At 49.3% G+C, this 72089-nt stretch overlaps 1 protein-coding gene, 1 long non-coding RNA gene and 1 pseudogene across 3 annotated transcripts; all 3 read left to right on the forward strand.

The window, feature by feature from the left end:
• The first annotated feature begins 233 nt into the window (after positions 1-233).
• LOC144676326 (uncharacterized) lies at positions 234-1664 on the forward strand. Its single transcript, XR_013575302.1, has 3 exons — positions 234-355; positions 1006-1155; positions 1522-1664. It is a non-coding gene; the product is annotated as an uncharacterized LOC144676326 (long non-coding RNA).
• A 24237-nt stretch (positions 1665-25901) lies between these two features.
• On the forward strand, positions 25902-34262 carry LOC144676325 (C-type lectin domain family 17, member A-like). Its single transcript, XM_078536768.1, has 5 exons — positions 25902-26024; positions 30673-30792; positions 31270-31412; positions 32284-32390; positions 33175-34262. Exons 2-5 carry the CDS (start codon positions 30681-30683, stop codon positions 33347-33349), a joined length of 537 nt encoding a protein of 178 aa, XP_078392894.1. The 5' UTR covers positions 25902-26024; positions 30673-30680; the 3' UTR covers positions 33350-34262.
• A 7227-nt stretch (positions 34263-41489) lies between these two features.
• On the forward strand, positions 41490-54194 carry LOC144676327 (CD209 antigen-like protein D; annotated as a pseudogene). The gene is made up of 8 exons (XR_013575303.1): positions 41490-41617; positions 46853-46924; positions 47730-47834; positions 49255-49374; positions 50279-50428; positions 51422-51564; positions 52902-52996; positions 53480-54194. The product of XR_013575303.1 is annotated as a CD209 antigen-like protein D (transcript).
• The last annotated feature ends 17895 nt before the right edge of the window (positions 54195-72089 follow it).

Below are 72089 nucleotides of genomic sequence, written 5' to 3' on the forward strand. Positions count from 1 at the left end.
CGATCTCTGTGTCTGAGCTTTAGGTTTCCTGTCCCTAATATCTCCCTGTGTGACTCGGTGTTCGATTCTCTTTGATAACTCTCCTGTACCGTGCGCTGGGATGTGAAACAAGGGATATAAACGAGTAACGTGGTTGTTGTTTCTCTCGATAAGGGGGGTAGATACGTCACCATTGTCTGTTCCGTGCAGTAACACAGGCTGCTCAACATGGGTCAATCATACTTCTCTATTCCAGGTAAACCTGGACAGGAAACAGTTGGAGGAAAAAGATCAAAAAAATCGAGATGTCTCACCGTGGTCGGCCTCATTGTCATAATCTGCAACTTCGCAATTATTACAGGTCTCACGGTCCAAGGTACGGGGAGGAACATCTCACTGTAACACTCTGATATATCCCACACCCCTCACTGTAACACTCTGGTACATCCCACACCCTTCACTGTAACACTCTGATACATCCCACACCCCTCACTGTAACACTCTGATACATCCCACACCCCTCACTGTAACACCCTGATACATCCCACACCCCTCACTGTAAGACCCTGATACATCCCACACCCCTCACTGTAACACCCTGATATATCCCACACCCCTCACTGTAACACTCTGATACATCCCACACCCCTCACTGTAACACTCTGATACATCCCACACCCCTCACTGTAACATTCTGATACACCCCACACCCTTCACTGTAACACGCTGATATATCCCACACCCCTCACTGTAACACTCTGATATATCCCACGTCCCTCACTGTAACACCCTGATATTTCCCACACCCCTCACTGTAACACGCTGATATATCCCACACCCCTCTCTGTAACACCCTGATACATCCCGCACCCCTCACTGTAACACTCTGATATATCCCACACCCCTCACTGTAACACTCTGATATAACCCACATCCCTCACTGTAACACTCTGATATATCCCACACCCCTCACTGTAACACTCTGATATAACCCACACTATCACTCACTCTGACTCTGTCTCTCAGTTCTACAGATGAACAAGGAGCACGATGCTGCTGACCCCCTGAACCGGACCTTGGCCATTGCCCTGCGGAACCTGACAGAGCTGGATGGAAAGTTCCAGAAATTGTCCGAGACGGCGCGATCGCTCTGCCCAATGCTCCGAATCTGTTCAGGTGAGTGGGAGCTGCCGGCCGTACTCCTGCCCCCTCCTGCAACATCCCAAGCTCTGTCCCATTGGGGTCACCCCCACCCCCACCTTCCCCATCCTTCAGTCAAGGCCTCAATCTCCAAGCGGGGGAAGGCCGCACTATCCCGGCCTCTGCCTCTCGGAGTTAAGGTACAGAGCAGATTCAATAGAATGTTGTAAAATACCCGAGAGGGGCTGAATGGTCTCCTCATGTTCCTGTGCAACAGGCTCGAGAGGGGCTGAATGGCCTCCTCCTGTTCCTGTGCAACAGTCTCGAGAGGGGCTGAATGGCCTTCTCTTGATCCTAATGTTTCAATACATTTCTCTGAATTAAGTCTCTATAATTTTGCAGAGTCTCTCTGCCCGAGCGGCTGGAAAGTTCATAATCTTCATTGCTATAGATTCTCAACGGATAAAATAAACTGGGACTCGGCAAAACGACAATGTGAATCCCAAAATTCACACCTCATCATCATAAATACAGAACAGGAACAGGTGAGAATAACAGACGCATCTGTCAGAATGAGATAGAGAGAAAATATCCCTCTGCACCGTCCCCATCAAACACTCCCAGGACAGGAACAGCACGGGGTTAGACACAGAGTAAAGCTCCCTTTGCAATGTCCACATCAAACACTCCCAGGACAGGTACAGCACGGGGTTAGATACAGAGTAAAGCTCCCTCTACACCGTCCCCATCAAACACTCCCAGGACAGGTACAGCACGGGGTTAGATACAGAGTAAAGCTCCCTCTACACCGTCCCCATCAAACACTCCCAGGACAGGTACAGCACGGGGTTAGATACAGAGTAAAGCTCCCTCTACACTGTCCCCATCAAACACTCCCAGGACAGGTACAGCACGAGGTTAGATACAGAGTAAAGCTCCCTTTGCAATGTCCACATCAAACACTCCCAGGACAGGTACAGCACGGGGTGAGATAGAGAGTAAAGCTCCCTCTACACTGTCCCCATCAAACAGTCCCAGGACAGGTACAGCACGGGGTTAGATACAGAGTAAAGCTCCCTCTACACAGTCCCCATTAAACAATCCCAGGACAGGTACAGCACGGGGTTAGATACAGAGTAAAGATCACTCTACACCGTCCCCATCAAACATTGCCAGGAGAGGTACAGCATGGTGTGAGATAGAGAGTAAAGCTCCCTCTACACCGTCCCCATCAAATAATCCCAGGACAGGTACAGCATGAGGTTAGATACAGAGTAAATCTCCCTCTACTCCGTCCCCATCAAACACTCCCAGAACAGATACAGCACGAGGTTAGATACAGAGTAACGCTCCCTATACATCGTCCCCATCAAACACTCCAAGGACAGGTACAGCACGGGGTGAGATACAGAGTAATGCTCCCTCTACACCGTCCCCGTCAAACATTGCCAGGACAGGTACAGTTTGGTGTGAGATAGAGAGTAAAGCTCCCTCTACACCGGCCCCATCAAACAATCCCAGGGCAGGTACAACACGGGGTTAGATACAGAGTAAAACTCCCTCTACACTGTCCCCATCAAACACTCCCAGGACAGGTACAGCACGGGGTTAGATACAGAGTAAATCACCCATTGCACTGTCCCCATCAAACACTCCGAGGACAGGTACAGCACAGGGTTAGATACAGAGTAAAGCTCCCTCTAAACTGTCCCCATCAAACAATCCCAGGACAGGTACAGCACGGGGTTAGATACAGAGTAAAGCTCCCTCTACACTGTCCCCATCAAACACTCCCAGGACAGGGACAGCACGGGGTTAGATACAGAGTAAAGCTCCCTCTGCACTGTCCCCATCAAACACTCCCAGGACAGGGACAGCACGGGGTTAGATACAGAGTAAAGCTCCGTCTACACTGTCCCCATCAAACACTCACAGGACAGGTACAGCACGGGGTTAGATACAGAGTAAAGCTCCCTCTACACTACATGAACGAGGGTTCCAGCAGTCGATGAGCTGAGCCCGGGGTGGTTCTGGGCGATGTTACGGAGTTGGGAAGAGGCCGTCTTGGTGACGATGTGGATATGAGGTGGGAATCCCATCTCCAGGTTAAACACAACCCCAGGGTTGTGAACAGTCTGGTTCAGACTCAGAGAGTTCCCAGGATGGAGTCGGTAACTCGGGAATGGAGTTTGGAACAGAGACGGAAAACAGTAGCTTCAGTCTTCCCGATATTTAATCAGAGGGAATGAGGGAGAATTTCCTCAGAAAGGGTTTGGGGAATTTTGTGTATCAGTTGTGCGTGTGTGTGAGAGAGAGTGTCTGTCCGTGTGAGGGCATGTGTGTGGGTGTATGTGTGTCTGTGTGAGTTTATGAGTGATTGTGTGTGTGAATTAAGGCAGTAATACTAACTGGTGACACCAAATCATTACATCTGTTGCAGAATTTCATAAAGAAATCTATCAAGCATTATCGTGGGACTTACTGGATCGGACTAACAAATCGAGAGAGTGAAAGAAACTGGAAATGGGTGGATGGGACCCCAGTGAGGTGAGTCCCAGCATCGCATGGAGAGAGAGAGCGGGACAGGGTGATTAGTTTGGGATTGATACAGGGCTATGGGGAGAGAGCGAGACAGTGGGATTAGTTTGGGATTGATACAGGGCTATGGGGAGAGAGCGGGACAGTGGGAGTGGTTTGGGATTGATACAGGGCTATGGGGAGAGAGTGGGACAGTGGGATTAGTTGGGGATTGATACAGGGCTATGGGGAGAGAGTGGGACAGTGGGATTAGTTTGGGATTGTTACAGGGCTATGGGGAGAGAGCGGGGCAGTGGGATTAGTTTGGGATTTGTACAGGGCTATGGGGAGAGAGCGGGACAGTGGGATTAGTTTGGGGATTGATACAGGGCTATGGGGAGAGAGCGGGACAGTGGGATTAGTTTGGGGATTTGTACAGGGCTATGGGGAGAGTGCGGGACAGTGGGATTAGTTTGGGATTGATACAGGGCTATGGGGAGAGCGGGACAGTGGGATTAGTTTGGGATTTGTACAGGGCTATAGGGAGAGAGCGGGACAGTGGGATTAGTTTGGGATATGTACAGGGCTGTAGGAATCTTGTTGATTCTGTGCAAGAAGGTGTCAGATTTTTATCTGTATTTTTTATTTCCCCAATTCCCAGTTTTACTCGATGGGATCAGGGTGAACCGAATAATTGGTATGGTAATGAAAACTGCGCCGTTATCAGAAGAGCCGGCTGGAATGATGTCAGTTGTTCCAATCACTTCCGTTTCATCTGTGAGAAAAGGGCACTGCCCTGCGTCGAGGCAGCTGATATTGAGAAATATTGTTCCTGAAGAGAGACTGGGACACAGAACGAGAGTGTCAGGATTGTCCAAAGATCCCCAGCCCCTCCTCCCTTCCCCACAATCCCCAGCCCCTCCTCCCTCCCCTACAATCCCCAGCCCCTCCTCCCTCCCCTACAATCCCCAGCCCCTCCTCCCTTCCCCACAATCCCCGGCTGCCCGAGGCCACGTCTGAAAGGTGAAAGTTCATCTTGTTCCCCATCTCCCCCAGGAGGAGCTTCCTGCAGCGCCACCAGTGATGGGAGGTGGGAATGACAGTGTGACGGTTGACATTGTAAAACCCCATTATAAATCCAGGCAGGAATCCGACAAAATGCAACAGAACAGAAGTCCTGCATTTCTCTAGCACCTTTCACTAACTCAGGAGATCCCCAACATGCTTTGGCAGCCAATGAAGTAACTCTTTACAGTGTTTTCATAGTTGTCATGTCAGAAACGAGGCATTCAATTTGCGTGCAGTAAGCTCCCACTGGACTTGGAATTGAACTCGGTCACATCGGAAATAGCCTTTGGACTTTTTCTTCTCAGACTCTGGAAATCATGTGAACTCATTTAATCTCCGTGGTTCTTGTACTGTTACTATCCATAGTTGTAAATGTTTCCTTTTTCTACCCTCCATTACTCTGTGTGTGTGTGTGTGTGTGTTTGTGTGTGTGTGTGTGTCTGTATGTGTGCGTGTGCGTCTGTGTGTATGTGTGGCTGTGTGTTTGTGAGAGTGAGTATCTGTGTGTGTTCGCGTGTGAGTGTGCGGATTTGAGTGTGAGTGAGTGTGTGTGAGTGTGTATGAGTGTGAGTGTGTGGTTGTTTGAGAGTGTGGGTGTGTGTGCTTGTGTGTGTGTTTGTGTGTGTGTATGGTGTTTTTGTGTGTTTGTGTGTGTGAGTGTGTGTCTGTGTTGTGTGAGTGTGTGTGAGTGAGAGTGTGTGCGATTGGGTGTGTGAGTGTGAGTGAGTGTGTGACTTTGTGAACATTCCTGCCCCGGGTTTTAAATGTAAATAAACTAACCCGAGTTGATCATAATGTGAGTTTGTTGTGAGTGATTAGTAAAGTGGATCAGACACACTGAGGGTTTGGGAAAACACACCACAACATACTTCACAAAGAATTCAAAACACCTTCTGCGTTCGGACAGCTGGTGAGAGACAGAAGTACAGTTTTCCTGTCTCTCTCCTGTCCGGAACAGTTCGTTCTGAGGAACCGACCAACTCAGACATGTGTACAAGATCTCCAACTTTGTAATACTGCTCCCAACTTCTCAATTCCTTCATACACCAACCTACGTACTTTTGCTTTAACCAATCCCTTAGGTGTGTTCAGTGTCCTGATATTTAACTAGGAAGTGACCACAACGAGCAGGAAAACACAATTGCTTCTTTCACCGATTAACTGAATTCTGTGTCCCTCTCATCCTCGCTCCTTCCCCCTACGGAGCTGTTTCTCCTTCTCTATCCACGTTGCTGCTATTCCTTTCATCCCGTGAGCTATAACATTTCTGACAAGCCTGTTGTGTGGCACTGTATCGAATGCCTTCTGGAAGTCTATGTACACCACATCCACAACGGTACCCTCATCAACCCTCTCTGTTCCCTTATCAATAAAACTCCAGCAAGTTCGTTAAGCAGGATTTTCCCTGAACAAGTCCATGCTGGCTTTCCTTAATTCACCCGCGTTTGTCCATGTGACACATTGAAAAACACCACCAAATTCAACAACAACCTCAACATTGAAAAAACACTAACAACCTCAACATTGAGAAACACCAACAAATTCAACAACAACCTCAACATTGAAAAACACCAACAAATTCAACAACAATCTCAACATTAAAAAACAACAAATTCAACAACAACCTCAACATTGAAAAACACCAACAACCTCAACAACAGCCTCAACATTGAGAAACACCAACAAATTCAACAACAACCTCAACATTGAGAAACACCAACAAATTCAACAACAACCTCAACATTGAGAAACACCAACAACCTCAACAATGAAAAACACCAACAACCTCAACAACAACCTCAATATTGAGAAACACCAACAAATTCAACAACAACCTCAACATTAAAAAACACCAACAACCTCAACAACAACCTCAACATTTAAAAACAACAAATTCAACAACAACACCAACGTTGAGAAACACCAACAAATTCAACAACAACCTCAACATTGAACAACTCCAACAAATGCAATTGGTAGAGGTATCAGTGGGGGAGCATTTTGCAGACAGTGATCATAACTCTATTTGATTCCAGGTTGTTATGGAAAAGGACAAGGATGGGCGAGAAATCAGAGTTCCAAATTGGGGGAAGGCCGATTTTAATAAGGTCAAATATGATTTGGCCAGAGTGGACTAGGAGCAGCTACTTTCAGGTAAATCTGCATCAGATCAGTGGGACTCATTCAAGAAGGAAATAGTGAGAGTAGAGGGCCAACATAATCCTGTAAAGGCAAAGGGTGGGACCAACAAATCCAGGGAACCCTGGATGTCGAGGGATATACAGGATTGGATAAAGAGAAAAAGGGAGGCTTATGGCAGATACTAAGGGCTCAAAACAGCGGAAACCCGAGAGGAGTATAGAATGTGTAGGGGGGAAACTTAAAAAGGAAATTAGAACAAAAAGAGGGCATGAAAAACATTGGCAGGTAAAATAAAGGAAAATCCAAATTTATTTGACAAGTACATCAAGAGTAAGAGGATAACTAGGGAAAGAGTAGGGCCCATTAAGGACCATAGTGGTAATTTGAGTGTGGAGCCGGAAGACGTAGGTATGGTTCTAAATGAATACTTTGTGTCGGTGTTCACAAGTGAGAGGGACGATGTGGGTATGGAAATCAGGCAGAAGGACTGTGATATAATGAAAGAAATGAGCATAGAAAGGGAAGAGGTTCTAAGTGGTCTGGCAGGCTTAAAAGTAGATAAATCTCCAGGCCCGGATGAAATGTATCCCAGGCTGTTGAGTGAGGCAAGGGAGGAGATAGCAGGGGCACTGGCAATAATTTTCATTACCTCTCTGGCCACAGGAGAGGTGCCAGAGGACTGGGGGACAGCCAATGTGGTACCGTTATTGAAGAAGTGAGGAAGGGATAAACCAGGCAACTACAGGCCAGTCAGTCTAACCTCAGTGGTGGGGAAACTATTGGAAGCAATTCTGAGGGACAGAATTAATCTACACTTGGAGAGGCAGGGATTAAATCAAGGAGAGTCAGTGTGGTTTTCTTAAGGGGAGGTCATGTCTGACCAATTTGATTGAATTTTTCGAAGAGGTGACCAGGTATGTAGATGAGGGCAATGCATTTGACATAGTCTACTTGGGCTTCAGCAAGGCTTTTGATAAGGTCCCGCGTGGGAGACTGATAACGAAGGTAAAAGCCCATGGGATCCAAGGCAATTTAGCAAATTGGATCCAGAATTGGCTGAGTGGCAGGAAGCAGAGGGTGAAGGTCGAGGGGGGTTTTTGTGACTGGATGCCTGTGTCCAGTGGGGTTCCACAGGGATCGGTGTTGGGTCCCTTGATGTTTGTGGCATATATAAACGAGTTAGACTTGAATGTAGGAGGGCTGGTCAGTAAGTTCGCGGATGACACGAAAATTGGTGGGGTGGTAAATAGTGAGGAGGATAGCCTTAGATTTCAGGAGGAGAGAGATGGGCTGATGTCAGATTGGCTGATCAGTGGCTAATGGAATTAACCTGGATAAGTGTGAGGGAATACATGATGAATGGGAAGTACTGAGGATCAGAGGGACCTTGGTGTGCATGTCCACCAGTTCCTTAAGGTAGCGGGACAGGTAGATAAGGTGGTTAAGAAGGCAAATGGGATACTTGCTTTTATTAGCCAAGGCACAGAATATAAGAGCAGGGAGGTTATGCTGGAACTGTATAAAACGCTGGTTAGGCCACAGCTCGAGTATTACGTGCAGTTCAGGAATCCGCATTATAGGAAGGAAGTGACTGCACCGGAGAGAGTGCAGAGGGGATTGACCAGGATAAAAACAAAACACTGCGGACGCTGGAAATCTGAAACAAAACTAAAAATAGCTGGAAAAACTCAGCAGGTCTGACAGCATCTGCGGAGAGGAAGACAGGTAACGTTTCGAGTCCTTATGACTCTTCATCTGATGAATACTCCAGGCTTGTAGAAAGACCCCAGGCCGTCACTCCCACTGTCCTGCCCACCTCCACCCACCACCCAACACCCCCCACCCCCTCGCCCGCCCCACAACACGCAACACCTCACAACCATTCATCTTTTCCCGTCTGCTGCAGTGTCCGACCCGTTCCCTTGCTGGTAGGAGAGCAGAACAGCACCGTGACATGTCCAGCCTCTCCCAGGCATTCAGAGGGAGTGAGAGAGTGAGGGACTGAGTGCCACTGCCTCACTATTTGCCCAGTGAAGCGTTTGCCTGCAGTTCCTCCTCTGGAGGCTCCGGTCCAGTGGTCAGTGACTCGAGAAGAACAGGTCATCACCGTCGTAAAAGTGAGAGAGAGAGCAGATCTCCGAGAGAGCGGGAGCGAGAGAGCGGGCCAGTCACTCCCTCCTCAGGGGAGGGGTCCCACAGTTTGGGGGGAGAAGAGGGAGGGGTCCCACAGTTTGAGGGAGGAGGGGGTGAGGAGTCCCACAGTTTGTGCGGGGAGGGGGGGAGGAGTCCCACAGTTTGGGGGGAGGGGGTGAGGAGTCCCACAGTTTGGGTGGGGGGAGAGGGTGAGGAGTCCCACAGTTTGGAGGGGGGGGGGAGGGGGTGAGGAGTCCCACAGTTTGGGGGGGGGAGGGGGTGAGGAGTCCCACAGTTTGGGGGGGGGGGGAGGGGGTGAGGAGTCCCACAGTTTGGGGGGGGGAGGGGGTGAGGAGTCCCACAGTTTGGAGGGGGGGAGGGGGTGAGGAGTCCCACAGTTTGGGGGGGGGAGGGGGTGAGGAGTCCCACAGTTTGGGGTGGGGGAGGGGGGGAGGAGTCCCACAGTTTGGGGGGAGGGGGTGAGGAGTCCCACAGTTTGGGGGGGGGGGAGGGGGTGAGGAGTCCCACAGTTTGGGGGGGGAGGAGGGGGTGAGGAGTCCCACAGTTTGGGGGGAGGGGGTGAGGAGTCCCACAGTTTGCGGGGGGGGGGAGGGTGAGGAGTCCCACAGTTTGGGGGGGGAGGGGGTGAGGAGTCCCACAGTTTGGGGTGGGGGGAGGGGGTGAGGAGTCCCACAGTTTTGGGGGGGAGGGGGTGAGGAGTCCCACAGTTTGCGGGAGGGGGTGAGGAGTCCCACAGTTTGCGGGAGGGGGTGAGGAGTCCCACAGTTTGCGGGAGGGGGTGAGGAGTCCCACAGTTTGCGGGAGGGGGTGAGGAGTCCCACAGTTTGCGGGAGGGGGTGAGGAGTCCCACAGTTTGCGGGAGGGGGTGAGGAGTCCCACAGTTTGGGGGGGGAGGGGGTGAGGAGTCCCACAGTTTGGGGGTGGGGGGAGGGGGTGAGGAGTCCCACAGTTTGAGGGGGGAGGGGGTGAGGTGTCCCACAGTTTGTGGGGAGGGGGTGAGGAGTCCCACAGTTTGCGGGGTGGGGGGAGGGGGTGAGGTGTCCCACAGTTTGGGGGGGGAGGGGATGAGGAGTCCCACAGTTTGGGGGGGGGGGGGGAGGGGGGGAGGAGTCCCACAGTTTGCGGGGTGGGGGGAGGGGGTGAGGTGTCCCACAGTTTGGGGGGGGGGGGGGGGGGAGGGGGGAGGAGTCCCACAGTTTGCGGGGTGGGGGGAGGGGGTGAGGAGTCCCACAGTTTGTGGGGAGGGGGTGAGGAGTCCCACAGTTTGGGGGGAGGGGGTGAGGAGAACCCCAGTTTTTCGAGGTGTTTGGAGCAGTTTATAACTTTATATTTTGGATGTGAGTGTTTAGAAAGTTCAGACCTGGTTTACCCTTCACGTTGAGGTGGTTGTGATCCCAGTGCCGGGGAGGATGGGGCCTGATTCTAATGAGGCTTTACCACTCTTAAAGAGCGGGGATGGGTTACCAAGTTACTGACTGTATCTCTACTGATGTTAATCCAGCTCCCTCACACACTCACTCAGTAACCCCTCTCTCCCCCCAGCGCCCTGTGTTACTGACTGTATCTCTACTGATGTTAATCCAGCTCGCTCACACACTGACTCAGTAACCCCTCTCTCCCCCCAGCACCCTGTGTTACTGACTGTATCTCTACTGATGTTAATCCAGCTCCCTCACACACTCACTCAGTAACCCCTCTCTCCCCCCAGCGCCCTGTGTTACTGACTGTATCTCTACTGATGTTAATCCAGCTCCCTCACACACTCACTCAGCAACCTCACACCCTCAGCGCCCTGTGTTACTGACTGTATCTCTACTGATGTTAATCCAGCTCCCTCACACAGTCACTCAGCAACCGCACACCCTCAGCGCCCTGTGTTACTGACTGTATCTCTATTGATGTTAATCCAGCTCCCTCACACAGTCACTCAGTAACCCCTCTCCGCTCAGCGCCATGTGTTACTGACTGTATATCTACTGATGTTAATCCAGCTCCCTCACACTGTCACTCAGTAACCCCTCTACACCCCAGCACCCTGTGTTACTGACTGTATCTCTACTGATGTTAATCCAGCTCCCTCGCATTGTCACTCAGTAACCCCTGTCTCCACAGTGCCCTGTGTTACTGACTACCTCTCTCACACTGTCACTCAGCAACCCCACTACCCCAACGCCCTTTGTTACTGACTGTATCTATACTGATGTTAATCTAGCTCCCTCACACAGTCACTCAGTAACCCCTCTCCACCAGCGCCCGGTGTTACTGACTGTATCTCTACTAATGTTAATCCAGCTCCCTCACACTGTCACTCAGTAACCCCTCTCCTCCCAGCGCCCTGTGTTACTGACTGTATCTCTACTGATGTTAATTCAGATCCCTCACACTGTCACTCAGTAACCTCTCACCCCCCAGCGCCCTGTGTTACTGACTGTATCTCTGCTGATGTTAATCCAGCTCCCTCACGTTGTCATTCAGTAAACCTTCGCCCCCAGAACTTTGTATTAATGACTGTATATCTTCTAATGTTAATCCAGCTCCCACACACTGTCACTCCAGTAACCCATCTGCCCCAGCTCCCTGTGTTACTGACTGTATCTCTACTGATGCTAATCCAGCTCCCTCACACTGTCACTCAGTAAACCCTCTCCCCCCGCACCCTGTTTTACTGACTGTGCCTCTGCTGGAGTTAATCCATCTCCCTCACACTGTCACTCATTAATCCCTCTCCCCCCAGCGCCCTGTGTTACTGACTGTATCTATACTGATGTTAATCCAGCTCCCTCACACTGTCACCCAGTAACCCCTCTCCCCCCAGCTCCCTGTGTTACTGACTGTATCTCTACTGATGTTAATCCTGCTCCCTCACACTGTCCCTCAGTAACCCCTCTCCCCCCAGCGCCCTGTGTTACTGACTGTATCTCTACTGCTGTTATTTTTGCTCCCTCACACTGTCACTCAGTAACCCCTCATCCCCAGCACCCTGTCTTACTGACTGTATCTCAACTGATGTCAATCCAGCTCCCTCACACTCTCACTCAATACCCTCTTTACCCCAGCACCCTGTATTACTGACTGTATCTCTGCTGAAGTTAATCCAGCTCCCTCACACTGTCACTCAGTAAAGCCTCTCCACCCAGCTCGCTGTGTTACTGACTGTATCTCTATGGATGTCAATCCAGCTCCCTCACACAGTCACTCAGCAACCGCACACCCTCAGCGCCCTGTGTTACTGACTGTATCTCTATTGATGTTAATCCAGCTCCCTCACACAGTCACTCAGTAACCCCTCTCCGCTCAGCGCCATGTGTTACTGACTGTATATCTACTGATGTTAATCCAGCTCCCTCACACTGTCACTCAGTAACCCCTCTACACCCCAGCACCCTGTGTTACTGACTGTATCTCTACTGATGTTAATCCAGCTCCCTCGCATTGTCACTCAGTAACCCCTGTCTCCACAGTGCCCTGTGTTACTGACTACCTCTCTCACACTGTCACTCAGCAACCCCACTACCCCAACGCCCTTTGTTACTGACTGTATCTATACTGATGTTAATCTAGCTCCCTCACACAGTCACTCAGTAACCCCTCTCCACCAGCGCCCGGTGTTACTGACTGTATCTCTACTAATGTTAATCCAGCTCCCTCACACTGTCACTCAGTAACCCCTCTCCTCCCAGCGCCCTGTGTTACTGACTGTATCTCTACTGATGTTAATTCAGATCCCTCACACTGTCACTCAGTAACCTCTCACCCCCCAGCGCCCTGTGTTACTGACTGTATCTCTGCTGATGTTAATCCAGCTCCCTCACGTTGTCATTCAGTAAACCTTCGCCCCCAGAACTTTGTATTAATGACTGTATATCTTCTAATGTTAATCCAGCTCCCACACACTGTCACTCCAGTAACCCATCTGCCCCAGCTCCCTGTGTTACTGACTGTATCTCTACTGATGCTAATCCAGCTCCCTCACACTGTCACTCAGTAAACCCTCTCCCCCCGCACCCTGTTTTACTGACTGTGCCTCTGCTGGAGTTAATCCATCTCCCTCACACTGTCACTCATTAATCCCTCTCCCCCCAGCGCCCTGTGTTACTGACTGTATCTATACTGATGTTAATCCAGCTCCCTCACACTGTCACCCAGTAACCCCTCTCCCCCCAGCTCCCTGTGTTACTGACTGTATCTCTGCTGATGTTAATCCAGCTCCCTCACATCGAACCATTGAACTATAGAACACTACATCACAGAAAACAGGGCATTCGGCCCTTCTAGTCTGTGCCGAAATATTATTCCGCTAGTCCCATTGACCTGCACCTAGTCCATAGCCCTCCAGACGTCTCCCATCCATGTATCTATCTAATTTATTCTTAAAACTTAAGAGGAAGTCCGCATTTACCACATCAGATGGTAGCTCGTTCCACACTCTCACCACTCTCTGAGTGAAGAAGTTCCCCCTAAACCTTTCCCCTTTCACCCTAAAGCCATGTCCTCTCGTGTTTATCTCTCCTAATCTAAGTGGAAAGAGCCTACTCGCATTTACTCTGTCTATACCCCTCACAATTTTGTAAACTTCTATCAAATCTCCCCTCATTCTTCTACGCTCCAAGGAATAAAGTCCTAACCTGTTTAATCTTTCCCTGTAACTCAACTCTTTAAGACCCGGCAACATCCTAGTAAATCTTCTCTGCACTCTCTCAATCTTACTGATATCCTTCCTGTAGTTAGGCGACCAGAACTGTGCACAATACTCCAAAGTTGGCCTCACCAATGTCTTATAAAACCTCACCATAACATCCCAACTCCTATACTCAATACTTTGATTTATGAAGGCCAGTATGCCAAAAGCTTTCTTTACAACCTTGTCTACCTGTGATGCCACTTTCAGGGAATTATGTATCTGAACTCCCAGATCCCTTTGTTCCTCCGCACTCCTCAGTGCCCTACCATTTACTGTGTATGTCCTACCTTGGTTTGACCTTACAAAATGTAACACCTCACACTTTTCCGCATTAAATTCCATCTGCCATTTTCTGGCCCATTTTTCCAGTTGGTCCAGATCTCTCTGCAAGCTTTGAAAGCCTTCCTCGCTGTCCACAACGCCTCCAATCTTAGCGTCATCAGCAAACTTGCTGATCCAATTCACCACATTATCATCCAAATCATTGATATAGACAACAAACAACAATGGTCCCAGTACAGAGCCCTGAGGCACACCACTAGTCACAGACCTCCAGTCTGAGAAGCAATCATCCACTACCACTCTCTGTCTTCTCCCACACAGCCAATTTCGAATCCAGTTTACAACCTATCCATGGATACCAAGTGTCTGAACCTTCTGAACTAACCTCCCATGTGGGACCTTGTCAAAGGCCTTACTAAAGTCCATGTAGACAACATTCACAGCCTTTCCTTCATCTACTTTCTTGGTAACCTCCTCAAAAAACTCTACAAGGCTCGTTAAACACGACCTACCACGCACAAGGCCATGCTGACAATCCTTAACCAGCCCTTGGCTGTCCAAATAATTATATATCCGATCTCTCAGAACACCTTCCAATAATTTACCTACTACTGACGTCAGGCTCACTGGCCTGTAATTACCTGGTTTACTTTTGGGGCCTTTTTTAACAACGGAACAACATGAGCTACCCTCCAAACCTCCGGCACCTCACCCGTGGCTAAGGACATTTTAAATGTTTCTGCTAGGGCCCCTGCAATTTCTACGCTAGTCTCCCTCAAGGTCTGAGGGAATATCATGTCAGGCCCGGGAGATTTATCTACCTTTATTCGCTGTAAGGCAGCAAGCACCTCCTCCTCTCTAATCTCTATATGTTCCATGAAACTACTGCTTGTTTCCCTTCCTTCCTTATACACTATGCCAGTTTCCTGAGTAAATACTGATGCAAAAAAACTGTTTAAGATCTCCCCCATCTCGTGAGGCTCCACACATAGATGACCACTCTGGTCTTCAAGGGGACCAATTGTGTCCCTTACTATCCTTTTACTCTTGATATACTTGTAGAAACCCTTCGGGTTTACCTTCACATTATCTGCCAAAGAAACCTCATGTCTTCTTTTTACCTTCCTGATTTCCTTTTTTAGTATTTTCTTACATTTTCTATACTCTACAAGTACCTCATTTGCTTCTTGTTGCCTATACCTGCTATACACCTCTCTCTTCTTCTTAACCAGATCGCCAATATCCCTTGAAAACCAAGGTTCCCTATGCCTGTTAACTTTGCCTTTAATCCTGACAAGGACATGCAAACTCTGCACTCTCAAAGTTTCGCCTTTGAATGCCTTCCACTTACTGAACACATCCTTGACAGAAAACAACTTATGCCAATCCACTCTTCCTAGATCCTTTCTCATTTCCACAAAATTGGCCTTTCTCCAATTTAGAATCTCAACTCGAGGACCAGACCTATCCTTATCCATAATTAGCTTAAAACTAATGACATTGCGGTCACTGGACCAAAAATGTTCGCCTACACATACTTCTGTCACCTGACCTGTCTGGTTCCCTAATAGGAGATCAAGTATTGCATCCTCTCTCGTTGGTAACTCTATATATTGATTTAGAAAACTTTCCTGAAAACATTTGACAAACTCCAAGCCATCCAGCCCTTTTACAGTATGGGAGTCCCAGTCAATATGTGGAAAGTTAAAATCTCCTACTATCACAACTTTCTGTTTCTTACATCGGTCTGCTATCTCTCTACAGATTTGCTCCTCCAATTCTCTCTGACTATTGGGCAGTCTATAATACAACCCTATTAGTGTGGTCACACCTTTCCCATTCCTCAGATCCACCCATATGGCCTCTGCAGACGAGCCCTCCGGGCTGTCCTGCTTATGCACAGCTGCAATATTTTCCCTGACTAGTAATGCCACTCCTTCCCCTTTCATCCCTCCCCCTCTATCACATCTGAAACAACGGAACCCCGGAACATTGAGCTGCCAGTCCTGCCCCTTCTGCAACCAAGTCTCACTAATAGCAATAATTAGTGTCACTAAGTAACACCTCTCCCCCCCAGCGCCCTGTGTTACTGACTGTATCTCTACTGATGTTAATCCAGCTCCCTCACACAGTCACTCAGTAACCCCTCTCCCCCCAGCACCCTGTGTTACTAACTGTATCTCTACTGATGTTAATCCAGCTCCCTCACACTGTCACCCAGTAACCCCTCTCCACCCAGCGCCCTGTGTTACTGACTGTATCTCTACTGATGTTAATCCAGCTCCCACAAACTGTCACTCAGTCACCCCTCACCCCGTAGCGCACAGTCTTGATGACTGTATCTCAACTGATGTTAATCCAGCTCCCACACACTGCCACTCTAGTAACCCCTCTCACCCCAGCGCTTTGTGTTACAGACTGTATCTCAACTGATTTTAATCCAGCTCCCTCACAGTCACTTAGTAAACCCTCTCCCCTCAGCGCCCTGTGTTACTGACAGTATCTCTACTGATGTTAAACCAGCTCCCTCAAAGTCACTCAGTAACCGCTCTCCCGCAGAGCTCTGTGTTACTGACTGTATCTCTACTGATGATAATCCAGCTCCCTCACACTGTCACACAGTAACCCCTCTCCCGCAGCGCCCTGTGTTACTGACTGTATATCTAATGATGTTATTGCAGCTCCCTCACACTGTCACTCCAGTAACACCTCTCCTCCCAGCGCACTATGTTACTGACTGTATCTCCACTGATGTTAATCCAGCTCCCTCACACTGTCATTCAGAAACCCCTCTCCCCCCAGCGCCCTGTGTTACTGACTGTATCTCTACTGATGTTAATCCAGCTCCCTCACACAGTCATTCAGTAACCCCTCTCCCCCCAGCGCCCTGTGTTACTGACTGTATCTCTACTGATGTTAATCCAGCTCCCTCACACACTCACTCAGTAACCCCTCTCCCCCCAGCGCCCTGTGTTACTGACTGTATCTCTACTGATGTTAATCCAGCTCACTCACATTGTCACTCAGTAACCCCTCTCAACCCAGCGCCCTGTGTTACTGACTGTACCTCTACTGATCTTAATCCAGCTCACTCACACTCTCATTCCATAACCCCTCTTCCCCCAACGCATTCTGTTACTGACGGTATCTCTACTGATGTTAATTCAGATCCCTCACACTGTCACTCAGTAACCTCACTCCCCCCAGCGCCCTGTGTTACCGACTGTATCACTACTGATGTTAATCCAGCTCCCTCACACTGTCACTCCAGTAACCTATCTCCCCGCAGCGCTCTGTGTTACTGACTGTACCTCTACTGATGTTAATCCAGCTCACTCACACTCTCACTCAGTAACCTCTCTCCCCCCTGCGCCCTATGTTACTGACTGTACCTCCAAAGATGTTAATCCAGCTCCCTCACAATCTCACTCAGTAACCCCTCTTCCCCCAGCGCCCTGTGTTACTGACTGTATCACTACTGATGTTAATCCAGCTCCCTCACACTGTCACTCAGTAACACCTCACCCCCAGCGCCCTGTGTTACTGACTATATCTCTACTGATTATAATCCAGCTCCCTCACACACTCACTCAGTAACCCATGTCTCCCCAGCTCCCTTTGTTACTGACTGTATCTCTACTCATGTTAATCCAGCTCCCTCACACAGTCACTCAGTAACCCCTCTACCCCCAGCGCCCTGTTTCACTGACTTTATCTCTTCTGATGTCAATCTAGCTCCCTCAACTGTCACTCAGTAACCCCTCTCCCCGCAGCGCACAGTCTTGCTGGCTGTATCACTACTGATGTTAATCCAGCTCCCATACACTGTCACACCGCAACTCCTCTCCCCCAGCGCCCTGTGTTACTGACTGTATATCTACTGATGTTAATCCAGCTCCCTCACACTGTCACTCAGTAACCCCTCTCCCGCAGCGGTCTGTTACTGACTGTATCTCCACTGATGTTAATCCAGCTCCCTCAAACGTTCAGTCAGTAACCCCTCTCTCCCCCAGTGCCCGGAGTTACTGACTATATCTCTGCTGATGTTAATCCAGCTCACACACACTATCACTCAGTAACCCATCTCCCCCCAGCAACCCGTGTTACTGACTGTACCTCCAATGATGTCAATCCAGCTCCCTCACACTGTCACTCAGCAACACCACTACCCCAGTGCCCTGTGTTACTGACTGTATCTCTACTGATTTTAATCCAGCTCCCTCACGTTGTCACTCAGTAACCCGTCTCCCCCCCAATACCCTGTGTTACTGACTGTAGCTCCACTGATGTTAATCCAGCTCCCTCAACTGTCACTCAGTAACCCCTCTCCCTGCAGCTCACAGTCTTGCTGGCTGTATCACTACTGATGTTAATCCAGCTCCCACACAGTCACACCGCAACTTCTCTCCACCCAGCGCCCTGTGTTACTGACTGTATGTCTACTGATGTTAATCCAGCTCCCTCAACTGTCACTCAGTAACCCTTCTCCCCGCAGCGCACAGTCTTGCTGGCTGTATCACTACTGATGTTAATCCAGGTCCCTCACACTGTCACTCAGTAACTGCTCTCCCCCAGCGCCCTGGGTGAATCACTCTATCTCTACTGATGTTAATCCAGCTCCCTCACACAGTCACTCAGTAACCCCTCTACCCCCAGCGCCCTGTGTTACTGACTGTATCTCTACTGATGTTAATCCTGCTCCCTCACACAGTCACTCAGTAACCCCTCTACCCCCAGCGCCCTGTTTCACTGAATTTATCTCTTCTGATGTCAATCTAGCTCCCTCACACTGTCACTCAGTAACCCCTCTCCCCCCAGCGCCCTGTGTTACCTACTGTATCTCCACTGATGTTAATTCAGCTCTCTCAAAGTCATTCAGTAACCCCTCTCCCCCCAGCACCCTGTGTTACTGACTGTATCTCTACTGATGTTAATTCCGCTCCCCCACACTGTCACTCAGAAACCCCGCTCCCCCAGCACCCTGTGTTACTGACTGTATCTCTAATGATGTTAATGAAGCTCACATAAACACTGTCACTCAGTAACCCCTCTTCCCCCAGCGCCCTCTGTTACTGACTGTATTTCTACTGATGTTAAGCCAGCTCCCTTACAGTCACTCAGAAACCTGTCTGCCCCCAGTGCCCTGTGTTACTGACTGTATCTCTACTGATGTTAATGAAGCTCACATAAACATCGTCACTCAGTAACCCCTCTCCCCCCAGCGCCCTGTGTTACTGATTGCATTACTACTGAGAGGCACTCAGGGACACTAGTCTGTGTACAGATATCTCCCTGAGAGAGTGGGGACTGAGAGACACCAGTCAGTGTACAGATATCTCCCTGAGAGAGAATGGGACTGAGAGACACCAGTCGGTGTACAGATATCTCCCTGAGAGAGAGAGACTGAGAGACACCAATCAGTGTTCAGATCTCACTGAGAGAGAGGGGACTGAAAGACATCAGTCAGTGTACAGACATCTCCCTGACAGGGATGGGACTGAGACACACCAGTCAGTGTACAGATATCTCCCTGAGAGAGGGGATTGAGAAACACCAGTCAGTGTGGGGATATCTCCCTGAGAGAGAGGGACTGAGAAACACCAGTCTGTGTACAGATAACTTCCTGAGAGAGGGACTGAGAGACACCAGTCAGTGTACAGATATCTCCTTGAGAGAGAGGATACTGTGAGACAACAGTCAGTGAACAGATATCTCCTTGAGAGAGGGAGGGACTGAGAGACACCAGTCAGCGTACAGATATCTCCCTGAGAGAGAGGGGACTGAGAGACACCAGTCAGTGTACAGATATCTCCCTGAGAGAGAGGGGACTGAGAGACACCAGTCAGTGTACAGACATCTCCCTGACAGGGATGGGACTGAGACACACCAGTCAGTGTACAGATATCTCCCTGAGAGAGGGGATTGAGAAACACCAGTCAGTGTGGGGATATCTCCCTGAGAGAGAGGGACTGAGAAACACCAGTCTGTGTACAGATAACTTCCTGAGAGAGGGACTGAGAGACACCAGTCAGTGTACAGATATCTCCCTGAGAGAGAGGATACTGTGAGACAACAGTCAGTGAACAGATATCTCCTTGAGAGAGGGAGGGACTGAGAGACACCAGTCAGCGTACAGATATCTCCCTGAGAGTGAGGGGACTGAGAGACACCAGTCAGTGTACAGATATCTCCCTGAGAGAGAGGGGACTGAGAGACACCAGTCAGTGTACAGATATCTCCCTGAGAGAGAGGGGACTGAGAGACACCAGTCAGTGTACAGATATCACCCTGAGAGAGAGTGAGAGAGAGATAGAGGGTGGTAGTTTACCATCTAAGTGAAGCTTAAGCCAACTCCACGCTCTCTGTTGAACTTTTGCTCTCTTTATCCTGAAAGACTCTCAGGTTATTGAGGTTTTGTGTTGACTGGTATTCCTGGTGAACGTTCATGAGCTCATCGTTCTGTGCAGTTTTGCTGCTGAACTGTGTTCAGTGCAATGTGGCCATGATTCATGTTGATGCAGCGCAATCTCTCACAGAATCTCGTGTGAAAAATATCACCGACCACAATGGCTGCTCGCTCGAGGGAGAGACCTGTTGTGCAGCCCCTCTCAGAGCCTGTTACACAGGAACAGGAGGAGGACATTCAGCCCCTCTCGGAGCCTGTTACACAGGAATAGGAGGAGGGCCATTCAGCCCCTCTCGGAGCCTGTTACACAGGAACAGGAGGAGGACATTCAGCCCCTCTCAGAGCCTGTTACACAGGAACAGGAGGAGGACATTCAGCCCCTCTCAGAGCCTGTTACACAGGAACAGGAGGAGGACATTCAGCCCCTCTCGGAGCCTGTTACACAGGAATAGGAGGAGGGCCATTCAGCCTCTCTCGGAGCCTGTTACACAGGAACAGGAGGAGGACATTCAGCCCCTCTCGGAGCCTGTTACACAGGAATAGGAGGAGGGCCATTCAGCCCCTCTCGGAGCCTGTTACACAGGAACAGGAGGAGGACATTCAGCCCCTCTCAAGCCTGTTACACAGGAACAGGAGAAGGCCATTCAGCCCCTCTCGAGACTGTTACAAAGGAACAGGAGGAGGCCATTCAGCCCCTCTCAAGACTGTTACACAGGAACAGGAGGACGCCATTCAGCCTCTGTCAACTCTGTTCTACAAGAACAGGAGGAGGCCATTCAGCCTCTCGAACCTGTTATGCAGGAACAATAGGAGGCCATTCAGCCCATCACAAGCCTGTTACACAGGAACAGGAGGAGGCCCATTAACGTAAGAATGCTATGCTTCAGTTATACAGGGCATTGGTGAGATGGCATCTCAAATACTGTGTGCAGTTTTGGCCTCCTTATTTAAGGAAGGATGTAAATGCATTTGAGACAGTTCAGAGGAGGTTTACTAGATTGATACCTGGATAAGTGGGTTGTCTTATGAGGGAAGGTTGGACAGACTGGGCTTGATTTTACTGGGGGTTTGAAAAGCGAGGCATGTCTTGATTGAATTTTATAAGATCCTGAATGGACTTGATAAGGTGTACATGGAAAGGATGTTGGCTCTTGTGGATGAGTCCAGAAATAGGGGCCACTGTTTTAAAATTAGAGGTTGCCCTTTTAGGACAGAGATGAGGAGAATTTTTTTTCTCTGAGGATTGTGCCACCAGAAAAGCAATGCAGGATAACAAATCCACTAAAGAATCAATGCAGGAGATTCAAATCCACCTAAAAAGAAATTCAGGATCGCAAATCCACCTCAAAATAAATGCAGGACATTCAAATCCACCTAAGAATAAATGCAGGAGATTGAAATCCATTTGACGGGCAATATGATCGGCGCAGGCTTGGAGGGCCGAAGGGCCTGTTCCTGTGCTGTACTTTTCTTTGTTCTTTGTTGTTCTTAAAAAGAGATGCAAATTCGCCTAAAAGTAAACACAGGATAGCAAACCAATGTAGAACTACATGCAGAATAACAAATCCACCTGTAAATAAATGCAAGAGGCTCAAATCCACCTTAAAATAAATGCAGAAGATTCAAACAAATAATGTACGAAGTTTAAGCTGACAATAATCAAAGAATAAAGCATAGCTCTGTCTTATCTCAGCAAATGAAGAGAACTTAACTCTATGACCTTCAGTTGTACAGGGCGCTGGTCAGACCACATCTGGAGTATTGTGCACAGTATTGGTCTCCTTATTTAAGGAAGGATGTAAATGCATTGGGAGCAATTCAGAGAAGGTTTACTAGACTAATCCCTGGAATGGGCGGGCTGTCTTATGAGGAAAGTTTGGACAGGTTAGGCTCGTATCCATTGGAGATTAGAAGGGTGAGAGGGGACTTGATTGAAACATACAAGATCCTGAGGGGTCTTGAGAGGGTGGATGTGGAGAGGATGTTTCCCCTTGTGGGAGAATCGAGAATGAGGGGTCACTGTTTAAAAATAAGGGGTCGCTCATTTAAGACAGAGATGAGGGGAAATTTTTTCTCTCAGAAGGTCGTGAGCCTTTGGAATTCCCTTCCTCAAAAGGCGCTGGAAGTAGAGACTTTGAATATTTTTAAGACTGAGCGAGATGGATTCTGGATTAATAAGGGTGTCGGGGGTAGGCGGGAATGTGGGGTTGAGGTGTTATGAAGAGATATTAATTTCTATAATGCTGTTGGAAATTATTGTTTAAAATAGAGTTTAGTGGTGCCTGTGTCTGTGTGTGCATTTGTGTGTGTCTTAATTGGATTAAAGATAACTGGTCTAGAGGATTTGATGTAGAGAAAGAAGTAGGTTTGAAATGGTAATTAGGTAAACATGAGGAAGTTTGGAAACATGGGTGTCAAGGGGGCAATTTGCATTTTTAAATAAACCATTCAAAAGAGCGGGTGAAATCTTACACCTAGCTAGAAGATGCCAAGCCATGTATTTATTTTTTTCAGCTTCCTGATATAATTGGTGGGATGAAAGAATGTCATCGTTAGGAGAGGTAAAACTAAAAGCCTAATGACACAAGGGAAAATTCGAAAAGAAAGATATGTATAAAGGAAAAAGGAGAGTGTGTGTAAGGCAGAGGCACTTTCAGATCCAACAAGTGTGAGAAGTACAAAGCTGCTGTCTGCAAGGACCCAGAGCTGCAAGAAACTCATTTTAAATGTGGCTGTCTAGGGTCTGCTTTGCCAGGGGTCTGTTTAAATCTGAGATTTACTGTTGCTTTACTGGGAGTCTGAGAGTCAGATTAAGTAGACGATTTTTGTAGTTATCATAGTAGCAATTTTGTAGATGTATGTATGTGTTTACAGTCTGCCTTGTATTAATGAATGTTTAATTTAGTTTTATAAAAAAAAAACCTCTTGAGACCCAGTGGTCTTATTACTACTGAATTTAAAGTCTGCTTCTGGAAACTTACAAATTGCAAAAATGGGTTATAACAGTTGTTTCAAGTTTCCGTCTGGGATTTGAATTTGAAGCCCTCGGCCTTTACCCCTGGCTGTGACATAATAAGGTTACATTCAGATCGGACATGGTCTTACTGAATGGTGGGGCAGGCACAACGGGCTGAGTGGCCTCCTGCTGCTCCTGGTTCCTATGTTCACATGTTCGTATGGATGTACCTACGCTCACTGCCTGGTCGGTGAAGGCAAGGCCTGACCTCAATGCTCACCGGGAGGACCAATAGGAAGAAAAACCATCCACTTTGGAATAAAATGACAAGTGATATTTGCTTCCAGGTTTTTGGTTAGTGTTTCCAGGAGGGTTCTGAGGATCATTCAGTGTGTGTGTGTTTCTGTGTGTGTGTGTGAGAGTGTGTATGTGTGTGTGTGCACATATGTGTGTGTGTGTACATGTGGTGTGAGAGAGTGTGTGTGTGCGTGTGTGTTTGTTGGTGAGTGTGTGTGTTCGTGTGTGTGTGTGCGCGCATACATGCGTGTGTGTGTGCATGTGTGTCTGTTTGTGTGAGATTGTGTGATTGTGTGTGTGTGAGCATGTGTGTGTGAATGTGCGTGTGTGTGTGTTTATGTGTCAGCGTGTGTGTGAGTGTTTGTATGTGTATGTGTGTGTGTATGTGCTTGTGTTTATGCATCAGCATGCGTGGGTGCCTGAGTGTATAGACCTTTTCCAGTTACAACAAGCAGTCGAGAGGCTTGTGAAATGATTTTGAATTCTGCCGATGTTCCCTGAAACCATGTTGGCTCTCCCTGTGCTTGGCAAAAATGTCAAGACTTCATCAGCTGCTGTACATGGTTAACTGAACCACTTTGTCACACAGGTCTAAGGGGAAGTGGTATTACAAAAAGGAAGAAAATAGAAACAGTTCTAAGGAAGTTTTCGCCCTGACATCGAGTCTGAGGAAAGACTGAGACACATCTGAGAGAGAGAGAGAAGCAGACACATCAGGAACGGAGGATAGAGACCCCTCAGACACAAATCATGGAGCAGGACAGCGACGACATGAATATGAGATACATCAAAAAGAACACGACAGCCCCCAGTGAACGTAGGTTAAACTGTTCAATAGACGGGGAGCGAGAGGGAGTGTGAGAGAGATTGAGAAAGAGAGAGGCTGAGAAATGGAGAGAGATATTGAGAGTGCGAGAGGCAGGGAGAGACATGGTGAGAGAGATTAAGAGAGAGAGATGGTGAGAGAGATTGAGAAAGAGAGAGGCAGAGAAATGCAGAGAGATATTGAGAGTGCGAGAGACAGAGAGAGAGGTGGTGAGAGATCGAGAGAGAGAGACGGAGAGAGATTGCGAGAGTGAGAGACAGAAAGACGATGAGAGAGATTGAGAGTGAGAGAGACAGAGATGGTGAGAGAGAGATGGAGAGAGACAGAGGCAGATAGAGGGAGAGAGAGAGAGAGATGGTGAGGGAGATTGAGAGAGAGGGAGAGAGGTGAGATTTACTCTGTGTCTAACCCCGTGCTGTACCTGTCCTGGGAGTGTTTGATGCGGACGGTGTGGAGGGAGCTTTACTCTGTATCTAACACCGTGCTGTACCTGTCCTGGAAGTGTTTGATGGGGACGGTGTAGAGGGAGCTTTACTCTGTATCTAAACCCGTGCTGTATCTGTCCTGGGAGTGTTTGATGAAGACGGTGTAGAGGGAGCTTTACTCTGCATCTAACCCCGTGCTGTATCTGTACTGGGAGTGTTTGATGGGGACAGTGTAGAGAGAGCTTTACTCTGTATCCAACCCCGTGCTGTACCTGCCCTGGGAGTGTTTGATGAAGACGGTGTAGAGGGAGCTTTACTCTGTACCTAACCCTGTGCTGTACCTCTCCTGGGAGTGTTTGATGAAGACGGTGTAGAGGGAGCTTTACTCTGTATCTAACCCCACGCTGTACCTGTCCTGGGAGTGTTTGATGGGGACAGTGTAGAGGGAGCTTTACTCTATATCTAACCCCGTGCTGTACCTGTACTGGGAGTGTTTGATGGGGACAGTGTAGAGGGAGCTTTACTCTGTATTTAACCAGGTGCTTTACCTATGCTGGGAGTGTTTGATGGGTATGGTGTGGTAGAACCTTTACTCTGTATCTATGTTTATCCCCGAAAGCCTTCAGCTGCCTGGGCCCTGAACTGCAGAGAACTCTCGCTAAACCTATCCTCCTATATATCTGTCTCTCACTCTCTGTCTCTCTCCATTTCTCTCCATCTGTCACCCTTTTTATCTGGCTCTCTCTCTCTCTGTCTGTCTCTCTCTCTCTACCCTCCTTAAGACGCTCCTTGTACCAATCTCTGTGTCTGAGCTTTTGGTTTCCTGTCCCTAATATCTCCCTGTGTGACTCGGTGTTCGATTCTCTTTGATAAACCTCCTGTACCGTGCGCTGGGATGTGAAACGCGGGATATAAATGAGTAACGTGGTTGTTGTTTCTCTCGATAAGGGGGGTAGATACGTCACCATTGTCTGTTCCGTGCAGTTACACAGGCTGCTCAACGTGGGTCAATCTTTACTTCTCTATTCCAGGTAAAACTGGGCAGGAAACAGCTGGAGGAAGAAGATCAATAACTTCAACACATCTTGGCATCGCCTGCTTCATTGTCTTAATCATCAGTTTGGCTATTGCGATAGGGCTGAGAGTCCAAGGTAGGAAACTGAACCTCACACTCAAACTGTTGCAGAGAGTGAACGGAGGCAATACTGAACTCCTTTATTTTCTCACCCTCTGTCCATAAGCAGGGCTGTTTTCATGTTGGAAATAGGCTGTGGTGTGTTTACCCAATCCCTCAGTTTCTAAACTCAGACTTTAAAGGGAGAAGCAGCAACATCTCTCGAGGTTTAAATCAGTAGCAAATTTTATTCATACATTCAAACCCAGTGGGGGGTGTGGGGGTCATCACAACTTCATACACAAACATAAGCACATAACAGGAAGATAGGAAAAAACTTTTTTACAGCTTTCAATAACTTAATCGAAATTGTTGGTTGAAGAAGGGCCACTTTTCGAATACAGCAAAAGGAAAAGTTTAAGATCCCTTTCAGACACGACGCAGCCAATGATATATCACACAACCCTCACTGTAACACTCGGATATATCCCACACCCCTCGCTAACACCCTGATATATCCCACACCCCTCACTGTAACACCCTGATATATTCCACACCCCTCACTGTAACACCCTGATATATCCCACACCCCTCACTGTAACAATCTGATATATCCCACACCCCTCACTATAACACTGATATATCCCACACCCCTCACTGTAACACTCTGATATATCCCACAACCCTCACTATAACACCCTGATATATCCCACACCCCTCACTGTAACACTCGGATATATCCCACAACCCTCACTGTAACACTCTGATATATCCCACACCCCTCACTGTAACGCTCTGATATATCCCACACACCTCACGGTAACACCCTGATATATCCCACACCCCTCACTGTAACAATCTGATATATCCCACACCCCTCACTGTAACACTCTTATATATCCCACACCCCTCACTGTAACACTCTGATATACCCCACACCCCTCACTGTAACACTCTGATATATCCCACACACCCACTGTAGCTTTGTGGTATATCACAGATCACTCACTTTAACTGTGATATATCCCACACCCCTCACTGTAATCCTCTGATATATCCCACATCCCTCACTCTAACACTCTGATATATCCTACACCCATCACAGTGACACTCTGATATATCCAACACCCCTCACTGTAACACTTTGAAATATCCCACTCCCCTCAATGTAACACTCTGATATATCCCGCACACCTCACTGTAACACTCTGATATACCACACACCCCTCACTGTATTCCTCTGATATATCCCACACCCCTCACTCTAACACTCTGATATATCCTACACGCCTCACAGTTACACTCTGATATATCCAACATCCCTCACTGCAACACTCTGATATATGCAACACTCCTTACTGTAACACTTTGAAATATCCCACACCCCTCAATGTAACACTCCGATATATCCCGCACCCCTCACTGTAACATTCTGATATATCCCACACCCCTCACTGTAACACAGATATATCCCAGATGCCTCACTGTAACCCACTGATATATCCCACACCCCTCAATGTAACACTCCGATATATCCCACACCCCTCACTGTAACACTCGGATATATCCCACACCCCTCACTGTAACACTCGGATATATCCCACACCCCTCACTGTAACAATCTGATATATCCCACACCCCTCACTGTAACACTCTGATATATCCCACACCCCTCACTGTAACACTCTGATATACCCCACACCCCTCACTGTAACACTCTGATATATCCCACACACCCACTGTAGCTTTGTGGTATATCACAGATCACTCACTTTAACTGTGATATATCCCACACCCCTCACTGTAATCCTCTGATATATCCCACATCCCTCACTCTAACACTCTGATATATCCTACACCCATCACAGTGACACTCTGATATATCCAACACCCCTCACTGTAACACTTTGAAATATCCCACTCCCCTCAATGTAACACTCTGATATATCCCGCACACCTCACTGTAACACTCTGATATATCACACACCCCTCACTGTATTCCTCTGATATATCCCACACCCCTCACTCTAACACTCTGATATATCCTACACGCCTCACAGTTACACTCTGATATATCCAACATCCCTCACTGCAACACTCTGATATATGCAACACTCCTTACTGTAACACTTTGAAATATCTCACACCCCTCAATGTAACACTCCGATATATCCCGCACCCCTCACTGTAACATTCTGATATATCCCACACCCCTCACTGTAACACAGATATATCCCAGATGCCTCACTGTAACCCACTGATATATCCCACACCCCTCAATGTAACACTCCGATATATCCCACACCCCTCACTGTAACACTCGGATATATCCCACACCCCTCACTGTAACACTCGGATATATCCCACACCCCTCACTGTAACAATCTGATATATCCCACACCCATCACTGTCACACTCTGATATATCCCACACCCCTCACTGTAACACTCTGATATATCCTGCACCCCTCAGTGTAACTCTCTGATATACACCACACGCCCCACTGTAACACTCTGATATGTCCCTCGCGCCCCACTGTAACACTCTGATATATCCCACACCCCTCACTGTAACACTCTGATATATCCCACACGCCCCACTGTAACACTCTGATATATCCCACAACTCTCACTGTAACACAGATATATCCCAGATGCCTCACTGTCACACACTGATATATCCCACACCCCTCACTGTAACACTTTGAAATATCCCACATCCCTCACTGTAACACCCTGATATATCCCACACCCCTCACTGTAACACTCTGATATATCCCACACCCCTCACTCTAACACTGATATATCCCAGACCCCTCACTGTAACACTATGATATATCCCACACCCCTCACTGTAACACTATGATATATCCCACACCCCTCACTGTAACACTCTGATATATCCCACACACCCACTGTAGCTTTGTGGTATATCACAGATCACTCACTTTAACTGTGATATATCCCACACCCCTCACTGTAATCCTCTGATATATCCCATACCCGTCACTGTTACACTCTGATATCTCCAACACCCCTCACTGTAACACTGATATATCCTACACCGCTCAAAGTTACAGTCTGATATATCCCACAACCGTCACTGTAACACCCTGATATATCCCACATCCATCACTGTAACACTCTGATATAGCCCACACCCTTCACTATAACACTCTGATATACCCCATACCCCTCACTGTAACACTCTGATATATCCTACAACCCTCACTGTAATGCTCTGATATATCCCACACCCCTCACTGTAACACTCTGATAAATCCCACAACCCTCACTGTAACACCCTGATATATCCTACACCCCTCACTGTAACGCTCTGATATATCCCACATCCCTCACTGTAACACTCTGCTATATCCCACACCCCTCACTTTAACATTCTGATATATCACACACTCCTCACTGTAACACTCTGATATATCCCACACCCCTCACTGTAACATACTGATATACCCCACACCCCTCACTGTAACACTGTGATATATCCCACACCCCTCACTGTAAAACTCTGATATATCCCACACGCCCCACTGTAACACTGTGATATATCCCACACGCCCCACTGTTACACTGTGATATATCCCACACCCCTCACTCTAACGCCCTGAGAAATCCCACACCTCTCACTGTAACACACTGAAATATCCCACATGCCCCACTGTAACCCTCTGATATATCCCACATCCCTCACGGCAACACCCTGAAATTTCCCATTCCCCTCACTGTCAGTCTCTGCTATATCCCACACCAATGTCTAATACTCTGATATATGTCTCATGCCACAATGTAACACTCTGATATATCCCACACCCCGTATTATAATACTCAGATATATCCCACACACTTCATAGTAACATTCTGATCTATCCCACACAATTAATTGTAGCACTCTGATATATCACACACCCCTCACTGTAACATTCTGATATATCCCACACCCCTCACTGTAACACTCTGATATATCCCACACCCCTCACTGTAACACTCTGATATATCCCACAGCCCTCACTGTAACACCCTGATATGTCCCATTTCCCGCATTGAAATACTCTGATATATTCCACAACCTTCACTTTAACACTTTAATATATCACACACTCCTCACTGTAACACACTGATATACCCCACACCCCTCACTCTAACACTCTGATATATCCCACACCCCTCACTGTAAGACTCTGATATATCCCACACCCCTCACTGTATCAGTCTGATATATCCCACACTCCTCACTGTAACACTCTGATATATCCCACACCCCTCACTGTATCAGTCTGATATATCCCACACCCCTCACTGTAACATTCTGACATATCCCACATCCAGATGACTCACTCCAGCTCTGTTGTGATATCGACTGGTGGAGGAGTGGGCAGGTCGGGGATTGACAAAGTTTCACATAGAGAAGTGTGAAGTGATTGATTTTGGCTGGACGAATATGTAGAGTCAGGTTCAATCGAGGCATACAAGGGGGCATTGGATGGTTATTTGAACAGATACAATGTGCAGGGGTACAGGGGGGAAAAGGCAAGGTGATGGCACTGGGTCCTAACGCTCATTTGGAGAGCCGGTGCGGACACAATGGGCCAAATGGCCTCCTTCTGTCCGGTTCAGACCCTGTGGTTCTTTGATCCTGTGAGTTCTGTGACCCTGTGATTCTCTCAGTCCTACAGATGGACAAGAACATGACGGGGCTGAACGGAAAGATCCAGAACATGTCCGAGACCCTTGAAAAGACGCTCCGGAACCTCAGATCCGTCTGCACCGTTCTCCGAAACTGCTCGGGTGAGTTGGCGCTGAATGGGCCTCCTCCTGTTCCCGTGTAACTGGCTCGAGAGGGGCTGAATTACCTCCTCCTGTTCCTGTGTAACAGGCTCGAGAGGGGCTGAATGGCCTCCTCCTGTTCCTGTGTAACAGGCTCGAGAGGGGCTGAATGGTCTCCTCCTGTTCTTGTGTAACAGGCTCGAGAGGGGCTGAATGGCCTCCTCCTGTTCCTGTGTAATAGGCTCGAGAGGGGCCGAATGGGATCCTCCTGTTCCTGTGTAACAGGCTCGAGAGGGGCCGAATGGGATCCTCCTGTTCCTTTGTAACAGGCTCGAGAGGGGCCGAATGGCCTCTTCCTGTTCCTGTGTAACAGTTTCGATAGGGGCTGAATGGCCTCCTCCTGCTCCTGTGGATCAAGCTCGAGAGGGGCTGAATGGCCTCGTCCTGTTCCTAATGTCCCGATGTATTTCTCTGAACTAAGTCTTCATAATTTTGCAGAGTCTCCCTGTCCGAGCGGCTGGAAAGTTCATAATCATCATTGCTATAGATTGTCAACGAAGAGCAAGGATTGGGACTCGGCAAAACTACAATGTGAATCTGAACATTCACACCTCATCATCATAAATACAGAACAGGAACAGGTGAGAATGACAGACGCTTCAGTCAGAATGAGATAGAGAGAGAATATCCCTCTACACTGTCCCCATCAAACAATCCCAGGACAGGCACAGCACGGGGTTAGATACAGAGTAAAGCTCCCTCTACACCGTCCCCATCAAACACTCGCAGGACAGGTACAGCACAGGGTTAGATACAGAGTAAAGCTCCCTCTACACCGTCCCCATCAAACACTCCCAGGACAGGCACAGCACGGGGTAAGATACAGAGTAAAGCTCCCTCTACACCGTCCCCATCAAACACTCCCAGGACAGGTACAGCACAGGGTTAGATACAGAGTAAAGCTCCCTCTACACCGTCCCCATCAAACACTCACAGGACAGGTACAGCACGGGGTTAGATACAGAGTAAAGCTCCCTCCATTCTGTCCCCATCAAACACTCCCAGGACAGGTACAGCACGGGGTTAGATACAGAGTAATGTTCCCTCTACACTACATGAACGAGGGTTTCAGCAGTCGATGAGCTGAGCCCGGTGTGGTTCTGGGTGATGTTACGGAGTTTGGAAGAGGCCGTCTTGGTGACGATGTAGATATGAGGTGGGAATCCCATCTCCAGGTTAAACATGACCCCAGGGTTGTGAACAGTCTGGTTCGGACTCAGAGTTCCCAGGATGGAGTCGGTAACTCGGGAATGGAGTTTGGAACAGAGACGGAAAACAACAACTTCAGTCTTCCCGATATTTAATCAGAGGGAATGAGGGAGAATTTCCTGAGGAAGAGTTTGGGGCATTTTGGGGATCAGTTGTGTGTGTGTTTGTGTGTGTGTGTCTGTGTCACTGTGAATTAAGGCCATAAAACTAACTGTTCACACCATATCATTATATCTGCTGCAGAATTTCATAAAGAACTCTGTTGAGAACAATCTTGGGACTTACTGGATCGGACTAACAGATCGAGAGAGTGAAGGAAACTGGAAATGGGTGGATGGGACCCCAGTGAGGTGAGTCCTAGCGTCGCATGGAGAGAGAGAGCGGGACAGGGGGATTATTTTGGGGATTGATACAGGGCTATGGGGAGAGAGCGGGACAGTGGGATTAGTTTGGGATTGATACAGGGCTATGGGGAGAGAGCGGGACAGGGGGATTATTTTGGGGATTGATACAAGGCCAAGGGGAGAGAGCGGGACAGGGGGATTATTTTGGGGATTGATACAGGGCTATGGGGAGAGAGCCGGACAGTGGGATTAGTTTGGGATTGATACAGGGCTATGGGGAGTGAGTGGGGCAGTGGGATTAGTTTGGGATTGATACAGGGCTATGGGGAGGGAGCGGGACAGTGGGATTAGTTTGGGAATTGATACATGGCTATGGGGAGGGAGCGGGGCAGTGGGATTAGTTTGGGATTGATACAGGGCTATGGGGAGAGAGCAGGACAGTGGGATTAGTTTGGGGATTGATACAGGGCTATGGGGAGAGAGCGGGGCAGTGGGATTAGTTTGGGATTGATACAGGGCTATGGGGAGAGAGCGGGACAGTGGGATTAGTTTGGGATTGATACAGGGCTATGGGGAGAGAGCAGGACAGTGGGATTAGTTTGGGGATTGATACAGGGCTATGGGGAGAGAGCGGGGCAGTGGGATAAGTTTGGGATTGATACAGGGCTATGGGGAGAGAGCGGGACAGTGGAATTAGTTTGGGATTTCTACCGGGCTGTAGGAATCTTGTTGATTCTGTGCAGGAATGTGTCGGACTTTTAACAGTATTTTTGATTTCCCCATTTCCCAGTTTTACTCGATGGGATCAGGGTGAACCGAATAACGTGAATGGTAATGAAAACTGCACCAGCATCAGAATAAACGGCTGGAATGATGTCAGTTGTACCGATCGCCTCCCTTTCATCTGTGAGAAAAAGGCACTGCGCTGCGTCGAGGCAGCTGATATTGAGAAATATTGTTCCTGAAGAGAGACTGGGACACAGAACGAGAGGGTCAGGATTGTCCAAAGATCCCCAGCCCCTCCTCCATTCCCCACAATCCCCGACTGCCCGAGGCCACGTCCGTAAGGTGAAAGTTCATCTGTTCCCCTTTTCTCCCAGGAGGAGCCTCCTGCAGCACCACCAGTGGTGGGAGGCGGGAATGACAGCGTGACGGTTGACATAGGAAAACCCCATTATAAATCCAGGCAGGAATCCGACAAAATGTTACAGGACAGAAGCCCTGCATTTTTCTAGCACCTTTCACTAATTCAGGAGATCCCCAATGTACTTTTGCAGCCAATGAAGCAACTCCTTACAATGTTTTCATGGTTGTCATGTCAGAAACGAGGCATTCAATTTGCGTGCAGTAAGCTCTCACTGGACTCGGGACTGAACCCGGTCACATCAGAAATAGCCTTTGGACTTTTTCTTCTCAGACTCTGGAAATCACGTGAACTCATGTTCATCTCCGTGATTCTTGTACTGTTACAATCTATAGTTGTAAAAGTTTCCTTTGTCTATCCTCCATTTCTGTGTGTGTGTGTGTGTGTGTGTGTGTGTGCGTATGTGTGCGTCTGTGTGTATGTGGGTGCATATTTTTTTGTGTGTCTTTGTATGTGTATGTATTTTTGTATGTATATGTTTGTGTGTATGTGTGTGTTTGTGTGTGTGTGTTTGCGTGTCTCTATGTGTCCGTGTGTGTGTTTGTATGTGTCCGTGTGTGAGTGAGTGTGTGTGTTTGTGTGTGCGTGTGTGTATATGTTGTGTGTGTCTGTGTGTGAGTGTATGTGTTGTGTATATGTGGTGTGTGAGTTGTGTGTGTGCGAGTGTGAGTGTGACTTTGTGAACATTCCTGCCCCGGATTTTAAATGTAAATAAACTAACCCGAGTTGATCATAATGTGAGTTTGCTGTGAGTGATTAGTATAGTGGATCAGACACACTGAGGGTTTGGGAAAACACACCACAACACACTTCACAAAGAATTCAAAACATCTTCTGCGTGCGGACAGTTGGTGAGAGACAGAAGTACAGTTTGCCTGTCCCTCTCCTGTCCGGAATAGTTCGTTCTGAGGAACCTACCAACTCAGACATGTGTACAAGATCTCCAACTTTGTAATACTGCTCCTAACTTCTCAATTCCTTCATAGACCAACCTATGCACTTTTGCTGTAACCAATCCCTTAGGTGTGTTCGGTGTCCTGATGTTTACCCAGGAAGTGACCACAACGAGCAGGAAAACACAACTGCTTCTTTTACCGATTAACTGAAATCTGTGTCCCTCTCGTCCTCGCTCCTTCCCCCAATGGGACAGTTTCTCCCTCTCTATTCACGTTGCTGCTATGCCTTTTAATTCCGTGAGCTATAACTTTGCTCACAAGCCTGTTGTGTGGCACTGTATCAAATGCCTTCTGGAAGTCCATGTACACTACATCTACAGTGGTACCCTCATCGACCCTCTCTCTTCCCTCATCAATAAAACTCCAGCAAGTTCATTAAACAGTATTTTCCCAGAACAAATCCATGCTGGTTTTCCTTAATTCACCTGCATTTGTCCTTGTGACGATTTAATTTTCTCCTGGATTATTGTTTCCAGAAGCTTCCTCACCGTCAAGGTTAAACTAACTGGCTTGTAGTTGCTGGGTTTATCTTTTCACCCTGTGTTGAGCAAGGTGGTAACGCAATTCTCCAGTCCTCTGGAACAACCCCAGAGTAATGTTTTTAGAGACTGTGCCCATGTCGTCTGTTCTGGAGCATAAAGGGTTAACAGGTGTGATATGCTCATATATGACATAGATGATGATATATCAATAACCTCAATCAGTCATGAGTTAGACTCTTGAAAGAGAGAGAGGGGTTGGAAACATGCCTAGGTGTAATGTGCCTACTCTGTAACCTGTTCACAAGTCGTACTAGTAAACAACTGTTGGGCAGATACCAAAGAGAATCTACAGGGTGCCCAATAGCCAAGTCCCATGCCTAAAGGCCAAGATGGAAGGACCATTATATAACATGGTGGCAGCCGTGGAGACATTGATGCATAAAACACATGGTTGCCCTCGAAGTAACCACAGGGTGACAGCAGCTCGATAGCAGCTTGTAACACATCGATGGAAGAAGGAAGAACACTGGAGGGAGGTAAGGATGACTGTCCCTGGTCAGCAGCCCCTGCCCCTACCTGGTCCATTTAACCGTCCCGAGTGCCTGCAGAGAGGCCAGCAGTGGGAGTTATGGAAACACCATTGTCTCCAGTATTGAGCAGCGTCAGGCCTTCAGGTGAAAGAGCAGAAGCTTCAGGTCAGGACCTTTCTGTATGCAGTAGGTCCAGTGGCAGATGGCGTTGTCAAAGGGCAGAGGAGTCTACCGCGGGCTTGAGCCCATTCCTAATACCTTTGACACTCACTTAAGCCCGAAGCGAGACTTAGTAATTCAACAAACACATTCTAACCAGCCCTCGTAGAACCTGGGGAATCTATTGGATTATTCCTAACCGACCTACACATTCAGGTGAGTCTTTGCAGAAACAAGGAGCTGATTGATGAGCGAATCCATGATCACAGGGTCGTGGTGTCCAGGATGAAAAACCCTCCAACATTCTGCAGAAGAAAGATGATCTTATTTCAGATCAAGCGTTCCAATGTGCGAGGCAAGGTTGTAAAACATCAAGATCACAAAACAACGATAACTTCAACAACAACCTCAACCTTGAAAAACACCAACAAATTCAATAACAACCTCAACATTGAAAAACACCAACAAATTCAACAACCTCAACATTGAAAAACACCAACAAATTCAACAACAACCTCAACAAATTCAACAACAATATAATATAAAAATATAAAAACAAAAAACTGCGGATGCTGGAAATCCAAAACAAAAACAGAAATACATAGAAAAACTCAGCAGGTCTGGCAGCATCGGCGGAGAAGAACAAAGTTGACCTGTCAAGTCCTCATGACCCTTCAACAGAACAGACACTTCCTCCTGGACCATGACCCCACCACTGAACATCAAGCCATTGTTTCCAGGACTGTCACTGACCTCATCTCCTCTGGAGATCTTCCTCCCACAGCTTCCAACCTGACAGTCGCCCAACCTGGGACGGCCCGATTCTACCTCCTACCCAAAATCCACAAACAGAACTGCCCCAGCAGACCGATCGTGTCAGCCTGTTCCTGCCCCACGGAACTCATTTCTTGTTATCTTGACTCCCTTCTCTCTCCCCTTGTCCAGTCCCTTCCCACCTACATCCGTGATTCCTCTGACACCTTACATCACCTCAACAATTTCCAGTTCTCTGGCCCCAACCGCCTCCTCTTCACCATGGACGTCCAATCCCTCTACACCTCCATCCCCCACCGGGATGGTCTGAGGGCTCTCAGCTTCTTCCTTGAACAAAGGCCCGAACAATCCCCATCCACCATTACTCTCCTCCATCTGGCTGAACTTGTTCTCACACTGAACAATTTTTTCTTTAACTCCTCTCACTTCCTCCAAATAAAAGGTGTGGCTATGGGTACCCGCATGGGCCCCAGCTATGCCTATCTCTTTATGGGGTATGTGGAACATTCCTTGTTCCAGTCCTACTCCGGGGCCCTCCCACAACTCTTTCTCCGGTACAACGATGATTACTTCGGTGCTGCTTCATGCTCTCGTCTGGACCTGGAAAAATTTATTAACTTTGCTTCCAATCTCCACCCCTCCATCATTTTCACATGGTCCATCTCTGACACTTCCCTTCCCTTCCTTGACCTCTCTGTCTCAATTTCTGGTGATAGGCTGTCCACCAATATTTAAAAAATTCAACAACAACCTCAACATTGAAAAACACCAACAAATTCAACAACAATCTCAACAAATTCAACCGCAGCATTTAATAACACCAACAAGTTCAACAACAACCTCAACCTTGAAAAACACCAACAAATTCAACAACAACCCCCACATTGAGAAACACCAACAAATTCAACAACAACCCCCACATTGAGAAACACCAACAAATTCAACAACAACCCCCACATTGAGAAACACCAACAAATTCAACAACAACCCCCACATTGAGAAACACCAACAAATTCAACAACAACCCCCACATTGAGAAACACCAACAAATTCAACAACAACCCCCACATTGAGAAACACCAACAAATTCAACAACAACCCCCACATTGAGAAACACCAACAAGCTGGACTCGAGCTCTCGGTCGTTGCCCTCCTTGTATCACAGTCGGGGGGAGGGGGGGTTTGGGGGTCGGGGAGGGGGGGGATTGGGGGTCGGGGGTCGGGGGTTTTGGGAGTCGGGGGACGGGGGGTTTGGGGGTCGGGGGGTTTGGGGGTCAGGGAAAGGGGGTTTGAGGATCGGGGGGGTTTGGGTGTCGGGGGGAGGGGGGTTTGGGTGTCGGGGGGAGGGGGGGTTTGGGGGTCGGGGAGGGGGGGGATTGGGGGTCGGGTATTTGGGGGTCGGGGGTTTTGGGAGTCGGGGGACGGGGGGTTTGGGGGTCAGGGGGTTTGGGGGTCAGGGAAAGGGGGTTTGAGGATCGGGGGGGTTTGGGTGTCGGGGGGAGGGGGGGTTTGGGGGTCGGGGGAGAGGGGGTTTGGGGGTCGGGGGGGTTTGGGGGTCGGGGCGGGTTTGGGGGTCGGAAGAGGGGCGGGATTAGGGGTCGGGGGGGTTTTAGGGTCGGGGGGAGGGGGGGTTTGGGGGTCGGGGGAGGTGGGGTCGGGGGGAGGGGGGTTTGGGGGGAGGGGGGGTTTGGGGGTCTGGGTGTCGGGGGGAGGGGCGGGTTTGGGGTTCGGGGGGGTTTTGGGCGTCGGGGGAGGGGCGGGTTTGGGGGTCGGGGGGGTTTGGGGGAGGGGGGTTTGGGGGTCGGGGGGGTTGGGGGTCGGGGGGCAGGGGGGTTTGGGGGTCGGAGGGGGTTTGGGGGTCTGGGGGGGTTTGAGGGTCGGGGGTGTATGGGGGGGTTTGGGGGTCGGGGGGGTTGGGGGTCGGGGGGGGGTTGGGGGTCGGGGGGGTTTGGGGGTCGGGGGGAGGGGCGGGTTTGGGGGTCAGGGGGGTTTTGGGCGTCGGGGGGAGGGGCGGGTTTGGGGGAGGGGGGTTTGGGGGTCGGGAGGGTTGGGGGTCGGGGGGCAGGGGGGTTTGGGGGTCGGGGGGGGTTGGGGGTCGGGGGGATTTGGGGGTCGGGGGGATTTGGGGGGTTTGAGGGTCGGGGGTGTATGGGGGGGTTTGGGGGTCGGGGGTGTTTGGGGGTCGGGGGAGTTGGGGGTCGGGGGGCTTGGGGGTCAGGGGGGTTTGAGGGTCGGGGGTGTATGGGGGGGTTTGGGGGTCGGGGGGGTTTGGGGGTCGGGGGAGGTGGTGGTTCGGGGGGGGGGGGTTTGGGGGTCGGGAGGAGGTTGGGGTTTGGGGGTCAGGGGGGTTTGGGGGTCGGGGGGAGGGGCGGGTTTGGGGGTAGGGGGAGGGGCGGGTTTGGGGGTCGGGGGGGTTTGAGTGTCGGGGGGAGGGGCGGGTTTGGGGGTCGGGGGAGGGGCAGGTTTGGGGGGTCGGGGGGAGGGGCGGGTTTGGGGGTCGGGGGGGGTTTGGGTGTCGGGGGGAGGGGCGGGTTTGGGGGTCGGGGGAGGGGCAGGTTTGGGGGGTCGGGGGGAGGGGCGGGTTTGGGGGTCGGGGGGGTTTGAGTGTCGGGGGGAGGGGCGGGTTTGGGGGTCGGGGGAGGGGCAGGTTTGGGGGGTCGGGGGGAGGGGCGGGTTTGGGGGTCGGGGGGGGTTTGGGTGTCGGGGGGAGGGGCGGGTTTGGGGGTCGGGGGAGGGGCAGGTTTGGGGGGTCGGGGGGAGGGGCGGGTTTGGGGGTCGGGGGGGTTTGGGTGTCGGGGGGAGGTGGTGGTTCGGGGGGGGCTTTGGGGGTCGGGGGGGTTTGGGGGTCGGGGGGAGGGGCGGGTTTGGGGGTCGGGGGAGGGGCAGGTTTGGGGGTCGGGGGGGTTTGGGGGGTCGGGGCGGGTTTGGGGGTCGGGGGGAGGGGCGGGATTAGGGGTCGGGGGGGTTTTAGGGTCGGGGGGGTTTGGGGGTCGGGGGGTTTGGGGGTTTGGGGGTCGGGGGGGTTTGGGGGTCGGGGGAGGGGGGTTTGGGGGTCGGGGGAGGTGGTGGTTCGGGGGAGGGGTTTGGGGGTCGGGGGGAGGTTGGGGTTTGGGGGTCGGGGGAAGGCAGGCTTTGGGGGTCGGGGGGAGGGGGGGTTTGGGGGTCAGGGGGGTTTGGGGGTCGGGGGGAGGGGCGGGTTTGGGGGTTGGGGGAGGGGCGGGTTTGGGGGTTGGGGGAGGGGCGGGTTTGGGGGTCGGGGGAGGGGCAGGTTTGGGGGGTCGGGGGGAGGGGCAGGTTTGGGGGTCGGGGGGAGGGGCGGTTTTGGGGGTCGGGGGGGTTTGGGTGTCGGGGGGAGGTGGGGGTTTGGGGATCGGGGGAGGGGGGTTTGGGGGTCGGGGGAGGTGGTGGTTCGGGGGGGGCTTTGGGGGTCGGGGGAGGGGGGGTTTGGGGGTCAGGGGGGTTTGGGGGTCGGGGTGTCTGGGGGGGTATTGGGGGTCTGGGGTTCGGGGGTGGTGGGGGGGGGGGTTCGGGGTCCGGGGGAGGGGCGGGTTTGGGGGTTCGGGGGGGGTTTTGGGGGGTTTGGGGTTCGGGGGGCAGGGAGTGGGGGAGGAAGGTGCGCAGCCCCTTCCCTTGACCACAATCCGCTGTCCGGGCCTCTCTCCTGTCCAGGAGGCCGCTGGCAACACTCGGCTGGGCCGCCCTGAGCTTTGTCTTCTCCGGGTCCACACGCCAATTCCCAGCTCGGACACGGGAGCTGCGGCCTGGACAAACCTCGGGGCTGATTTCAGCCTCAAGGGGACAGGAGAGCGGGGAAATGTAGAGCCAGGGCCTGGGAAACTGCCCACGCTCTCCCCGAGTCAGGCTCTCAATGTGGGCGGGAGGAGGAGGCTCCACGTCCCAGGCCGGAACGGTCACTCTTCCTGACACGGATTGTCAGCCCAAACTCCCGGCAGGACCGGGAGAAACCAATCCACAAACTGCAGAGACAGAGAGAGGGAGGGAGGGAGAGAAGGAGGGAGAGAGGGAGAGGGAGAGAGAGAGGGAGGGAGAGGGAGAGAGGGAGGGAGAGGGAGAGAGGGAGGGGGAGGGAGAGGGAGAGGGGGAGAGAAGGAGGGGGAGAGGGAGAGGAAGGGAGATACAGGGAGAGAGAGGGAGAGGGAAACACAGAGACAGAGAGAGGGAGAGGCAGAGAGAGTGAGACAGAGAAAGTGAGAGAGAGTGAGAGAAAGAGAGGGAGGGAGAGGGATTGAGAAACAGAGAGAGAGACAGAGAGAGAGGGGGAGGCAGAGAGAGAGTGGGAGAGAGAGAGAGGGAGAGAGAAAAAGGGAGAGAAGTAGAGACGGAGAGAGAGAGAGCAGGAGAAACAGGGAGAGAGAGGGGGGGAGAAAGGGAGAGAGAGAGACAGGGGGGAAAAAGAGGGAGAGAGAGATGGTGACAGAGATGTAGACAGAGAGAGATATGGTGAGAGAGATTGAGAGAGAGGGAGACGGAGACAGATGGTGAGAGAGATTGAGAGAGAGGAAGACAGAGTGGGATATGGTGAGAGAGATTGACAGTGAGAGAAATAGAGAGAGACAGATGGTGAGAGAGATTGTGACAGAGAGAAAGATAGTGAGAGAGAGAGTGCGAGAGATAGAGAGACGGTGAGAGAGATTGAGAGAGAGAGAGAGATGGTGAGGGAGATTGAGAGAGAGGGACAGAGAGAGAGATGGTGAGGGAAATTGAGAGAGGGACAGAGAGATAGATGGTGAGAGAGATTGAGAGAGAGGGACACAGAGAGAGAGAAGGTGAGAGAGATTGAGAGAGAGAGAGATGGTGAGAGAGATTGAGAGAGAGGGACAGAGGGATAGATGGTGAGAGCGATTGAGAGAGAAGGAGACAGAGAGAGAGATGGTGAGAGAGATTGAGAGAGAGGGACTGCTGCCCCTGGAGTCAGTACAACCAGCCTCTCATTCTGATCTCAGGGGAAGTGTCATTGAGAAATGGAACGAAGAGGCAGAAATGGTTTTGAGGAAGCTTTTGCCCTGACATAGAGTCTGAGGAAAGACTGAGACACATCTGAGAGAGAGAGAGAAGCAGACAGGACAGGAACAGAGGAGAGAGACCCCTCAGACACAAACCATGGAGCAGGACACCGACTACATGAATATGAGACACATCAAAAACAACACGACAGCCCCCAGTGAACGTAGGTTAAACTGTTCAATAGAGGGAGAAAGAGAGAGAGAAGAGAGGGATGGGGAGAGGGAGAGACAGAGAGAGGGTGAGAGAGAGCCTGAGGGGTTGGGGGACAGATGGGGGGACAGAAAAAGAGGTCAAGAGAGAGAGAGTGAGTATCAGAAAGACAGAAATAAACTGAAAATGAGAGAGCATCTGAGACAAAGAGAGAGAGAAAAGGAATGAAAAAGAGATGCAGACAGTCAGACAGAGAGAGAGAGAGACAGCGAGAGAGAGATGGGGAGTGAGATTGAGAAGAGAGAGATGGAGAAATGGAGAGAGATATTGAGAGTGTGAAAGGCAGAGAGGGAGGCGATGAGAGAGATTGAGAGATAGATGGTGAGAGAGATTGACAGAGAGGGAGATAGAGAGAGAGATGGTGAGAGAGATTGAGAGAGGGAGAGAGAGAGATGGTGAGGGAGATTGAGAGAGAGAGACAGAGAGATAGATGATGAGAGAGATTGAGAGAGAGGGAGACAGAGAGAGAGATGGTGAGAGAGATTGAGAGAGAGGGAGAGAGAGATGGTGAGGGAGATTGAGAGAGAGAGACAGAGAGATAGATGGTGAGAGAGATTGAGAGAGAGATTGAGAGAGAGGGAGACAGAGAGAGAGAGGGTGAGAGAAATTGAGAGAGAGGGAGAGAGAGATGGTGAGGGAGATTGAGAGAGAGAGACAGAGAGATAGATGGTGAGAGAGATTGAGAGAGAGGGAGACAGAGAGAGAGATGGTGAGAGAGATTGAGAGAGAGGGAGAGAGAGATGGTGAGGGAGATTGAGAGAGAGAGACAGAGAGATAGATGGTGAGAGAGAGGGAGACAGAGAGAGAGATGGTGAGAGAGATTGAGAGAGAGGGACTGCTGCCCCTGGAGTCAGTACAACCAGTCTCTCATTCTGACCACAGGGGAAGTATCATTGAGAAATGGAACCAAGAGGCAGAAACAGTTTTGAGGAAGTTTTTGTCCTGACATCGAGTCTGAGGAAAGACTGAGACACATCTGAGAGAGAGAGAGAAGCAGACAGGACAGGAACGGAGGAGAGAGACCCCACGGACACAAACAATGGAGCAGGACACCGGCTATATGAATATGAGACACATCAAAAACAATACGACAGCCCCCAGTGAACGTAGGTTAAACTGTTCAGTAGAGGGAGAGAGAGGGTGGGGGGGGGAGAGGGAGAGACAGAGAGAGAGAGAGAGGGTGAGAGAGAGCCTGAGGGGTTGGGGGACAGATGGAGGGACAGAAAAAGAGGTCAAGAGAGAGAGAGAGAGTGAGTGTCAGAAAGACAGAAATAAACTGAAAATGAGAGAGCATCTGAGACAAAGAGAGAGAGAAAAGGAATGAAAAAGAGATGCAGACAGTCAGACAGAGAGAGAGAGAGAGACAGGGAGAGAGAGATGGGGAGTGAGATTGAGAAAGAGAGAGATAGAGAAATGGAGAGAGATATTGAGAGTGTGAAAGGCAGAGAGGGAGGCGGTGAGAGAGATTGAGAGAGACTGAGAGAGAGATAGTGAGAGAGATTGATACCGAGAGAGACAGAGTGGGATATGGTGAGAGAGATTGACAGTGAGAGAAACAGAGAGAGATGGTGAGAGTGATTGTGACTGAGAGAGACAGAGAGAAAGACAGTGAGAGATTGAGAGTGCGAGAGATAGAGAGAGAGACGGTGAGAGAGATTGAGAGAGAGAGAGATGGTGAGGGAGATTGAGAGAGAGGGACAGAGAGATAGATGGTGAGAGAGATTGAGAGATGGGGAGACAGAGAGAAAGATGCTGAGAGAGGATGAGATAGAGGGACTGCTGCCCCTGGAGTCAGTACAACCAGCCTCTCATTCTGATCTCAGGGGAAGTGTCATTGTGAAATGGAACCAAGAAGCAGAAACAGTTTTGTGGAAGTTTTCGCCCTGACATCGAGTCTGAGGAAAGACTGAGACACATCTGAGAGAGAGAGAGAGAAGCAGACAGGACAGGAACGGAGGAGAGAAACCCCTCAGACACAAACTATGGAGCAGGATGGTGACTACACAAATATGAGACACATCAAAAACAACACAACAGCCCCCAGTGAACGTAGTAAACTGTTCAATAGAGGGAGAGAGAGAGAGAGAGAAAATGGGGTAGGGTTGCAAATTATGAAAATTATAGAGAAACCAAGAGAAAAGGAGAGAGAGAAAAGGAATGGAAAGAAAGAAGGCGGTCAGAAAGAGAGAGACAGGGAGAGAGAGATAGTGAGAGAGAGTGAGAAAGAGAGAGACATGGAGAGAGATGGTGAGGGTGATTGAGAGTGGGGGAGACAGAGAGAGAGATGGTGAGAGAGATTGAGAGTGAGAGACACAGAGAGAGAGATGGTGAGAGAGATTGGCTGAGAGAGACAGAGAGAGGGAGAGAGTGACAGATATTGAGGCTGAGAGAGAGAGATGGTGAGAGTGAGAGAGACAGAGATGGTGAGAGAGACTCTGGCTGAGAGAGACAGAGAGAGGGAGATAGTGACAGATATTGAGGCCGAGAGAGAAAGAGATGGTGAGAGATATTGAGACCGAGAGAGACAGAGAGGGATATGGTGAGAGAGAGTGAGAGAAACAGAGAGAGAGATGGTGAGGGAGATTCAGAGAGGAGGAGACAGAGAGAGAGAGATGGTGAGAGAGATTGAGAGTGAGAGAAACAGAGAGAGAGATGGTGAGGGAGATTGAGTGAGAGGGGCACAGATATAGAGATGGTGAGAGAGATTGAGAGTGAGAGAAACAGAGAGAGAGATGGTGAGGTTGATTGAGAGAGAGGGAGACAGAGAGAAAGATGGTGAGAGATTGAGAGAGAGGGACAGAGAGAGATGGCAAGAGAGATTGTGAGAGAGGGAGACAGAGCGAGAGGTGGTTGAGAGAGCTTGAGACAGAGAGGCACAGAGAGAGACGATGAGAGAGATTGAGAGGGAGAGAGAGAGAGATGATGAGAGATTGAGGCTGAGAGAGAGATAGTGAGAGAGATTGAGAGTGAGAGATGGTGAGAGGGATGGTGTGAGAGGGGGACAGAGAGAGAGATGGTGGGAGAGATTGAGAGAGAGGGAGACAGAGAGAGATGGTGGGAGAGATTGAGAGAGAGGGACTGATGCCCCTGGAGTCAGTACAACTAGCCTCTCATTCTGATCTCAGGGGAAGTGTCATTGTGAAATGGAACAAAGAGGCAGAAACAGTTTTGAGGAAGTTTTCGCCCTGACATCGAGTCTGAGGAAAGACTGAGACACATCTGAGTGAGAGAGAGAGAAGCGGACAGCACAGGAACGGAGGAGAGAAACCCCTCAGACACAAACCATGGAGCAGGACACCGAATACATGAATATGAGACACATCAAAAACAACACAACAGCCCCCAGTGAACGGAGGTTAAACTGTTCAATAGAGGGAAAGAGAGAGAGAGAGAGGGGGAGAGGGAGAAACAGAGAGAGAGAGAGAGGGTGAGAGAGAGCCTGAGGGGTTGGGGGACAGATGGAGGGACAGAAAAAGAGGTCAAGAGAGAGAGAGAGAGTGAGTGTCAGAAAGACAGAAATAAACTGAAAATGAGAGAGCATCTGAGACAAAGAGAGAGAGAAAAGGAATGAAAAAGAGATGCACACAGTCAGACAGAGAGAGAGAGAGACAGGGAGAGAGAGATGGGGAGTGAGATTGAGAAAGAGAGAGATAGAGAAATGGAGAGAGATATTGAGAGTGTGAAAGGCAGAGAGGGAGGCGGTGAGAGAGATTGAGAGAGAGAGACTGAGAGAGAGATAGTGAGAGAGATTGATACTGACAGAGACAGAGTGGGATATGGTGAGAGAGATTGACAGTGAGAGAAACAGAGAGAGATGGTGAGAGTGATTGTGACTGAGAGAGACAGAGAGAAAGACAGTGAGAGATTGAGAGTGCGAGAGATAGAGAGAGAGACAGTGAGAGAGATTGAGAGAGAGAGAGAGAGATGGTGAGGGAGATTGACAGAGAGGGACAGAGAGATAGATGGTGAGAGAGAGAGGGACAGAGAGAGAGAGGGTGAGGGAAATTGAGAGAGAGGGACAGAGAGATAGATGGTGAGAGAGATTGAGAGATGGGGAGACAGAGAGAAAGATGCTGAGAGAGGTTGAGATAGAGGGACTGCTGCCCCTGGAGTCAGTACAACCAACCTCTCATTCTGATCTCAGGGGAAGTGTCATTGTGAAATGGAACCAAGAAGCAGAAACAGTTTTGTGGAAGTTTTCGCCCTGACATCGAGTCTGAGGAAAGACTGAGACGCATCTGAGAGAGAGAGAGAGAGAAGCAAACAGGGCACGAACGGAGGAGAGAAACCCCTCAGACACAAACTATGGAGCAGGACGGCGACTACACGAATACGAGACACATCAAAAACAACACAACAGCCCCCGGTGAACGTAGGTTAAACTGTTCAATAGCGGGAGAGAGAGAGAGGGAGAGAGAGAGAGACAGAGATTCAGAAAGAGAGTGGCAGAGAAATGGAGAGGTTGAAAGTGAGTGAGACAGAGAGAGATGGTGACAGAGATTCAGATTGAGAGTGAGAGAAAGAGAGAGGGTGAGAGGGAGAGAGTGAGAGGGGGAACATAGTGAGATTGAGAGGGGGAACTTTATGCGGTATCTAACCCCGTGCTGTACCTGTCCTGGGAGTGTTTGATGGGGACGGTGTAGAGGGAGCTTTACTCTGTATCTAACCCCGTGCTGTACCTGTCCTGGGAGTGTTTGATGGGGACGGTGTAGAGGGAGCTTTACTCTGTATCTAACCCCGTGCTGTACCTGTCCTGGGGGTGTTTGATTGGGGACTGTGTAGAGGGAGCTTTACTCTGTATCTAACCCCGTGCTGTACCTGTCCTGGGAGTGTTTGATGTGGACGGTGAAGAGGGAGCTTTACTCTGTATCTAACCCCGTGCTGTACCTGTCCTGGGAGTGTTTGATGGGGACAGTGTAGAGAGAGCTTTACTCTGTATCTAACCCCGTGCTGTACCTGTCCTGGGACTGTTTGATGTGGACGGTGAAGAGGGAGCTTTACTCTGTATCTAACCCCGTGCTGTACCTGTCCTGGGAGTGTTTGATGGGCACAGTGTAGAAGGAGCTTTACTCTGTATCTAACGCCGTGCTGTACCTGCCCTGGGAGTGTTTGATGTGGACAGTGTAGAGGGAGCTTTACTCTGTACCTAACTCTCATCCATTGTATAGTTTCTGTTGCCGTTTTCCAGAGGTTCCGGAGATCTTGTACGCGGAGCTGAATCTTCTTCCTGCCTCCGGGACATCTAAGGTCCATACAACAGGTTAGTTACGGATATCGTATGTCAGTCGTAAGATACTTATTTGTGTCAAACCTGCTGCACTTTAGTCGTTTCTCAATTGTGTTTTACATGATGCATTAGGTAGACCTTGATTCTTCCAGTTTCATCTTGTTACGCCTGAGTCAAAATCGTACCTGATCCATTTCCTCTCTGCTTGTTACACCTTAGTTACGTATCTGTTAGACCTTAGTTATGGGTCTGCTAATCTCTGTTTGGAAATCGAATACCCTCCGACTGTCACAACTGTGCGACCCGTATCTTCCCTGTCATTTACATCTCAGTTACGTTTCCGTTGCATTGTAGTAACGTCACAGTTAAGCATGAGCCCTGTCCCTGTTGTACTGCTGTAGTGTGTCACTTGCTTCTTAGTTGCGTGTGTGTTACGTCTCAATTACACTTTGCTTACATGTCCATCGCACATCCGTTGTATCTTAGCTGTGTTTCTGTTAAGACCTCAGCCACGTGATGATCACACTGTATCTATGTGCCTGCTGTTCCTCGGTTTCCATGCCTGCTCGTTTTGTGTTCCACTTGTTCTATTGGTGAGTTAAGTCTTTGCTAAGTCGCATTTACATGTCAACTGCCTGCAGCTGGTAAAGCAAGCATTTGAGATGCACCTGGCTACGTTCTAGTTAGGTCTTGGCGTGCTCCAGAGCTGAGTGTCATGTCGGTTTGCATATTGTTGCTCTGTCGTTGTCCTCTGCTTCCCACCTACGGCACACGTACTGACCAAAGTGTCCTCATGTTCTTCATCCTTTCTCACTCCGTCTCTCTCCGACTCTCGTAGGTGAACAGGAATCAAGTTACGCCCAAGTCAACTTCACTCCACAGAATCCGCAGTAGAACCAAGGCCCGGAGGTGACCCCAGGCAAAGGAGAGTCACACTGGGAGTGTGGGGTCAGAGGTCACAATGGTTCAGGACAGTCGAGGGGAGGGATGTGGTGAAGGGTGAGGGGATTCACCTCCCTATCCCTGTAACCTCCTCCAACAACTACACCCCTCCCTTTCTCTGTAAACTCCACCAGCCTCGACACCCCTCCCTATCTCTGTAACCTCCTCCAGCACCTACAACCCTCCCCATCTCTTAACCTCCTCCAGCCCCTACACCCCTCCCTATCTCTGTAACCTCTTCCAGCCCCTACACCCCTCCCTATCTCTGTAACCTCCTCCAGTCCCTACAACCCTCTCTATCTCTGTAACCTCCTCCAGCCCCTACACCCCTCCCTATCTCTGTAACCTCCTCCAGCACCTACAACCCTCCCCATCTCTTAACCTCCTCCAGCCCCTACACCCCTCCCTATCTCTGTAACCTCCTCCAGCACCTACAACCCTGCCTATCTCTGTAACCTCCTCCAGCCCCTACAACCCTCCCTATCTCTGTAACCTCCTCCAGCCCCTACAACCCTCCTTATCTCTGTAACCTCCTCCAGCTCCTACACTCCTCCCTATCTCTGTAACCTCCTCCAGCCCCTACACCCCTCCCTATCTCTGTAACCTCCTCCAGCCCCTACACCCCTCCATATCTCTGTAACCTCCTCCAGCCCCTACAACCCTCACTATCTCTGTAAATTCCTACAGCCCCTACAACCCTCCCTATCTCTGTAAATTCCTCCAGCCCCTACACCCCTCCCTATCTCTGTAACCTCCTCCAGCCCCTACAACCCTCACTATCTCTGTAAATTCCTACAGCCCCTACACCCCTCACTATCTCTGTAAATTCCTACAGCCCCTACACCCCTCACTATCTCTGTAACTTCCTGCAGCCCTCTGAGATCTCTGTGTTCCTCCAATTCCGGCCTCTCGAGCGTTCCCCAATTCCCATAGCTCCGCCATTGGTGACCGGGACTTCAGCTGCCTGGGGCCCTAAACTCTGAAATTTCCTCTCTGCTTCTCTCTCTGTGTCTTGCTCACTCTCTCTCTGTTTCACTCTCCCTTCCTCTCTCTCTCTCTGTCTCACTCTCTGTCTCGCTGTATCTGTCTCCCTGCCTCTCCCACTGTCTGTTTCTTACTCTCTCTCTCTCTGTCTCTCCCTCTGTCTGTCTCTCTCTCTCTCCTCCTTTAAGACGCTCCTTGTGCTGATCTCTGTGTCTGAGCTTTTGGTTTCCTGTCCCTAATATCTCCCTGTGTGACTCGGTGTTTGATTCTCTTTGATAAGCCTCCTGTACCCTGCGCTGGGATATGAAACGAGGGATATAAACGAGTAACGTGGTTGTTGTTTCTCTCAATAAGGGTGGTAGATACGTCACCATTGTCTGTTCCGTGCAGTAACACAGGCTTCTCAACATGGGTCAATCTTTACTTCTCTATTCCAGGTAAAACTGGACAGGAAACAGCTGGAGGAAAAAGATCAAAAAAATCCAGATGGCCCATCGTGGTCGGACTCATTGTCTTAATCTGCAACTTTGCTATTATTACAGGTCTCACAGTTCACGGTACGGGGAGGAACATCTCACTGTAACACCCTGATATATCCCACACCCCTCACTATAATACTCTGGTATATCCCACACCCCTCACTGTAACACTCTGATATATCCCACACCCCTCACTGTAACACTCTGATATAACCCACACCCCTCACTGTAACACTCTGATACATCCCACACCCCTCACTGTAACACTCTGATATAACCCACACCCCTCACTGTAACACCCTGATATATCCCACACCCCTCATTGTAACACTCTGATATTTCACACACCCCTCACTGTAACACTCTGATATATCCCACACTCCTCACTGTAACATCCTGATATATCCCACACCCCTCACTGTAACACTCTGATATATCCCACACCCCTCACTGTAACACTCTGATATATCCCACATCACTCACAGTAACACCCTGATACATCCCACACCCCTCACAGTAACACCCTGATACATCCCAAACCACTCACTGTAACACTCTGATACATCCCACACCCCTCACTGTAACACTGATATATCCCACACCCCTCACTGTAACACTCTGATATATCCCACACCCCTCACAGTAACACCCTGATACATCCCAAACCACTCACTGTAACACCCTGATATATCTCACACCCCTCACTGTAACACTCTGATATATCCCACACCCCTCACTGTAACTCTCTGATATATCCCACACCCCTCACTGTGGCACTCTGATATATCCCGCACCCCTCACTGTAACACTCTGATATATCCCACACCCCTCACTGTAACACCCTGATATATCCCACACCCCTCACTGTAACACTCTGAAAAATCCCACACTCCTCACTGTAACACTTTGATATATCACACATCCCTCACTGTAACACTCTGATATATCCCACACTATCTCTCACTCCGGCTCCCGCTCTCAGTTCTACAGATGAACAAGGAGTGTGGTGGTGCTGACTTCCTGAACCAGACCTTGGCCATTGCCCTGCGGAACCTGACAGAGCTGGATGGAATGTTCCAGAAATTGTCCGAGACTGCGCGATCGCTCTGCCCAATGCTCCGAAGCTGTTCAGGTGAGTGGGAGCTGCCGGCAGTACTCCTGCCCCCTCCCGCATCATCCCACGTTCTGCCCCATTGGGATCACCCCCACCTCCTGTTTCCCCGCCCCCACCCCCTGTCTCCCCGCCCCCACCCCCTGTCTCCCCACCCCCACCCCCTGTCTCCCCACCCCCACCCCCACCCCCTGTATCCCCACCCCCACCCCCTGACTCCCCACCCCCACCCCCTGACTCCCCACCCCCATCCTCCCCATCCTTCAGACAAGGACTCAATCTCCAAGCGGGGGAAGGCCGCACTATCCCGGCCTCTGCCTCCCGGAGTTTGGGACAGGCGAGGGGATGAATCGATTGGAGGGGGGTCTGTCCGACAGATTGAAGGGATTGGATAAGGTGCAGGCAGGCAATCCAGTCTCGAAGCCTGAGGCCGACAAACAAAACCACAGCGACCGGACCCGAGGCGTTGAAAGCAATAAAGAGATTCGACTGGGTCGATGGAGAGAAACTATTTCCTCTGGTCCGGTGGGTTGTGGGGGAGCCGGGGAGGGGGAGTCGAGAACAAAGGGGAAGAAGGTTAAAATTCGAGCCAGGACGTTCAGGGGGGACATCAGGAAACACCTCTTCACAGAAAGGGGAGCGGAAATCAGGAACTCTCCACCACCCGCCCCCCCACCCGCAAAATAGACTGTGGGGGCCGGAGGTCAAAGGGAAACGTCAAAACTGAGATTGAGAGATTGTTGTTGTCACGGAACCGAGGGAGTTAAGGTAAAGAGGAGATCCAATAGAATGGTGTAAAATGCTCAAGAGGGACTGAATGGCCTCCTCCTGTTCCTGTGTAACAGGCTCGAGAGGCGCTGAATGGCCTCCTCCTGATCCTGTGTAACAGGCTCGAGAGGGGCTGAATGGCCTCCTCCTGTTCCTGTGTCACAGGCTCGAGAGGGGCTGAATGGCCCCCTCCTGTTCCTTATGTTTCGATGTACTTCTCTGAATTAAGTCTTTATAATTTTGCAGAGTCTCCCTGTCCGAGCGGTTGGAAAGTTCATAATCATCATTGCTATAAATTCTCAACGCATAAAGTAAACTGGGACTCGGCAAAACGCCATTGTGAATCCCTAAATTCACACCTCATCATCATAAATACAAAACAGGAACAGGTGAGCATGACAGATGCATCGGTCAGAATGAGATAGAGAGAGAATATCCCTCTGCACCGTCCCCATCAAACATACAGCACGGGGTTAGATACAGAGTAAAGCTCCCTCTATACTGTCCCCATCAAACACTCGCAGGACAGGTACAGCACGGGGTTAGATGCAGAGAAAAGCTCCCTCAACACTGTCCCCATCAAACACACCCAGGATAGGGACAGCACGGGGATAGATACAGAGTAAAGCTCCCTCTACACCGTCCCCAATAAACACTCCCAGGACAGGTACAGCACGGGGTTAGATACAGAGTAAAGCTCCCTCTACACCGTCCCCAGTAAACACTCCCAGGGCAGGTACAGCATAGGGTTAGATACAGAGTAAAGCTACCTCTACACCGTCCCCATCAAACACTCACAGGACAGGTATAGCACGGGGTTAGATACAGAGTAAAGCTACCTCTACACCGTCCCCATCAAACACTCACAGGACAGGTATAGCACTGGGTTAGATACAGAGTAAAGCTCCCTCTACACCGTCCCCATCAAACACTCCCAGGACAGGTACAGCACGGGGTTAGATACAGAGTAAAGCTCCCTCTACACCGTCCACATCAAACACTCCCAGGACAGGTACAGCACGGGGTTAGATACAGAGTAAAGCTCCCTCTACACTGTCCCCATCAAACACTCAGGGGACAGGTATAGCACGGGGTTAGATACAGAGTAAAGCTCCCTCTACACTGTCCCCATCAAACACTCCCAGGACAGGTACAGCACGGGGTTAGATACTGAGTAAAGCTCCCTCTACACTGTCCCCATCAAACACTCCCAGGACAGGTACAGCACGGGGTTAGATACTGAGTAAAGCTCCCTCTACACCGTCCCCATCAAACACTCCCAGGACAGGTACAGCACAGGGTTAGGTACAGAGTAAAGCTCTCTCTACACTACATGGACGAGGGTTTCAGCAGTCGATGAGCTGAGACCGGGGTGGTTTTGGTTGATGTTACGGAGTTGGAAAGAGGCCGTCTTGGTGACGATGTGGATATGAGGTGGGAATCCCGTCTCCAGGTTAAACACAACCCCAGGGTTGTGAACAGTCTGGTTCAGACTCAGAGAGTTCCCAGGATGGAGTCGGTAACTCAGGAATGGAGTTTGGAACAGAGACGGAAAACAACAGCTTCAGTCTTCCCGATATTTAATCAGAGGGAATGAGGGAGAATTTCCTGAGGAAGGGTTTGGTGTATTTTGGGTATCAGTTGTGTGTGCGTGTTTGTGTGAGTTAAGGCAGTCATACTAACTGAACACATTCCATCATTGTATCTGCTGCAGAATTTCATAAAGAAATCTATCGAGAATAATCCTGGGGTTTCCTGGATCGGACTAACAGATCGAGAGAGTGAAGGAAATTGGACATGGGTGGATGGGACCCCAGTGAGGTGGGTCCAGGCTTTGCATGGAGAGAGAGAGCAGGACAGGGGGATTAGTTTGTGATTGATACAGGGCTATGGGGAGAGAGCGGGACAGTGGGATTAGTTTGGGATTGATACAGGGATATGGGGAGAGAGCGGGACAGTGGGATTGGTTTGGGATTGATACAGGGCTATGGGGAGAGTGTGGGACAGTGGGATTGGTTTGGGATTTGTACAGGGCTATGGGGAGAGAGCGGGACAGTGGGATTAGTTTGGGATTGATACAGGGATATGGGGAGAGAGCGGGACAGTGGGATTGGTTTGGGATTGATATAGGGCAATGGGGAGAGTGTGGGGCAGTGGGATTGGTTTGGGATTTGTACAGGGCTATGGGGAGGGAGTGGGACAGTGGGATTAGTTTGGGATTGTACCAGGCTGTAGGAATCTTGCTGATTCTGTGCAGGAATGTGTCGGATTTTTATCGGTATTTTTTATTTCCCCATTTCCCAGTTTTACTCGATGGGGTCAGGGTGAACCGAATAATGCAGAAGAAAATGAAAACTGCGCCATTATCAGAAGAGCCAACTGGAATGATGTCAGATGTACCGATCAGTTCCGTTTCATCTGTGAGAAAAGGGCACTGCCCTGCGTCGAGGCAGCTGATATTGAGAAATATTGTTCCTGAAGAGAGACTGGGGTACAGAACAATATTGTCAGGATTGTCCAAAGATCCCAAGCCCCTCCTCCCTTCCCCACAATCCCCAACTGCCCGAGGCCACGTCCGTAAGGGTAAAGTTCATCTGTTCCCCTTTTCTCCCAGGTGGAGCCTCCTGCAGTGCCACCAGTTGTGGGAGGCGGGAATGACAGCGTGACGGTTGACATTGGAAAACCCCATTATAAATCCAGGCAGGAATCCGGCGACATGTAACAGGACAGAAGTCCTGCATTTCTCTAGCAGCTTTCACGAATTCAGATGATCCCCAACCTGCTTTTGCAGCCAATGAAGCAACTCCTTACAGTGTTTCCATAGTTGTCATGTCAGAAACAAGGCATTCAATTTGCGTGCAGTAAGCTCTCACTGGACTAAGAATTAAACTCGGTCACATCAGAAATATTCTTTGGACTTATTCTTCTCGGACTCTGTAAATTGTGTGAACTCATTTCAATCTCCATGGTTCTTGTACTGTTACTATCCATAGTTGTAAAAGTTTCCTTTTTCTATCCTCCATTACTGTGTCTGTGCATTTGTGTATGTGTGTGTGCGTGTGTGTGTTTGAATGTGAGAGTGTGAGGTGTTTTAATGTGAGTGTGTGAGTGTGTGAGCGTGAGTGTGAGAGTGTGAGTGTGTGAGCGTGAGTGTGAGCGTGTGTGTGAGCGTGTGTGTGAGCGTGTGTGAGTAGGCGTGTATGTGTGTTTGTGAGAATATGTTTGTGCGAGTGTGCGTGAGAGTGTGGATGGGTGTGTGCGAGTGTGTGTGGGTGTGAATGTGGAGGTTGACATTGTGAACATTCCTGCCCCGGGTTTTAAATGTAAATAAACTAACCCGAGTTGATCATAATGTGAGTTTGCTGTGAGTGATTAGTATAGTGGATCAGACACACTGATGGTTTGGGAAAACACACCACAACACACTTCACAAAGAATTCAAAACACCTTCTGCGTACGGACAGTTGGTGAGAGACAGAAGTACAGTTTTCCTATCTCTCTCCTGTCTGGAACAGTTTGTTCCTGAGGAACCTACCAACTCAGACATGTGTACAAGATCTCCAACTTTGTAATACTGCTCCCAAATTCTCAATTCCTTCATACACCAGCCTATGTACTTTTGCTTTAACCAATCCCTTAAACATGTTCGGTGTCCTGACATTTACCCAGAAACTGACCACAATGAGCAGGAAAATCTCAGTATCTCTCTCTCTCTCTGTCCCGGTATATTTTTCTCTCTCTCCCTATCCCGGTATATTTTTCTCTCTCTCCCTATCCCGGTATATTTTTCTCTCTCTCCCTATCCCAGTATTTCTCTTTCTCCGTTTTTCTCTCTTGCACGAGCCACATCTTTCGCGCCTCTTCTTGGTCAATTGCTTCTTTTACCGATTAACTGAAATCTGTGTCGTTCTCGTCCTCGTTCCTTAAGCCAACGAGACAGTTTCTCCTGATCTATCCACGATGCTGCTATCCCTTTCAGAGAAACATAGAAATGAGGAGCAGGAGCAGGCCATTCGTCCCTTCGAGCCTGCTCCGCCATTCATTATGATCATGGCTGATCATCCAACTCAATAGCCTGCTCCCGCTTTCTCCCCATACCCTTTGATCCCTTTCGCCCCAAGAGCTATATCTAACTCCTTCTTGAAAACATACAATGTTTTGGTCTCAACTGCTTTCTGTGGTAACGAATTCCACAGGCTCACCACTCTCTGGATGAAGAAATTTCTCCTCATCTCAGTCCTAAATGGTCTACCCCATAACACCAGACTGTGAGCCCTGGTTCTGGACTCCCCCACCATTGGGAACATCCTTCCTGCATCTACCCTGTCTAGTCCTGTTAGAATTTTAGAGGTTTCTATGAGATCCCCCCCTCATTCTTCTGAACTCCAGCGAATATAATCCTAATCGACTCAATCTATCGACATATGTCAGTCCCGCCATCCCAGGAATCAGTCGGGTAAACCTTCACTGCACTCCCTCAATAGCAAGTACATCCTTCCTCAGATAAGGAAACCAAAACTGCACACAATATTACAGGTGTGGTCTCACCAAAGCCCTGAACAATTGCAGCAAGACATCCCTGTTCCTGTACTCGAATCCTCTGGCTATGAAGGCCAACGTACCATTTGCCTTCTTTACCGCCTGCTGCACCTGCATGCTTACCTTCAGCGACTGGTGTACAATGGACACCCAGGTCTCGTTGCACATTCCCCTCTCTCAATTTATAGCCATTCAGATAATAGTCTGTCTTCCTGTTTTTGCTACCAAAATGGATAACCTCACATTCATCCACATTATACTGCATCTGTCATGCATTTGCCCACTTAGCTTGTCCAAATCATACTGAAGCATCTCTGCATCCTCCTCACAGCTCACCCTCCCGCCCAGCTTTGTGTAATCTGCAAATTTGGAGATATGACATTTAATTCCCACATCTAAATCATTAATATATATTGTGAATAACTGGGGTCCCAGCACCGATCCCTGCGGTACCCCACTAGTCACTGCCTGCCATTCGGAAAAAGACCCGTTTCTTCCTTCTCTTTGTTTCCTGTCTGCCAACCAGTTTTCTATCCATCTCAATACTACCCCTAATCCTGCGCGCTTTAATTTTACACGCCAATCTCTTATGTGGGAAATGTCGAAAGCCTTCTGAAAGTCCAAATGAACCACATCCACTGGCTCCCCCTCATCAACTCTACTCGTGACATCCTCGAAAAATTCCAGTAGATTTGTCAAGCATGATTTCCCTTTCGTAAATCCATGCTGACTCTGTCCGATTCTGCCACTGTTTTCCACGTGCTCAGCTATTAAGTCTTTTATAATGGACTCTCGAATTTTCCCCACTACCGATGTCTGGCTGACTGGTCTATAATTCCCTGTTTTCTCTCTGACTCCCTTTTTAAATAGTGGGGTTACATTAGCTACCCTCCAATCTGTAGGAACTGTTCCAGAGTCTATAGAATCTTGGAAGATGACCACCAATGCAGCCACTATTTCTAGGGCCACTTCCTGAAGTACTCTGGGATGTAGATTGTCAGGCCCCGGAGATTTAACAGCTTTCAATCCCATCAATTTCCCCAACACCATTTCCCTACTAATACTGATTTCTTTCAGTTCCTCCTTCTCATTAAACCCTTTGTTCCCCAATATTTTTGGTATGTTATTTGTGTCCTCCTTTGTGTAGACAGAACCAAAGTATGTATTTAGTTGGACAGCCATTTCTTTGTTCCCCATTATAAATTCCCCTGTTTCTGACTGTAAGGGACCTACATTTGTCTTCACTAATCTTTTTCTCTTCACATACCTATAGAAACCTTTACAGTCAATTTTTATGTTCCCTGCAAGCTTACCCTCGGGCTCTATTTTCCCCTTCTTAATCAATCCCGTGGTCCTCCTTTGCTGAATTCTAAACAGCTCCCAATCCTCAGGTCTGTTGTATTTTCTGGCCAACTTGTATGCCTCTTCCTTGCATCTAATACTCTCTCTAATTTCCCTCGTAAGCCATGGTTTGGCCATCTTTCCTGTTTTACTTTTGCGCCAGACAGGAATAAATAATTGTTGCAGTTCACCCATGCACTCTTTGAATGTTTGCCAATGCCTATCCAACGTCATCCCTTTAAGCAACGTTTCCCAATCCATCATAGCCAACTTGCACCTCACACCATCGTAGTTTCCTTTATTAAGTTTCAGGACCCAAGTCTCAGAATCAATTACATCGCTCTCCATCTTGATGAAGAATTCTATCATATTATGGTCGCTCATCCCCAAGGGGCCTCGCACAACTAGATTGCCAATTATTCCTTTCTCATTACACAATACCCAGTCGAGGATGGGCTGTTTTCTCGTTGGTTCCTCAAAGCATTGGTCCAGAAAAACATCCCATATACACTCCAGGAATTCCTCTTCTACGGTATTGTTACTAATTTGATTTGCCCAATCTATATGCAGATTAAGGTGACCCATAATTACACATGTTCCTTTATTACATGCTTCTCTAATTTCCTGTTTAATGCCATTCCCAACATCACCACTACAGTTTGGGGGTCTATATACAACCCCCACTAACGTTTTTTGCCCCTTAGTGTTTCTCAGCCCTACCCATACAGATTCAACATCGTCGGGGCTAATGTCTTTCCTCACTATTGCGTTAATTTCCTCTTTAACCAGCGATGAAACTCCACCACCTTTTTCTCTTTGTCTGTCCTTCCTAAATACTGAATACCCCTGGATGTTCAGTTCCCTTCCCTGGTCACCCTGCAGCCATGTTTCCGTAATTCCGACTATATCATACCTGTTTACATCTATTTGCGCAGTTAATTCATCCACTTTATGCGAATGCTCCTCGCATTAATGCACAAAGCCTTAAGGCTTGCCTTTTTAACATTACTTGTCCCGTTCCCACTATTTTTCACTGAGGCCCTGTTTGATTCTGGCCCTTGATTTCTTTGACTATCACTTTTCTTATTCCGCTTTCTGTCTTTTGTTCTTGTCTTTGATTCCCCTTTCTCTGACTCCTTGCATTGGTTCCCATTCCCCTGCCATTTTAGTTTAAATCCTCCCCAACCACTCTAGCAAATGTTCCCCCAGGACATCAGTCCCGGCCCTGTCCAGGTGTAACCCATCCGGTTTGTACTGGTCCCACCTCCCCCAAAACCAGTCCCAATGCCCCAGGAACCTGAAACCATCCCTTTCACACCATCTCTTCAGCCACGTATTTATCTGATATATCCTGCTATCTCTTCACTGACTAGCACGTAGCACTGGTGGTAATCCTGAGATCACTACCTTTGAGGTCCTACTTTTCAACTTACTTCCTAACTCCATATATTCTGCTTTTAGGATCTCATCCCTTTTCTCACCTGTGTCGTTTGTAACAATGTGCACCACGACCACTGGGTGTTCACCCTCCAGCTTCAGAATGTCCTCTAGCCGCTCTGAGACATCCATGACCCGAGCACCAGGGAGGCAACGTACCATCTTGGAGTCTCGTTTGCAGCCACAGAAATGCCTCTCTATTCCCCTTACAATTGAATCCCCTGTAGCTGTTGCATTCCCACACATTTTACTCCTCCCCTGTGCAGCCCAGACAACCATGGTGCAACAAATTTGGCTGTTGCTGCTTTCTCCTGAGAGGCCATTCCCCCCCAACAGTATCCAAAGCGGTATACCTGTTTTGCAGAGGAATAGCCACAGGAGATTCCTGCACTACCTACCTAGCCCCTTGCTTTGCCTGGTGATCACCCATTCCCTTCCTGCCTGTGGACTCTTACCCTACGGTGTGACCACCTCTCTATACGTCCCTATCCACAATACTCTCCACCTCGCGGATACTCCACCGTGTCCCCAGCCGCCGCTCCAGCTCCAAAACCCCGGCTTCCAGGAGCTGCAACTGGAGACACTTCCCGCACACAGTCTGGCCTTGGGCACTGGAAACGTGCCCGGCTTCCCACATAGAGCAGGATGAGCACACCACGGCTTTGAGCTCTCCTGCCATGACTGACCCCTTTAAATTAAATTAAACCTTTTGGAAGATACTTAATATCAAATAATATCAATTACTCTCGGGCCCTTCATCCCTACTCCTCGCTGTTACAGAATATAGTTTCTTACAAACGATGAACCACAAAATAAGATCTTAAACACTCTCAGCAATAAAAGCAGTAAACGCTGACCCGGCCGCACTCATTGTCCTCGAAGGATCACCTCGTTCCCGCCTCACTGAACTCCCTTAGTGACCTTTGCTCCCTCTCAACTCCCGGCTCCTCTCGCGCTTCACTTCAACTGACACAGAGCGCGCAGGGGGCGGGGTCACACAGCGGGCTGGGGGCGGGGTGACACAGAGCGGGCAGGGGCGGGGTTACACTGAGCGGGCAGGGGCGGGGTCACACAGAGCGCGCAGGGGCCGAGAGATACAGAGCAGGGGGCGGGGTTATACAGAGCGGGCAGGGGCTAGGTGACACAGAGCGCGCAGGGGGCGGGGTTATACAGAGCGGGCAGGGGCAAGGTGACACAGGGCGCGCAGGGGGCGGGGTGATACAGAGCGCGCAGGGGGCGGGGTGATACAGAGCGGGGACGGGGCGGGGTCACACAGTGCGGACAGGGTGCGAGGTGATACCGAGCGTGGTTCCTCCTCCTAGCGGCGAGGATTGGAACTGCATGTGTGGGTTGTGGACAGAAACAAAAACAAAAATACCTGGAAAATCTCAGCAGTTCTGGCAGCATCGGTGGAGAGGAGCACAGTTGACTTTTCGAGTCTCTCCACCGATGCTGCCAGACCTGCTGAATTTTTCCAGGTATTTTTATTTTTGTTTTGTATTTCCAGCATCCGTAGTTCTTTGCTTTTATCTCTGGGTTGCGGACAGTATTGACTCAGTAGTTCCTCCTCCTAGCGGCGAGGATTGGAACTGCAGGTGTGGGTTGTGGACAGTGTTGACTCAGTGGTTGATCCTCCTGGCGGCGATAATTGGAACTGCAGGTGTGGGTTGTGGGCAGTGTTGACTCAGTGGTTAATCCTCCTAGCGGCGAGGATTGGAACTGCAGGTGTGGGTTGTGGGCAGTGTTGACTCAGTGGTTCCTCCTCCTAGCGGCGAGGATTGGAACTGCAGGTGTGGGTTGTGGGCAGTGTTGACTCAGTGGTTCCTCCTCCTAGCGGCGATGATTGGAACTGCAGGTGTGGGTTGTGGATGGTGTTGTTCAGTGGTTAATCCTCCTAGCGGCGATAATTGGAACTGCAGGTGTGGGTTGTGGGCAGTGTTGACTCAGTGGTTCCTCCTCCTAGCGGCGAGGATTGGAACTGCAGGGATAAAAACAAAAAACTGCGGATGCTGGAAATCCAAAACAAAAACAGAAATACCTGGAAAAACTCAGCATGTCCGGCAGCGTCGGCAGAGAAAAGCAAAGTTGACATTTCGAGTCCACATGACCCTTCAAGAGAACTAAGTAAATATAGGAAAGGGGTGAAATATAAGCTGGTTTAAGGGGGGTGGGGAGAAGTGGGGGGGGGGGGGTTGTTGGGACAAGCAAGCAGTGATAGGAGGAGATAACCAAAAGATGTCACGGAAAAAAGAACAAAGAGGTGTTGAAGGTGGTGATATTATCTAAAAGAATGTGCTAATTAAGAGTGGCGAACAGGACAAGCAAGGTAGCTCTAGTGAGGGTGGGGTGAAATAAACAATGGGTGGAATACATTTAAAAATAATGGAAATAGGTGGGAAAAGAAAAATCTATATAAATTATTGGAAAAAACAAAAAGGAGGGGGAAGAAACTGAAAGGGGGTGGGGATGGAGGAGGGAGTTCAAGATCTAAAATTGTTGAACTCAATATTCAGTCCAGAAGGTTGTAAAGTGCCTAGTCGGAAGATGAGGTGCTGTTCCTCCAGTTTGCGTTGAGCTTCACTAGAACAATGCAGCAAGCCAAGGACAGACATGTGGGCATGAGAGCAGGGTGGAGTGTTAAAATGGCAAGCGACAGGGAGGTCTGGGTAATGCTTGCAGACAGACCGAAGGTGTTCTGCAAAGCGGTCACCCAGTCTGCGTTTGGTCTCTCCAATGTAGAGGAAACCGCATTGGGAGCAACGAATTCAGTAGACTAAGTTGAGGGAAGTGCAAGTGAAATGCTGCTTCACTTGAAAGGAGTGTTTGGGCCCTTGGACGGTGAGGAGAGAGGAAGTGAAGGGGCAGGTGTTGCATATTCTGCGTTCGCATGGGGTGGTGCCATAGGAGGGGGTTGAAGGTAGGGGGTGATGGAGGAGTGGGCCAGGGTGTCACGGAGGGAACGATCCCTACGGAATGCCGCCGGAGGGGGGGGTGGTGGTGAAGGGAAGATGTGTTTGGTGGTGGCATCATGCTGGAGTTGGTGGAAATGGCGGAGGATGATCCTTTGAATGTGGAGGCTGGTGGGGTGATAAGTGAGGACAAGGGGGACCCTATCATGTTTCTAGGAGGGAGGAGAAGGCATGAGGTCGGATGCGCAGGAGATGGGCCGGACACGGTTGAGGGCCCTGTCAACTACCGTGGGTGGAAAACCTCGGTTAAGGAAGAAGGAGGACATGTCAGAGGAACTGTTTATGAACGTAGCATCATCAGAGCAGATGCAACGGAGGCGAAGGAACTGAGAGAATGGGATGGAGTCCTTACAGGAAGCGGGATGTGAGGAGCTGTAGTCGAGGTAGCTGTGGGAGTCGGTAGGCTTGTAATGGATATTGGTGGACAGTCTATCACCAGAAATTGAGACAGAGAGGTCAAGGAAGGGAAGGGAAGTGTCAGAGATGGACCATGTGAAAATGATGGAGGGGTGGAGATTGGAAGCAAAATTAATAAATTTTACCAGGTCCCGATGAGAGCATGAAGCAGCACTGAAGTAATCATCGATGTCCCAGAGAAAGAGTTGTGGGAGGGGGCCGGAGTAGGACTGGAACATTATATCTGCTGCAGAATTTCATTAAAAAATCTATCGAGACCAATCTTTCGACTTACTGGATTGGACTAACACATCGAGAGACTGAAGGAAACTGGAAATGGGTGGATGCGACCCCAGTGAGGTGAGTCCCAGAGTCGCATGGAGAGGGAGCGGGACAGTGGGATTAGTTTGGCTATTTGTACAGGGCTATGGGGAGAGATCGGGAAAGTGGGATTAGTTTGGGATTGATACTGGGCTATGGGGAGAGAACGGGGCAGTGGGATTAGTTTGGGATTGATACAGGGCTATGGGGAGAGAACGGGGCAGTGGGATTAGTTTGGGGATTGATATAGGGCTATGGGGAGAGAGTGGGGCAGTGGGATTAGTTTGGGGATTGATACAGGGCTATGGGGAGACAGCGGGGCAGTGGGATTAGTTTGGGATATGTACAGGGCTGTAGGAATCTTGTTGATTCTGTGCAGGAATGTGTCAGGTTTTTATTAGTATTTTTTATTTCTCCAATTCCCAGTTTTACTCGATGGTATCAGGGTGAATCGAATAATGGGAAAAAGTAATGAAAACTATGCCCTTATCAGAACAAGTGGCTGGTATGCTTACTGTTGTTCTGATCGCTTCCGTTTCATCTGTGAGAAAAGGGCACTGCCCTGCATCGAGGCAGCTGATATTGAGAAATATTGTTCCTGAAGAGAGACTGGGACACAGAACGAGTGTCAGGATTGTCCAAAGATCCCCAGCCCCTCCTCCCTTCCCCTCAATGCCCGACTGCCCGAGGCCACGTCCGTAAGGTGAAAGTTCATCTGTTCCCCTTCTCCCCCAGGAGGAGCCTCCCGCAGCACCACCAGTGGTGGGAGGTGGGAACGACAGTGTGACGGTTGACATTGGAAAACCCCATTATAAATCCAGGCAGGAATCCGGCAAAATGTAACAGGACAGAAGTCCTGCATTTCTCTAGCACCTTTCACTAACTCAGGAGATCCCCCAACCTGCTTTTGCAGCCAATGAAGCAACTTCTTACAGTGTTTTCATAGTTGTCATCTCAGAAACGAGGCTTTCAATTTGCATGCAATAAGTTCCTGCTGGACTCGGGATTGAACTCGGTCACATCGGAAATATCTTTTGGACTTTTTCTTCTCGGACTCTGGAAATCATGTCAACTCATTTTCATCTCCTTGGTTCTGGTACTGTTACTATCCATAGTTGTTAAAGTTTATTTTTCTGTCCACCATTAGTGTGTTTGTGTGTGTGTTTGTGTTTGAGTGTGTCTGTGTGTGCATGTCTGCGTGTACATGTCTGCGTGTGTGTGTGTCTGTATGTGCCTGTCTTTGTTTCTCTGCGTGTGTGTGTGTGTATATCAGTGTGTGTGTCTGTGTGTGCATGCCTGTGTTTGTGTATGTGTGTGGGTCTGCATGTATGTGTGCGTGTGTGTGTATGTATGTGTGAGTGTGTGGTGTTTGATTTTGTGCGTGTGAGTGTGTGTATGTGTATCTGTGTGTATGTGTGTGCTTGTACGTGTGAGTGAGTGGGTGAGTGTGAGAGTGTGTGGTTGAGTGTGTGAGTGTGTGTGTGTGTGCGTATAGACCTTTTCCAGTTATAACAAGCAGTCGAGAGGCTTGTGAAATGATTTTGAATTCTGCCGATGTTCCCTGAAGCCACGTTGGCTCTCCCATTGCTTGGCAAAATTGTAAAGCGTTCGGCAGCTGCTGTACATGGTTAATTGAACCACTTTGTCACACAGATCTCAGAGGAAGTGGGATTACAAAATTGGAAGAAAATAGAAACAGTTTTGAGGAAGTTTTCGCCCTGACATCGAGTCTGAGGAGGACTGAGATACATCTGAGAGAGTGGGAGAGAGGACAGGACAGGAACGGAGGAGAGAGACCCCCTCAGACACAAACCATGGAGCAGGACACCGACTACATGAATATGGGACACATCAAAAACAACACGACAGCGCCCAGTGAACGTAAGTTAAACTGTTCAACAGAGGGAGAGAGACAGAGAGAGTGAGAGATTGAGAGAGAGGCAGAGAAATGGAGAGTGATATTGCGAGTGCGAGAGACTGAGAGAGGTGGTGAGAGAGATTGAGGCTGAGAAAGACAGAGAGATGGTGAGAGAGATTAAGAAAGAGAGAGATGGAGAGAGAGGCTGAGGCAGAGAGAGAGAGGCTGGGGCAGAGAGAGATGGTGAGAGAGACAGGTGGTGATAGAGATTAAGAGAGATTGATAGTGAGAGAGAAAGATTGAGAGTGAGAGAGCGAGAGAGAAATAGTGAGGGAAATTGAAAGAGAGAAGCATTGGGAGAGAATTAGAGAGAGGGAAAGAGAACAGAGAGAGAGTGATAGGGAAGAGAGAGCGGGAGAAACAGAGATAAATACCGGGACAGGGTGAGCTTTACTCTGTATCTAACCCCGTGCTGTACCTGCCCTGAGAGTGTTTGATGGGGACGGTGTAGAGGTAGATTATTCTGTATCTAACCCCATGCTGTACCTGTCCTGGGAGTGTTTGATGGGGATATTGTAGAGGGAGCTCTACTCTGTATCTAACCCCATGCTGTACCTGTCCTGGGAGTGTTTGATGGGGACGGTGTAGAGGGAGCTTTATTCTGTATCTAACCCCGTGCTGTACCTGTCCTGGGAGTGTTTGATGGGGATGGTGGAGAGGGAGCTTTACTCTGTATCATGCACATCCTGACTTCATTCAGCCTTCCCCCTCATCACTCTCACTCTCTCTCTCACTCTCTGTCTCTCACTCACCTCTCATGCGCTCTCCCTGTCTCTATCTGCCTCTCTCTTAGTTTCTCTCCCTCTCTCTCTCTGTCTCTCTCTCTCTATCTCCTCCTTTAAGACGCTCCTTGTACCGATCTCTATGTCTGAGCTTTTGGTTTCCTGTCCCTAATATCTCCCTGTGTGACTCGGTGTTCGATTCTCTTTGATAAGCCTCCTGTACCGTGTGCACTGGGATGTGAAATGAGGGATATAAATGAGTAACGTAGTTGTTGTTCCTCTCGATAAGGGAGGTAGATACGTCACCATTGTCTGTTCCGTGCAGTTACATGGGCTGCTCAACATGGGCCAATCTTCACTTCTCTATTCCAGATAAAACTGGACAGGGAACAGCTGGAGGAAGAAGATCAATAACTTCAACACATCTCGGCATCGCCTGCCTCATTGTCTTAATCATCAGTTTGGCTATTGCGATAGGGCTAAGAGTCCAAGGTAGGAAGTTGAACCTCACACTCAAACTGTTACAGAGAGTGAACGGAGGCAAATCTGAGCTCCTTTATTTTCTCATCCTCTGTCCGTAAGCAGGGGTGTTTTCATGTTGGAAATAGGCTGTGGTGCGTTTACCCAAACCCTCAGTTTGTGAGGTCAGACTTTAAAGGGAGAAGCACCAACAACTCTCTAGATGTAAATCAGCAGTGTAGTTTATTCATACATTCAAACCCGGGAGATCATCACAACTTCACACACACATATGCACACAACAGGAACATAGGAAAAAGGTGGGATGGCCAGAGTTCAGAAAGTCCGAGTCCATCGAGCGTTCCTTCACAGAAGAGATACAGTTCAGGCGAGTCTGGCTCACTGAAGCAGGATTTAAAGAATCCCTTTCAAGCTGATCGGGATGCAGTGAGATGAGGTTGGGCCACAAAGAGTTGGACTGCCCAGGAGGTGGCTGAAGGAATTTTCCAGAGAAACATGCTCCGAGCAGGCTTAGAAATGACACAGGCTGTCGATCAGCCTGGAGTCTTGCTTTGATGATTGCTAGCAGGAGTTTGAACAGAACACAGAGTTGTGAATGTAATAATGTAATATCAAATCCTTCCAAAGGCCAGAAGCTTAGGTCATGTGATGTTGCCCATTAAGGAGCCTAACAATAAGTTTCTATGCCTCTGGTCAAAATCCATTGTCCAACATTGGAGATAGAGGATTGTGTTTAGCACATCTGCAGGTATAATGAGTGTCCAAGTCTTTCCCGTTATTATAAGGCCAGGCTGCAGAGAAAGGTTGTCCACTGGTCCCTGGTGTTGTTAATCGTAAGGTTCCCTCACAGTACAAGGTGTGAGGTTCCACAAGGATGAGGGGGGACCTTTGTGCCGTGAATGCTGTTGGAAATTGGCTCACTGTAACACTCTGTTATGTCCCACAGCCCTCGCTGTAACGCTCTGATATATACCACACCCCTCACTGTAACACTCTGATATGTCCCACAGCCCTCGCTGTAACGCTCTGATATATCCCGCACCCCTCGCTGTAATACCCTGATATAACCCGCACCCCTCGCTGTAACACTCTGATATATCCCACACCCCTCACTGTAACACTCTGATATATCCCGCACCCCTCGCTGTAACGCTCTGATATATCCCGCACCCCTCGCTGTAACACTCTGATATATCCTACAGCCCTAGCTGTAACGCTCTGATATATCCTGCACCCCTCGCTGTAACGCTCTGATATATCCCGCACGCCTCGCTGTAACGCTCTGATATATCCCGCACCCCTCGCTGTAACGCTCTGATATATCCCGCACCCCTCGCTGTAACGCTCCGATATATCCCGCACCCCTCGCTGTAACGCTCCGATATATCCCGCACCCCTCGCTGTAACGCTCTGATATATCCCGCACCCCTCGCTGTAACGCTCTGATATATCCTGCATCCCTCGCTGTAACACTCTGATATATCCTGCACCCCTCACTGTAACACTCTGATATATCCCACACCCCTCGCTGTAACACTCTGATATATCCTGCACCCCTCACTGTAACACACTGATATATCCCGCACCCCTCGCTGTAACACTCTGATGTATCCAGCACCCCTCGCTGTAGCACTCTGATATAACCCACACTATCACTCACTCTGACTCTGTCTCTCAGTTCTAAAGATGAACAAGGAGTGCGGTGGTGCTGACCCCCTTAATCGGACCTCTACACTACATGGACGAGGGTTCCAGCAATCGATGAGCTGAGCCCGGGGTGGTTCTGGGTGATGTTACGGAGTTTGGAAGAGGCCGTCTTGGTGACGATGTGGATATGAGGTGGGAATCCCATCCCCAGATTAAACACGACCCCAGGGTTGTAAACAGTCTGGTTCAGACTCAGGGAGTTCCCAGGATGGAGTCGGTAACTCGGGAATGGAGTTTGGAAATGAGACGAAAAACAAAAGCTTCAGTCTTCCCGATATTTAATCAGAGGGAATGAGGGAGAATTTCCTGAGAAAGGGTTTGGGGCATTTTGTGCATCAGTTGTGTGCGTGTGTGTGTGAGTTAAGGCAGTCATTCTAAGTGATGTCACTCCATCATTGTATCTGCTGCAGAATTTCATAATCAAATCTATCGAGAACAATCCTGGGGATTACTGGATCGGATTAACAGATCGAGAGAGTGAAGGAAACTGGAAATGGGTGGATGGGACCCAAGTGAGGTGAGTCCCAGCGTCGCATGGAGAGAGAGAGCAGGACAGGGGGATTAGTTTGCGGATTTGTACAGGGCGATGGGGATAGAATCGGGCACTGGGTTTAGTTTGGGATTGATACAGGGCTATGGGGAGAGAGCGGGGCAGTGGGATTAGTTTGGGATTGATTCAGAGCTATGGGGAGAGAGTGGGGCAATGGGATTAGTTTGGGATTGATACAGGGCTATGGGGAGAGAGTGGGGCATTGGGATTAGTTTGGGATTGATACAGGGCTATAGGAAGAGTGCGGGACAGTGGGATTAGTTCGGGATTGATACAGGGCTATGGGGAGAGAGCGGGACAGTGGGATTAGTTTGGGATTTGTACAGGTCTATGGGGAGAGAGCGGGGCAGTGGGATTAGTTAGGGATTGATTCAGGGCTATGGGGAGAGAGTGGGGAAGTGGGGTTAGTTAGGGATTTATATGGGGCAATGGGGAGAGAATGGGGCACTGAGATTACGTTGAGATTGATTCAGGGGTATGGGGAGAGAGTGGGGCAGTGGGATTAGTTTGGGATTGATACAGGGCAATGGGGAGAGAATGAGCAGTAAGATTACTTTGGGATTGATTCAGGGCTATGGGGAGAGAGTGGGGCCGTGGGATTAGTTTGGGATTGATACAGGGCTATGGGGAGAGAGTGGGGCAGTGGGATTAGTTAGGGATTGATACAGGGCTATGGGGAGAGTGCGGGACAGTGGGATTAGTTTGGGATTGATATTGGGTTATGGGGAGAGAGCGGGATAGTGGGATTAGTTTGGGATTTGTACAGGTCTATGGGGAGAGAACGAGGCAGTGAGATTACTTTGGGATTGATTCAGGGCTATGAGGAGAGAGTGGGGCAGTGGGATTAGTTTGGGATTGATACAGGGACATGGGGAGAGAGCGGCGCAGTGGGATTAGTTTGGGATTTGTACAGGGTTATGGGGAGAGAGCGGGGCAGTGGGATTAGTTTGGGATTGATACAGGGCTATGGGGAGAGAGCGGGACAGTGGGATTAGTTTGGGATTTGTACAAGTCTATGGGGAGAGAGCGGGGCAGTGGGATTAGTTAGGGATTGATTCAGGGCTATGGGGAGAGAGTGGGGAAGTGGGGTTAGTTAGGGATTTATATGGGGCAATGGGGAGAGAATGGGGCACTGAGATTACGTTGAGATTGATTCAGGGCTATGGGGAGAGAGTGGGGCAGTGGGATTAGTTTGGGATTGATACAGGGCAATGGGGAGAGAATGAGCAGTAAGATTACTTTGGGATTGATTCAGGGCTATGGGGAGAGAGTGGGGCCGTGGGATTAGTTTGGGATTGATACAGGGCTATGGGGAGAGAGTGGGGCAGTGGGATTAGTTAGGGATTGATACAGGGCTATGGGGAGAGTGCGGGACAGTGGGATTAGTTTGGGATTGATATTGGGTTATGGGGAGAGAGCGGGATAGTGGGATTAGTTTGGGATTTGTACAGGTCTATGGGGAGAGAACGAGGCAGTGAGATTACTTTGGGATTGATTCAGGGCTATGAGGAGAGAGTGGGGCAGTGGGATTAGTTTGGGATTGATACAGGGACATGGGGAGAGAGCGGCGCAGTGGGATTAGTTTGGGATTTGTACAGGGTTATGGGGAGAGAGCGGGGCAGTGGGATTAGTTTGGGATTGATACAGGGCTATGGGGAGAGAGTGGGGCAGTGGGATTAGTTTGGGATTGATACAGGGCTATGGGGAGAGCGTGGGGCAGTGGGAGTAGTTTGGGATTGATACAGGGCCATGGGGAGAGAATGAGGCAGTAAGATTACTTTGGGATTGATTCAGGGCTATGGGGAGAGAGTGGGGCCGTGGGATTAGTTTGGGATTGATACAGGGCTATGGGGAGAGAGTGGGGCAGTGGGATTAGTTAGGGATTGATCCAGGGCTATGGGGAGAGTGCGGGACAGTGGGATTAGTTTGGGATTGATATTGGGTTATGGGGAGAGAGCTGGATAGTGGGATTAGTTTGGGATTCGTACAGGTCTATGGGGAGAGAACGAGGCAGTGAGATTACTTTGGGATTGATTCAGGGCTATGAGGAGAGAGTGGGGCAGTGGGATTAGTTTGGGATTGATACAGGGACATGGGGAGAGAGCGGCGCAGTGGGATTAGTTTGGGATTTGTACAGGGTTATGGGGAGAGAGCGGGACAGTGGGATTAGTTTGGGATTGATTCAGGGCTATGGGGAGAGAGTGGGACAGTGGGATTAGTTAGGGATTGATACAGGGCAATGGGGAGAGAACGGGGCAGTGAGATTACTTTGGGATTGATTCAGGGCTATGGGGAGAGAGCGGGGCAGTGGGAATAGTTTGGGGATTTGTACAGGGCGATGGGGAGAGAATCGGGCAGTGGCATTGGCTTTGGATTGATAGAGGGACATGGGGATAGAGTGGGGCAGTGGGATTAGTTTTGGATTTGTTCCGGGCTGTAGGAATCTTGTTGATTCTGTGCAGGAATGTGTCGGATTTTTATCGGTATTTTTTATTTCTCCATTTCCCAGTTTTACTCGGTGGGGTCAGGGGGAACCGAATAATATGCATCATAATGAAAACTGCGCCATTACCAGAGGAGCCGACTGGAATGATTACAGTTGTGCTGATCAGTTCCCTTTCATCTGTGCGAAAAGGGCACTGCCCTGCATCGAGGCAGCTGATATTGAGAAATATTGTTCCTGAAGAGAGACTGGGGCACAGAACGAGAGTGTCAGGATTGTCCAAAGATCCCCAGCCCCTCCTCCCTTCCCCACAATCCCCGACTGCACGAGGCCACGTCCATAAGGTGAAAATTCATCTGTTCCCCTTCTCCCTCAGGTGGAGCCTCCTGCAGTGCCACCAGTGTTGGGAGGCGGGAATGACGGCATGACAGTTGACATTGGAAAACCCCATTATCAATCCAGGCTGGAATCCGATGAAATGTAACAGGACAGAAGTCATGCATTTCTCTAGCACCTTTCAGTAACTCAGGAGATGCCCTATGTTCTTTTGCAGCTAATGAAGCAACTCCTTACAGTGTTTTCATAGTTGTCATGTCCAAAACAAGGCATTGAATTTGCGTGCAGTAAGCTCCCACTGGACTCAGGATTGAACTCGTTCACATCGGAAATAACCTTTGGACGTTTTCTTCTCAGACTCTGGAAATCATGTGAACTCATTTTCATCTCCGTGGTTCTTGTACTGTTACTATCCATAGTTGTAAAAGTTTCCTTTTTCCGTCCTCCATTACTCTGTGTGTGTGTGTAGTGTGTGTGTGTGTGTATGTCTGTGCATGTACATATTTGTTTCTTTGTCTCTGTGTGTGCGCATTTGTGCTTGTGGGCATGTGTGTGTGCAAGTGTGTGTGCATGTGTTTGTGTGTGAGAGTGTGTGGGCATGCATGTGTGAGTGTGTGTGTGTGTATGCGTGTGAGTTTGTGAGTGTTTGTGTGTGTGAGAGAGAGTGTGTTAGAGTGTGTGTGTGGTCCAGAGTGTGACATTATGAACACTCCTTCCCCGGGTTTTAAATGTAAATAAACTAACCCGAGTTGATCACAATGTGAGTTTGCTGTGAGTGTTTAGTAAAGTGGATCAGACACACTGAGGGTTTGGGAAAACACACCACAACGTTCTTCACAAAGAATTCAAAACACCTTCTGTATATGGACAGTTGTTGAGAGACAGAAGTACAGTGTGCCTGTCTCTCTCCTGTCCGGAACAGTTTGTTCTGAGGAACCTACCAACACAGACATGTGAACAAGATCTCCAACTTTGTAATACTGCTCTCAAAGTCTCAATTCCTTCATACACTAACATACGCACTTTTGCTGTAACCATTCCTCTCCCGACGCTCTGTTATGATGCAGCAGATGATGTGTGCCAGGCGGATCAAATCCACGAGGGAATCCTGATCATGTGGTCACAACTGTTTTGCAATTTATATTTTAATTCGAGATGTCTGCCCTGAATTCAGTAATAATAAGTCCACCAAGTCTCTCGAGATTCTTTACAAACCTAAATTAAACATTCATTAACAAATCAAAAGATTGCAAGCACATACACAGGTCGACAAATTACTACTGTAATAACTCCAAAAAGCCCCTAATTAATCGAGCTTCCAGCTACACCCTCCTTAAGGCAACAGGAAAAAGCAATTTGATTTTAAACAGATCCATGCAATTCATCACATTACGCTGGATAGTAGAATCCAAAGTCGCTTTTCCCAGCTTCAGTTTCTGTAGACAGCTTATTGCACAAATACTGGAGGCTTTTCACACTTCTGGGAGATCTTGCAATGCCTTTCTCTATGACACACAGCTTCTTCTCCTTTATACACGTTTCTCCCTTTCAATGTAAATCCCATTGTTCCCATAAGTTTTGGAACTTTACCTTTCTCATAATAGAAATCTCTTTATGGTGCTGATACTATCAGTCACCATTGGGTAAAATAAACACACTGCTGGGCTTCGCTTCTCTGGCGAGGCGTAAACATCCCACCGTCTCTTTGAAATTCAAACCACTCTGATTGATCTAAAAATGCAAATTCTCCTCACC

The sequence above is a fragment of the Cetorhinus maximus genome, unplaced genomic scaffold (genome assembly GCF_964194155.1).
Source record: "Cetorhinus maximus unplaced genomic scaffold, sCetMax3.hap1.1 HAP1_SCAFFOLD_1507, whole genome shotgun sequence".
NCBI classification, from domain to species: domain Eukaryota; kingdom Metazoa; phylum Chordata; class Chondrichthyes; order Lamniformes; family Cetorhinidae; genus Cetorhinus; species Cetorhinus maximus.

Excerpts from the sequence above, each read along its gene's own strand:
- LOC144676325 (XM_078536768.1), top strand. The coding sequence starts at position 30,681 with ATGGACAAGAACATGACGGGGCTGAACGGAAAGATCCAGAACATGTCC. Across the intron at positions 30,793-31,269 it reads CGTTCTCCGAAACTGCTCGG|AGTCTCCCTGTCCGAGCGGC; the intron begins GTGAGTTGGCGC and ends ATAATTTTGCAG. Across the intron at positions 31,413-32,283 it reads TAAATACAGAACAGGAACAG|AATTTCATAAAGAACTCTGT; the intron begins GTGAGAATGACA and ends TATCTGCTGCAG.